We start from the raw sequence: 72,089 nt of genomic DNA, 5'->3' as shown, positions 1-72,089 counted from the left end.
AATAAGATATTACCTGGGATTGCTAAAGAAAAATACCTTCAAATTAGGGTGGAAACACACCCATTGCTAATTATGGTTTATAGATTGGTTTTGTAACAGGAGAGGGCAGAACTGAAAAAAGACCATGAAAATATTGCTACTTGATAAAGGGTTTCACTTTTTGGCTGTATTTGAGGTATTAGATCTCAAGCTCCCTTAAGACTAGAGAATATCATAAAACTTGTTAAGTTTCCTAAGATTCTTTCTTAAGATTCTTTGAGCTAAACTTTTCTCTGCTTTTACTATGTTACTCTCAGGCCTATCACAACTGCCCATTAGAAGACGCAGGGGTGCAGAAACAGAAGAAACAATAGCAGTATTCTAGGAATGTGTGATACATTAAATATGTGCATAATTTATTTAATGACAGGAAATAAAAAAGGCATTAATTATTTTTCATAACTCAATTTGAGCATTTTTTCATGTTTATGATGCAAAGAAAGTTCAGCTTTGAAAATTAATGTTATCTATTTCAGAAACACACACACAGGCAGAGAGAGAGAGATCAAAGCACTATTCTACTATTCATGAAGTTTTAATGTGGAGTGTCTGACTCAACAGATGTTTGTCGATTTTATTGATCTTTTCATCAGTATTTGTATCATTTTTATTATAGTTCTTTCATTTTTATTCATTTTACTCTTTAGTATTTTCTTCTACTTTATATTCAATTTGCTGTTACTGTTCTAGTTATTTGAGATGAATGTCTAGCTTATGAATTTTTAAACTTTTCTTTTTCTAAAATATACAAATAGTAATATAAATTCCACTATATACACGCTTTAGCTACATTCCAGAAGTTTTGACATGTTGAATATTTTATATATTCAATTCAAAATAGTTTGATATTGCTAAATGTATCACTTCCTCCCTGAGGTATGTGTTATTTATGTTTGTTTACTTGTTTCTAAACATATGGGTGTTTAAAAAAATCCTTCTGCTATTAATTTTTAGCTTAAATGCTCTACGGTTAGCAAATATAATTTAAATCATTTGCATTATATTGAGTCTGCTTTCTGACCCAAGATATAATTAATTTCACAAAACTTCTATGTGTATTTAATGAGTGGTCTAACAATGGAGGATGCAAAGTTGAATGTAAGTCAATTACGTTAAGATTGTTTCAATGTAATGGTCAAGTTTTCAATATTTTGATAGGTTTTATGTCTACATGTTCAGTAAGTTCCTGAGAAAGGTGGTTAAATTCACCCACAACGATTATGTTTTTCTATCGTCTTTTTAACTCTATCAATTTTTATTTCATCAATTTCTAGGCTATGCAATTAGATAAAGCTTTAGAAAATTATACTTTCATGGTGAACTTAATTAGTGATCATTAGTAAATGTTCCTCTTTATCTCTAGTAGTGTTTTTGCCATAAAGTCTATTTTTTTCTAATATGAATATAGCAACACTACTTTCTTTTGGTTAGTGTTTCATGGTATAACTTTTTCATCCTTTTATTTACAAGCTGTTTATATAGTAGATATGTCTCATAAATACAACAAAAATGCTTTTTTTTTTTTTTTTTTGAGATGGAGTTTCGCTCTTGTTGCCCAGAATGGAGTGCAATGGCGGATCTCGGTTCACCACAATCTCCGCCTCCCGGGTTCAAGTGATTCTCCTGCCTCAGCCTCCCGAGTAGCTGGGATTACAGGTATGCGCCACCATGCCCAGCTTACTTTGTATTTTTAGTAGAGACAGGGTTTCTCCATGTGGGTCAGGCTGGTCTCGAACTGCTGACCTCAGGTGATCCACCTGCCTTGGTCTCCCAAAGTGCTGGGATTACAGGCGTGAGCCACAGTGCCTGGCCAAATGCATTTTTTAAATTATATTTTCAGGGAATTGATAGAAACTACCTGGAGTGAAATAAACTTTTCAAATTCATTCATCGTATTTATTAATAAACATTAGGGACTATTTATGTAGCACATACTACCTTCCTAAAATGTAATGAACTGTTTATCACATTTGTTTTTACAGCTTTGAATTTTATTTAGTCTTCAATCAGTTTTTACTTTTAGGAAAACATATTTGCCTCATTAGCTCATTTTACAACTTTGATAGTTCTTAATTATTTCGCCTTTACTGATCTATGCAGAACATTAAATTCATCACTGTGTCTATATGCTATAGTGGTGGCAGTGACTTATAAAGCCAGTGTAACACAGATTTAGGAGTCAAATTCTGTTTCTCCACTTATTAGTTGTGTACCCCTGGGCAGATTATTTGACCTCCTTATGTTTTAGTTTTCTCACCTATAAAATGGGGTAGACAATAATAATACCAACTTCATAGGGTTGTTTCAAAGATTAAACAAGCTAATATATAAAAAGTGCTTAGGATACTACTGGACACATAATAAGCACTCTATAAATATTACATAAAGCAAAGAAATTGTAATAATATTATAACACTCTCTTAGCTATTAAACCTACTTTCATTAGGTCTTTAAGGATAATTGTTAGATTTCAACATCAACCTTGTTTTCTGGGTCAATTTTCTGCCATGCCTACACATATGGAACTTCTGTCAACACACTTGGATATCTCTGTGCCTTTGTATATCCTGTTACCCTGGCGTGCGTATCATATTTTGTCTCTTACATCTAAGAATTCCTCTTCAACCTCCAAGATCCAACTCATTATTAAATTCCCTCTTTAAATTCCTGGATCTGTGTTAGCTGAATAATTGCTATGCATATGTAATTATTGAGCACTTGAAGTGTGGCTAATCCAAACTAAGGTGGACTGGAAGTACAAAATGCATCCCAGATTTCAAAGCCTTAGCTCAAAAAAATAAAATAAAATAAATGAATATAAACTAGCTCATTAATATTTATATCAATTACATGTTGAAAGGATATTTTGGATATATTGGATTAAATAAAAGTATTATGAAATGTATTCACCAACTTCTTTCCTTTTGATATCACTACTAGAAAATTTTAAATTATATATATAACTCACATTGTAATTTTATTGAACAGTGCTGGCCTAGACAAATCAGCTTCTTCTCATCTATGCGCTCTCACAGAACTTAATGGGCCTATTTCTATACATCAGATATTATATTTTAATATTTTTCTTTTACTTTGATGCTCTTCTACCAGATTACTATTCTTTCAGGGGCAGGGTCTGTATTTTATTCATTATTAGATTTCTGACATATCACTGATGTCGTGACCCATAGTGAGTGCTCAATAAGTATTTGTTGAATAATACTGATAACATATTGTATATGTTTCAGTAAAAACTAGTAAACAAGTTAAGCTCATAATGTGGCTGGAAAAGCAGAACAACCATGTGTTATAAATGATTCTATACGCAAAATAATAGCTCTTCAATTATATGTACAGATTGAAGTTAGGATAGAATTCCTTGAAGCCTATGGAACCAATAAAGTATGATTGTCCCAAAAAAACTGGCTCACATAAACAGAAAGCACAGAAAAGAGGTACGTTCTTGGGCATTCAGCAATAAACCAGAAAAAAATCTCTGGAAACAGTTGGTAACCACCCCATTCTACTACCACCTCTCATTTCTCTCTCAAGAGATATAAAAAACATTATTGATTTGTAGACTCTTAGAATAGCATTAGATCCTTTGTTTAAGATAAACAATCTGTGTTCTTTTAATCTTTTCTAAAGCATCGTATTTCCCAACCCCTTGTGATCACTATCAATGTAATTCAATTTAACAAGCTTTCTCATATCTACGAGACACTGTGCTAAGTGCTATGGAAGACATATAATAAAGACAGGTGTCTAGCTTCAATAAGTTACTAATACCTAATGTGAAATGGACATAAAAACTAACCCTAAACCAAAGCAGTTAAAAGAGTGATAGCTTTGTAGTATAAATTAACAACTATAAGCATGCAAGAGAGAAAAGAAGGTGGAGGAAAGAATGGAACAAAGACCTGATACCCTATAATTTGAAGCTCCTAAGACAAAAATAAACTTTGAAGAGAATCTCTTTAGTAAGGGCTTACCTCATTTTATTATGCCTCATTTTATTGTGCTTTGCATACGTTGTGTTTTTTACAAATTGATACTTTGTGTCAACTCTGCACTAAGCAAATCTATTGGCGCCATTTTTTTCCAACACCATGTGCTCATTTCCTGTCTCTGTGTCACACTTGTTGGCAATTCTTGCACTGTTTCGGACTTTTTCATTATGATCATATCTGTCATGGTGATCTGTAATTAGTGATCTTTGATGTTCCTAGTACAATTGTTTGGGGGCACCACAAACTGTGCCCATGTAAGATGGCAAACTTAATTGATATGAAGAAATTTTAGTGGTCTGGATAAAAGATCAAACCAGCCAAAATATCCCCTTAAGCCAAAACCTAATCATGGGCAAACATCCTACTTTCTTCAATAATATAAAGACTGAGAGAGGTACAGAAGCTGCAGAAGAAAAGTTTGAAGCTAGCAGAGGTTGGTTCCTTAGGCTTCAGGAAATAAGCCATCTCCATAAAATAAAAGGTGAAGTAGTAAGTGCTGATACAGAATCTGCTACAGGTTATCTGCAGATTTTTTTCATGTTTCTTCATGTCTGCTAACACAATATCCATTTTGCAGCCCATAAATCAGGAGTAATTTTGACTTCAAGTTTTATGATTTAATAAGTATATTGTGTAATGTTACAGCTGCCATAGATAGTTATTCCTCTGATGAATCTGGACAAGGTGAGTTGAAAACGTCTGGAAAGAGTTTACCATTCTAGATGCCATTAATAATGTTTGTAATTTATGAAAGGAAATCCAAATGTCAACATTAACATGAGTTTGAAAGTTTATTTCAACCCTCATGGATGACTCTGAGAGGTTCGAGACTTTAATGGAGAAAGTATCTGCAGATGTGGTGGAAATAGCAAGAGAACTAGAATTAGAAGTACATCCTCAAGATATTACTGAATTGCTGCAATGTCATGATCAAACTTGAATTGATGAGGAGTTGTTTCTTATGGATGAGCAAAGAAAGGAGTTTACTGAGATAGAATCTACTCATGGCAAAGATACTGTCATCATTATCAAAATGACAGCAAAAGATTTAGAATATTACATAAATTTAGTTGATAAAGCAGTAGCAGGTTTTGAGGGGATCAGCTTCAATTTTGAAAGAATAATTACTGTGAATAAAATGCTATCAAACTGCATCATATGCTACAGAGAAATATTTCGTAAAAGAATCAAAGCATGCAGCAAACTTCATTGCTATCTTATTTTAAGAAATTTCCACAGTTATTCCAAACTTCAGCAACCACCACCCTAATCAGCTGGCAGCTATTAACGTGGAAGCAAGATCCTCCACCAGCAGAGATGATGACTCATTGAAGGCTGAGGTGACCATTAGCATTTTTTAGCAACAAAGTGTTGTAATTAAGTTCTGCACATTGTTTAGACATAATCCAGTTGTATGTGTTACAGACTACAATATAGGGTAAACATAACTTTTATATGTTCTGGGAACCAAAAAATATGTGTGACTGCCTTTACTGCAATACTCACTTTATTGCAGTGGTCTGAAACCAAACCAGCAATATCTCTAAACTACGCCTATATTTAAAAAATTATTTTAAAATAGAGAAATTTATATCTGAAACACTTCCTTCCGCAAATCACTTTTTGGGATCCTCAGAGTATACATTGGTATCTGCTTTGGTGACCTCTCTGCCTTTGTCCATTGCCAGGTATTCTGACTTCCTATGAAAAGCCAGTTCTTTTATTAGAAGTCTTAGAAAACAGAACCATTTACAAGAACCAATTACATGTTTAATTTTCAATAGAAAATTCTTAACTATAGGACACTATATTTCAAAATAGATTCACACTCATACCCTTCTGCAAACGAGTTTTGCCTTTGATAAAATAACAAAATAGTCTTTTTAGTTTCTCTGATTGGATTGTCAGTTGTCAAAATGACAACTCTTTTAACCTCCCTGATCTCAAATTGAAGGTTTCCACCAACTGCAGTTGCAAAGAAACATATTCAAAACACAGATTGCATACTAAAGAGGAGCAAGTGATAGAGAACCTATTGTGTAGCAGTATTCTCTATGTTATATTGTGCTATTTCAAATGTAAATGTCTTTGTGACCTCTCCCTTTATTTTAGCAATATATAAAGACACTATATTTCTAATTCTGCAAACAAGAGGGGTGATTTCTATAAGAACGCAAGTTTGTGATGGTTTGCTGGTTTTTAAAGGATTACTATGAACTGAATGTTGTGTCTTCTCTAAGTTCATATGCTGAAGCCCTAACCCTTAATGTGATAGTATTTGAAGGTAGGGCCTTTTGGAAGTAATTAGGTTTAGAGAAGTTCATTAGGATGGGGCTCCCATAATGGGATTTATGTTTTTAAAAGAAGAAAAAGACAAGATTCTCTCTGTCATGTGAGGACATGAAGAGAAGGCATCAAATCAAATTTGCCAATACCTTAATTATGGACTTCCCAACCCCCAGAACTGTGAGAAATCAATGTCTGTTTGTTTAAGACACCCAGTCTGTGATATTTTGTTATAGCAACCCAAGCAGACTAATGCAGGGATGTACGAAACCCCGCAAAACAGATTACCCAGCAGAAGGACTCTAACCTTTACTCAACTACATCCCTTTCTCTTTCTTGCAGCAGTAAAGATTCCTGAAGTCAGTTGCCTTAGTGGGCATATATACTAGACTCCTTTCAGTGCAGATTGGAATATTATATACCTAAGAATTTAGTTTATTATTTGCCCTGGAAAAGCCCATGTAAAAGTTATACAATGGTTAACACAGCTTCTGTTAAGGATTAGTGTTATAAAGGAGATATAGGGAGGGAGATTGGAGGGTGTCATGGCTCTATTTAACATTGCAACAACTTATGCCAAGTGCTTTGCACAATGCCAAGCGGTAAGTAAGGAGCAAATCAGGGTCCTTTATCTGTTACCTCCAGTCTAGTTTGATTGCACAACAGCTGCCATAACAATGTTGAGGCTACCCTTTCACCTTGCTTATATGCACTCATGGTGTGTGCATGCACAGTAACTTACAACATATATACTGGTATTAAGCCAGCCACTGCTGTTTTGAAGATGATGGAACAACTAGAGTACTGCCCCAGAACAGCTTAGAAAGTCTCAGGTTAATGGCCGGGCGCGGTGGCTCACGCTTGTAATCCCAGCACGTTGGGAGGCCGAGGCGGGCGGATCACGAGGTCGGGAGATCGAGACCACAGTGAAACCCTGTCTCTACCAAAAATACAAAAAATTAGCCAGGCGTGGTGGCGGGCGCCTGTAGTCCCAGCTACTCGGAGAGGCTGAGGCAGGAGAATGGCGTGAACCTGGGAGGCGGAGCTTGCAGTGAGCCGAGACTGCGCCACTGCACTCCAGCCTGGGCGACAGAGCAAGACTCCGTCTCAAAAAAAAAAAAAAGAAAGTCTCAGGTTAATAAGAAAAAAGGAGCTGTAAAGAGAAACATTATGATCTAATATAAATGCTATAAAATTATTTCAAGAAATGCTATAGGTACCAGGAAAGGGCATGAGGCGTGTTACACACACTGCTTTGTATTCTAGTGATTGTGAGGATATGATTCCTCTACTGTACCATGACAGCCTCAAAAATAAGCATCATGCTTTATTCATGTTTTAATTCAGTGAAATTATATGTAACATTGATCTGTCTGGGTGCTTGGTATGAGTTAAACTATGTCTCTATCATTTAGGAGCACACAGCCTAATAGAGGTGAGAGACATAAAAGTTTCTCATTTCAGTACACTGATTGAACATAGAACATTCGCAATATAGGAGACAGAATAATGCAGCATTAACACTTACGGAGCATATGAGACAGACACTATTCTATATTTGGTCTTAGCCAAAAGGCAAAGAAGCAATTGAGACAGACACTATTCTAATAGCTTTACCCTGATTCACGTAATGCTCACAACACTTGAGTAGCTATAATTATTAGACCCATTTTACCAATGAGAACATTGAGGCAGAGACAGTTTGCATAGTTTATCTATTGTCACAGATCTAATAAAGAGAAGATCTGGGACTTCACTATTTTTTAAAATGGGCTCAAAAACCACATTTTCAACTATCAAAATGTATTGCCTTTTGTGGCATATTAGTTAACGCTAGCCCTTAATGTCTTATGGCACAGTTTTCCCCATCTATAAAATAACGATCAAAAATAATATCTTTCTAATAGAGATGTTACAAGGATTAGTTAAAATTATGCATATAATGTCTTTGGAACAGTATCTGGCATGTAGATTATGTGGCCAATAAGTGTTCATTATTAATAATAAACATTTGTTTAACAGATGAAGAATTTATCTCAGGAAATCTTTTAAAGAAATAAACATTATCATCTCACCAGGACTACTTGCCTAAGGCTGTGGATCTGAAACAGATACACTCGTAAGTTTTCATCTAGCGCAAAGAAGCTTGTTGAATTGGGAACTTTGGGTGTCATGCAATAACCCAAGCATGAGCACTCAATATGAATGCCCCTGGGCTTTACCCTGTGCAGATTACATCAAGATTAAGTGCCATGTCTCTGCATCTGGAAAATATTATAGGTGCCCCAGCCATTATTTATGGCTTCAGAAAGTTTCCAATGTGATTGTCTATGACAAATACACCAATTCCAATGCGTGATTATGCAGGCACCTAGCAGAGAGGGTTATGCAGTGTGTAATATTAGCACCTCTAAAGTCCCTTGGGGACACATTTAGAATAGTGAATTCTGTCATCTTGCAATACTTTTTCCACATCAGCTATGCTTCCTGTGCATGAATTCCAGGTAGCAGCAGACACTTTATTCAGAAACAATGCATGTGGACAATAATCCCATTAGTCTTCAAGATAGAGAATGAAAACCAAAAATACACTGGAGTCAAAAATTTATGTTTTGAAGAGGCTAAGTGCTCAGGACAGTTGGAACTCATTTTATTTAATCTTAGAAAAATTAATTACTATGTTCAAATTACCTATTTCTAACACAAATAAAAAATCTTTCTCTTTCCCGTAAACTATAGCTTCTTTTTTTCTAGTCTTCACTCACCTTTTTTTTTCAATTGACATGTTGAAGTTGTCAGAGACAAAACAGGAGGAAGATTTCCTATAAATGGAACCAACATTAGCATTGGAAATAGCTCCAGCAGGTGCAGAAAGAGATTGATAGCCCTGTAACTCCTATCTGGGTGTCAAGATTAAGGCTATGAGATGAAGGGTCTCATACAAACATTTGTTATCTGTAACATTTCATATGATCTTTTCTGAAACCAACTGTGCAGCTACAGTCAGTATGTTCCAACATTCTATTTACAATAGTCTTTACTGCTGATCTCAATGTGAAGAATATTTACTTGATCATCTAAACTGGAAGAAAAATTAAATCCACCTGATCCAACTCTTTTTAAATTTCTTATTGTAGTAAAGAAAATGTATCTATCAACCATCTGATTCTGAATCTTATTGTAGAGCCAGTGATAAAGCTCAGATGTCTCGACTCCTAGCCACTGCTATTTCCAAAATTATATTGCCTCCTTAATTTATTAAACTTTAAACTTTCATCTTGGTAATAAAAAGAATAATTCAAATTATAACAAAAGATAATTATGACACATATCAATGTTGCCTTTCAACATGCTAGTTAAATTAATGGAATTGGTATAAACAAATAATGTCATGGAAATACTTCAAGAAGTTCATAGTCACATATTTGAAACAACAATGTGAATTTTAAAAGACTGACAAGAATGTTACTAAAAAACATGAAATTGTGTAGACTTAAAACCCTTCTGTCAAGAATCAATGCGATATCCAAAACATCACTCATGCTTGCTGTTGAGAGTGACTTCAGACTTCAATCAGCTTTGTAGATAATTAGAAGTACTTGACTCTCTCTGCTTACCTTTGGAAGGGAGAGTGAGGAGGAGATAATAAGAAACACTTTGACGACATGACAGGATAGATAGGTGAAAAATAGGGAACCAGAAACCCGTGTCTTTCATAGCTATTCTCAGCCAAAAAATTTTAAAACCAATTGAAAACTAGACCCCCAAAATCAACCAATGGCTCCACTAACAATATAGCTTTTTACCCTAAAAAATGGAAAAGGAGTGACAGAATCTGACCAAAACAACTCAAAAGACTGTGGACTTGGAAAAACTCGTTTCATTAATAATCCCAAATGTTAAAAAAGAAACCATAAAAACATGCATTCCTTTTGATGTGAATTAAGAAATTACCCAGAAAGGAGAGAAAAAAAAACTTTGTGGATGAAAGTACATATTGCAGGATTATATCAATTTAATTTGTAAATGAGATATAACAGGTACACTGCAAAAGATATGTAAGCATATAGTTCAGTGAATTCTTAAGTATATACACATGTGATCACCACTCAGCTCAAGACACAGATTCCCAGCACCAGAACAGGGCTCTCTTATCTTTAATGTCAACAGCACCAACACACCCAGCCCCATCATCTCACCCCCAAGTAACCACTCTTCTCACTTCTATCACCATAGATTAGTTTTGTCTGTTTCTCAATTTTGTACAAGTTGAGTAAAATATAATTGTTGCATGATTCTTTTTATTCTACATTATATATGATCTGTAAGATCAGCTACGTGTAGTAGAAGTTTTTGTTTTTTTATGTGGCATTCCATTGTATTAATATACTACAATTTATTCATCTACTCTCTGATGTACATTTGGGTCTCCTCCAGTTTTTCAATATTACGTATTAAACTGCTGTGAAACTATCTTGTACATGTCTTTTGATTTCAGAATGCAACCGTTTCTCTGTAGTGTATATGTAAGAGTGAAATTGCTGGTTACATACTTAATTTTTATTATTTTTAATTTACATATAATAATTGTACATGTTTATGAAGTACGGTGTGATATTTTGATACTGTATAAAATGTGTAATGATCCAATAAAGTACTTAGCATGCCTATCACCTCAAATATTTATCATTTCTGTGTATTAGAAACATTCAAAATCCTCTTTTCTAGCTATTTGAAAATATAAAGTATTGTTAACTATAGGCATGCTACATGCTATAGAACACCAGAACTTATTCCTCCTACCTAGCTGTAATTTTGTATCCATTAGCCAACATCTCTCTATCCTCATTACCCCCTATCCTTCCTAGCCTGTAGTTACCACAATTCTACTCTCTACTTCTATGAAGTCAATGCATTTAGCTTCCACATATGAGTAAGAACATGCAGTATTTGTCTTTCTGTGCCTGGCTTATTTCACTTAGCATAATATTCTCCAAGCACATTCATGTTGTCACAAATGACAGAATTTCATTCATTGTAACAGCTAAATTATATCTCATTGTGTAAATATGCCACAAATTCTTATGCATTCATCAGTTGATGGACATAGGTTAATTTCATACTTTGGTTATTGTGAATAATGCTGTAATAAACATAATAGCGCAAATATCTCTTCAACATACTTATTTCCTTTCCTTTGCATATATACCCAGTAGTGGGATTGCTGAATAATGTGCTCCAGTTTCTTCAATAAATTATGCTGGGAAAACTAGATATCCATATGCAAAAAAAAAAATGAAACTGGACCCCTACCTCTCACCATATACCTCCCAAAATGTTAACCAAGATAGACTAAAAATTTAAATGTAAGACCTCAAATTATAGAAATCCTAGAGAAAACCTAGGAAATGCCCTTTGAACATCAGCTTCAGCAAAGGTTTTATGGCTAAATCCCCAAAAGCAATTGCAACAAAAACAAAAATTGACAAGTGGGACTTCTGCACAGCAAATGAAATTATCAACAGAGTAAACAGATAACCCATGGAACAGGAGAAAACATTCACAAACTATGCATCTGACAAAAGTCTAATACCCAGAATCTACAAAGAAGTTAAACAAATCAACAAGCAAAAAACAACCCTATTTTAAAAATTCGGCAAAGGACATGAACAGACACTTCTCAAAAGAAGACATACAACTAGCCGATAAACATATGAAGAAATGCTCTATGTCACTAGCCATTAGAGAAATGCAAATCAAAACTACAATGAGATACTGTCTCCACTAGACAGAATGGCTAATTATTAAAAAGTCAAAAAATAACAGATGCTGGCAAGGCTGCAGGGAAAAGGGAACACTTACACAGTTGGTGGGAATGCAAATTAGTTCAGCCACTGTGGAAAGTAGTTCAGAGATTTCTCAAAGAACTTAAAACACAATTACCATTTGACCCAGCAATCTCATTACTGGATATATACCCAAAGAAAAATAAACTGTTCTACCAAAAAGACACACGCACTCATATGTTTATCTTAGCATTATTCACAACAGCAAAGACATGGAGTTAACCCAGGTGTTCATAAATTACGGACTGGAAAAAGAAAATGTGGTATATATACACCACAGGATACCACATGGCCATATAAAGAAATAAATCGTGTCCTTTGCAGCAACATGGATGTAGCTGGAGACCATTATCCCAAGCAAATTAATGCAGGACAGAAAACCAAACACCACACATTCTCACTTATAAGTAGGAGCTAAATCTGGGGTTCTCACGGACATAATGATGGGAACAATAAACACTGAGGACTACTAGAAGGCTAGGAAGGAAGGATCATCCATATTCCACACCTCAGCATCATGCAATATACTCATGTTACAAACCTGCATATGTATACCCTAAATCCAAGATAAAAGTTGGAATTAAAATAAAGGTCATAAGTCTATTATAATGTTTACAAAATAAAACGTAAAAATCAGTAAAAAAAAAAAAATTAAAACTAAATGAAGCCTCTCCACCAACACACATTAACATTTTCAAATAACTGACGATGGAGCAAAAAGAGTAACTGAGCTGATTAAAGAATATAAGATCCCTGAAGAGATATGTACATCATTAATATGCTTTACAGAGGTGCTTTCTATCCCTACAGTATGCTTCAAATTCTGGTGGCCACTGGACTGCTAGTGTACTTACATTTTTCATTAAGTAACACAAAAAATTTTTGTAGGATAAAAAAATGTTAAAACCTGAAAAATATGTGATGAATATTTATTAACTGATGTCAGAATGTGGACATAGGAGAAAAGGGTTACTGGAACTGCCTCAGATCTGCTAGTGTGTACCAAAAATGGAAACACAATCCCAGAGGGAAGAAGGAAAGGGTTCCAGATGAATTTCTTTATAAACTTGCTAATAACGGACCTTTTGGTAACAGACTAATAATGTTTTCTAGCAGAAGAATGCTTATCTGTCTAATGCTCTTAAAAGGATGCCCTTGGTTTGGGATTCCTTATGGGAAATAAAACTAGAATTTATGAAATTATGAAGCACATACCCCCAGAAAATGTCATGAAAACTGTTTAATATTCTGGACGTAAACTAGAGACTTTTCATCATCTAAATGCCTTCACACTGTAAGATGACACACATACCTAGGTTACAAACCTTTTCTGTTACCGTAGGCCATAAAATGTGTCTCATGAGGAAAGAAGGACCTAGGAAGCCATATGAGATATCCAAGACCTCTCTCTGCTGTGCCTACACCATTTGGTTGCTTGTATCCTTAACATCAGGTAAGAGCTGAGATTCGTATGAGCATTATTTGAAAATTGGACCCTTTGTCATAGCTCATAGTGAATGAACCACAAATTCAACCATTAACCTTCATAAAATACCAGATTTAAGAAAACCTCATTCTAGAATGTTAAGACAAAGTAATTCTTGATACAAAATTATAAACAAATTAATAACATACTTTCTTTAATGATATCTACCTATCTATCTGTTTATCTGTCTGTATCTATCTATCTACATATATATCTATAATAAAGTTATGAAGACAGTTTTGGCCTAAGTCCATAAACAGAAACCTAAAATATTAATTACAAAGTCAGAGAATACATGTAAATATTGATTGTAAGTGATAGGAGATTTTTATTCTAGTTATGTTTTCAACTCAAGATAATTAACTAGGAGGGATTGATTGATGAAAATTGAAACACTAAAGCTAGGGGATGGCATAAGAGTAAAGCAGCCAGTACCATTGTATTTTCCTTCTTAGGGAAGAATTTTTGCTGAGTTGCAAAACATTCATCGAATCAATAAACCTGTGTACAGCAGCATCTTCTATGCACTAGCTACCGTGCTTAGTTCTTGGTCAAAAACATAAATAACACAAGTTACTTCTATGAGGGGGATACTATTAATATTATAACCGTAACAGAAGGTAGGTAAATCATGATAACATGATGCAGCAAATGCTATGAGTAAAAATACCTAGAGGTAATAGGTGTATGCATAAGCAGGATTAAATTTAGACTTGGGGTGGGTAAATGCTAAGGTGTGACCAGTGGAGAAGTGCTTTACTTTTTGCATGGCACAAAAATCAGATTTAGTAGTTGCTTTATCATTTCTGACTCAAAAAATCAATTATTTTTCTTGCAAAGATAATTTATGTCAAAAGGCTGTATACAGCAGTAACAAAATGTAATAAAAGTACTTGACAGAGCCCACTGGCTAGGAGTTCTTCAGCATTGCTTCCCCAAAGAAAAAACAAATAGAATTTAACAAACGTCAGCTCGTTATCAAATGCAAAAATTATGTTAGTACTTAGTTTAAATATTTCACAGAATGAAAATGCAGAAATCATAACGGAATGCAGCACTTTGCTATTTTTATTTGCTCTAATGAATGTACTGCATGGAGCTTTTTCCATTAGAATTCTTGGGAAGAGAAGAAACTTTAACCTTGGCACAAATGGAGCCTAATGTTTTTAGAAACTACATAGATATTTTTAAGAACAAGGAAAATAAAATGCAACCTGGTAAAATATGCACAACCATAGTTGATGAACATTGAAAATCCAGACAGTTTCTTCTCCAAACCCTTTATTTAATGCTGTAACTCTTCTCTTCTAAGAATTCCTAATTTGGTTGGCATCTATGTATAAAGGGAAGCCAGATGCTTCTGATCTTCAAACCTGTATCTTTCACATGTTTAAAAAAATAATGTTCTGGATTCTCTTTGATCTACTGCAATCTGTTTCCTGGATCTCTGTATTCAATTTAAATGGCTTCAAATGGAAGTCATATGTGTTTCCACTACAAAAAATACCAGTTGCTTTATTCAATGATGAAAAATTAGTGGATTCAGTGAAAAACAAAAATCTTGATCTCTAATGAAAGTTGATTATTTGAGGAACTCTCTGGTTGACTAGCTTATTTAATAAATGCAGAGGTACTAGGAATTCAAGAGCATATTTGAACTACTAGATTAGCCATTATTTAGCTTTTTTCTCTTCAGTGATAGTTAACTCCTCAAAATAGAAAGGATTCATTAAAGAGAAAAAAATATATTGAATTTCTATTTGTGGCAGACAGTGTACTACACACATTACACATATTATCTCATTTAATCCTTAAAAAACTTATAAAGGATTATTTCACAGACAGAGAAGCCTAAAATCTGAGAAGTTAGCTGCATTCTATAGCTATTGAGAGTGTTAGAACTGAGATCTAAACTTAGGCCCAAATCAACCCTCAGATGAGCAATAGCTGTCTCCTCAAAGCTTGCTATTAGTCACACAGGGAAACAACTGAGGAATATGAAAAATTCACACAAACACATTTATTATGCTAGGAAAAGAGAAACAGAGATAATGTTAAGGTTATTGGTAGAGTAGCACTCTTTCTACATAATCATATATATACACATATATGTATGTGTGTGTGTAAGTGATGGCAGTGGTGGCCCACCTGGAGTGGCTGCTGCCATGATGCTGGCTACTGTGGGGGAGGTGAAGCCAGGGTGGTGCACTCCATGGAGCCAGTGGGAGCCAGGAATAGGCGGAAGCCCTGCACCCTTCTGAGCTGGCAGGGTGGGAGCCTCATATTCCCCATGTGCAGCTGCAGCTTCCCAGCCACTGCTCTGGAACTGGGCACCCCTGTGCTCTTGGAGACTGGGAGTAAGCAGGACCTTCACCCTCCCACCTACAGCTGCAGCTGCCCAAGCTGCAGCTGCAGACCCAGCCATCTCTGCACTCTCAGGGGCCAGGGAATTCCCTCCTTCCCCCACAGGTATGGATATGCCTGCTCCTGCTGCCTGGCCTCTCCCCGCTCCTGGTGCTTGCTCCAATCTCAGAGCAAAATTGAGGCCAAGCCTGGGTGCTGTCACAACCCAGCCAGGTGTGTGCACGCTCAACACAGTGCTGACTCTGGACTTTGAGTGCTGACGTTGATGAGAGGGAGGCAGGGAGGCCCGGGGTATGCTCAGGGAAGCTCACAGATGACCTGCAGGCACCCCTTGGCAAGAACAGCCTCAGTGCCATGGATGAAGGCAGGAGGCAGACAGGCTCCAGCATAGAAAGGGGTGGGTCCCTGGTGAAGCCCCACCTTCAAGCCAGGGGTGGCCTGAAGCCTGGGTGCTGGGCTGTCAGTTCCATGGACCAGAATGAGAACTTATGATGCCTTTTCCAGGCCCACCCATGGCCTCCCAGGAACCAATCTGCATGTACTTCCTCCCCTCTGAAACCCATAAAACTCCAGACTCAGTGAGATGACAGGATGACCTGCCTGTGAACAGGAGCTACTCACCCCAAGGTTTCCTCTCTGCTGAGAGCTGAGCAGATATCAGGACTACCAGCTGTGGAGAAGAGCTACCCAAAGAGAGGAGCTACCCACTGCGGGTCTACTCTCTGCTGAGAGCTGAACACTCATTGGGACAACCTGCCTGCAGAGAGTAGTGATCCACTGTGGGTCTCCTCTGAGCTGTTATGTCAGTCACTAAAGCTCATCTTCACCTTGCTCACTCTCCACTTGTCCACGTACCTCATTTTTCCTGGACACTGGTAAAGAACTCGCGACCTGCTGAATGGTGGGGCTGAAAGAGCTGTAACACAAAGAGGGCTGAAACATGACCCTTGCTCACCATGTTGCGAGTGACAAGAAAAGAGAGAAGGAAAGAAGAGTTGTGGCCTTTTGGGGAACCCAGACCTAGAAGCTCCCCAAGCCAGAGCTGTGACACACTCTTTGGGGCTCTGTGGTTCCTGGTGTCTCCAAGCTTGCAGGTGGCACTGCATTTCCCAGTGCCAGCCATGGAAGCTGCTCGTGGTAACACCTTGTCCAGCTATAGCCTCATAGGGAGCCGGCACCTGTGCCAGTGCCTGGAGCTGCCTGCCCCACTGCAGCCAGTGTGCCTGGCTGTGCACAGTGGCCAGACCCCATGCTTGCTCACTCACACACCCCTTACCACTCTACTTGCCCTTGGCAAGCACAGATCTAGGCCAATAGCATGAGCTGAGTGCAGCCTGCCTGGCCAAGTGGGCAGAAAGAGCCCAGTGGTCCCCAGCAAAAGTCAGGCAAAGGCACCGCTGACCACAGAGGTTTCTGGCCGGAAAGCAACGCCCTCAAAGCTCACATGACATAAGCATATATATATATAAATGTATATGCATATATATACATTTATATATACACCCACATAAACACATAACATACAAGCTTACCAAATATATCTGTTGAATACCTTCTAAATTCCACCCAACAAAAAAATACTTTTGGAAAAGGGCTACAATACTTTTGGATAATTATGATAATGATAAGACATTCTCAAAGGAAAATAAAAGTACTGTCTGTCAAGTAATTGTAAATAATCTCAGATATTTAAATTAAGCTACCTTTTAAAGTTTTTAAATTAAGCTACTATTTAAAGTTAAGGTATGGGTTTTCTGCATAACTTTTTCCATAACATATAGTGTCCATAAATCTTGAGAGAGTGTAGTATTCAATACTTAAATATCACAGTTCTCACAAATTAGTAAACCAGATAGCATGAGTGAAATAAAAATTAATTATCTCAGAAACATTAGTCAGAGTGTGATATTTTGAAACTAAGTATAGAAAGACACGAATAATCAATCTCTTTTTCTAGTTACCCAAATCACCTCAAGATAAATGATGCTATGTAATTAAATAGAGGAAAGTTTACTCTGCTCAGATCCATGGGGAGCAGTAAATCTTTAACGCTTACTCATTTGTGTTAATTAGGTATCCACAAAAGGCACTGGTGTTATTAAAAATGATTGTAGGACTTTTCAAAAAAATAATATTATTCAGGTGAATTTAAAGTGTTTTTTAGTCAAGTATCAAAAAAAAAAAAAAGAAAACAGGCAATAAAGATACGACCAGCATCCAGTAGAACTGACAAGAGGACGCAGCCAAATGAGCATATGCTAGTGTTATGAGGCATGAAGAGGTTTAAAATATAGCAAGAAGCACAATTTAACTACCAAGATACCTGGAACGAAATCAGGGGCAATTGTATATTTGTTAGCATTTGGGTCATGCAGAGACTTGCTCTAAGTCATTTCTCCTTTCTGAACCTCCCTTTCCTCTTTGGTAAAAAAAAAAAAAAAAAAAATCAGAATATAATATAATATTACAAAGTTAATGCAATCAATGATCACATGAAATAATGAACATGAAATGCCTTGCAAACTGTACAATGATATTAAAATATAGAATATTTTGTTTCTTTGTAGAGTAAAAATTATTCAGAGCGAATAAAAATTATATAGCAGTGTGAACAGAAGACAGGCTAGAGGGTTGGATAATCCATTTAAGACAATCTACATTTTTAAGGGAATTTCAGCCTATCTCACTGATCAGATTGATTCATGTTCACTCCTGGCAGCATGACACAGACGATTTGAGAGTCCCTGTCCTATTTTCTCTCACTCATCATTAAATGGGCTGGGCCACTCTGGAAAATGAAAAGAGAGGCAGATGGAAAAGCTGTTTCCATGCTGTCATGTCTGGTTTTAAGACTATCCAGGCTCTGCTTCTTTCTAAGAAATGGAAGCCAGGGTTTCTTAATTTTCCACACCCCAAAATAAACATAGTCTGCTGTGGACAGAATTACACTCAGTGGCCTTTGTTTAGCATTACTTCGTGTCTCCTTGTTCCAAGGCACTAACTTAACAGGCAAGTCTCTCTCCTAGCTGAACCATTACAAGAACAATGACATTGATTATGAAGCGCAAGAGTGGCATTTTGCCCTTGGCTGTGGATGGCACATTTCAAGGAGCTTAGGATGTCTTCCACCATCTCCAATCAATTCTACCTGAAGTCTCAAACTGATTAGCATCACTGCGTTTGCTTCTCTCTCCACACCCAGATAAATGATTACAAGTGACCTCAACATAACAAAGGACAAGCAACAAGTTACTTAAAGAAATGTAGTAAAGTAGGAGTGGAATTTAGAAAGGGCCAATATGCTTTTTATATCCCTACCATATGCTAAGCACTATAATTGTTGTTTGACTAAGGCCTTTCTTTTAATTATTACAACAGTCCTTTATATATAATTATTTTAAAGCTTTCGGATAAAGGGAATTAAAATCAGAAAGCCTAATTTGCTTAAGCAATGATTGCTGGAGTCAGGGACTGAATCCAAATCCATAGCCTATATTCCTATCATTAGAACAATACTTCTCAGACTTTGTAAGGGTTTTGTGTTCATTTTTGTTTTTGTTTGGTTGTGATTGCATTACCAACAGGGAAACACTTTTATCAAACAAAATCTCACAGAGAAACTCAAATGTAAAATAGACATGAATGTAGTTAATGTGGTTGAGAAGGAGGTCATAAAGAGGGGACCTTCACTGATAGCCCCACAATATCCCTTTGTGGCCCCTCTGATATTTTTTTCTAAAGCTTTTTCTCTCTCCATAACTCAGAAAAAGTTTTACCCCACCAAGCTAATGTGTGCCATTTTTCTGAAAATTACTCTTGGGAGGTACAAAGGAAATTGTAGCAGATAGCATTGAATGAGACTTCTGAAAGGCAGAGGACAGCCACAGAGAGAGGAGACCAAAATGGGGCCACAAATGTAATTTGCCTATTTCACAATTCAACCTGTGCCCAGTCCTGGCTGTAATACATTCAGTATCATTTAGGCTAAGGATTGTGAATGCAAATTTATTTTTATCAGCATTCTCTCAGATTATGAATCGTATATTTTCCTAGTCACACCTTACATTAAAGGAATGTCTGATTTATAATTGCTTTATTTGTCAATAAATAAATAAATGAATAAAGATGAAAAATGCATTTTAAAGGCACCATTATTGAGTTAAACAGCATCTTAATTAATGTGCCTTTAATTAAACAAAATAAATTTTCTTCACAAGATCCTGATTTTTTTCCACCCCCTCTAGGAGAAAGAGCAGCATCAATTGTTTTAGCTCATTAGGTTTTAAAGTTTTAACTGACTGAAAAGTTGGGTTCCTGAATTTATATTATAACTCATTCACAATGGGAAATTAACAGCTCATAAATAAAACTTAAGAGCAAATAATATTAAACATTTTCCTAAGATATGCATTTTTTTTAAATTGAACTTATTTTAATTTGTCTTCTGCCCCAGGTGGGCACAGCCTAACAATGGAACACAGCAGCTGCAATGGACCAGAGTAACTTGGGAACCAAAGTGCACATAATTGTAGCTTCACCTTCTCGTTTGTCATTTTTTGTTTCTTGCTAGCCAAGGGCAGAAGGCCTTTTAAATTATTGGTGGTTTAAATTCATATGCAAAAATACAGGCTGAGCAAATATGACATAGGAGTTGACAAAATTGAGTGAGAAAAAGTTTCTTTAAAAAAAAAAGACTGAAAAAAATGTTGAGAGCAATCTTTTGCTGACAGTTGAAGAACTGTTAAGAATGAAATACTATTCATTAAAAGGATCTGTGAAATCACTTACCCTTGTTATAAAATAGTTATATGCAAATACACTCGTCAATTTATTTGGCAAAGTCGATCAGTTTGATAATCAACAAACATTTATTAGGTGCCTTTGCTTTAACCAATATTACTTTCATTTAATACTCAGAAATGTTAACGTGATATTTTTGAATACTAACTCAATGGTGTGTTTAATTTTTCAACTATTCTTTGTGTCATGAGCTGAACTAGCATGAAGACTGGTAGGGTTTACTCCTTTGTTCTTTATTTTCCTAAGTACAAACCATTTTATGAAAAAATTGTTCATTGCACTTAATCTTCAAATGGAAATGGCTTATTCAGTAGACTAAAAAAAAAAGAGAGACAAATAATTAGTGGATAATAGCTGCAAAAAGAAATCTTCTATGAAATGTGGACTAAGTCAAGTTTCTTTTTCTGTAGCTGGGTTCAGAACATACACTGTATAGAAAAGAATATTTAATGTTGGGGTCCCAGGAACAATTTGAAAGATGACATTGGTCTTCCTTGGCCGTAGGGTTGAGACTCTGCAAAGTAGTGTTTATTCTTCAAACATCAATAAAACAACAGTGGAAATGCTCACCACTAGTCTGCCAAACCAATGCATTATAATGAGAATTCTCTGCTTTTCATCTCAAACTTTAAAGTATATAAGTACCACCAAAGGGTGCTAATTGACAGTGCAGGATCCCAAGCCCAACATCTAAAGTTTCTAACTCAATGGGCCTGGTATAGAGTTTCAACAAGTCTATTTTTCTTAACTGATTCAGAAACAAGTAGTCTGATGACCATGAAGAAACATACCTTAAGTGTTTTCTATGTGTGTTTTTTTTTCCGAATATACTTTGTAGAGGATTGGAAAATATCAGACGAAAAAAATACTGAGAAGAAAACATAATCACCCATAGTCCTACCACTCCAATATAGCTACTGCTTAATCAGCACAATAACTTCTAGGTATATATAATAATAATCCACAGGTTTTTTTCATTCTATATATATCACAGGTTTTTTCTTTATATATATATATGTATATATACACACACACATAATATATATATTCTGTTACATATATATTCTGTAATGTTGCAGGTATAATTTATTGTAATAGAGCAAAAACTTTAGTCATTAAAAACTGTCTAGGTATAAAATTATATGTTAATACAATTTTTTCTCAAGATTTTGAGTACATGGTTCTGTAGTAGTCTAATGCACAGTGTGGCTAATAAAAAGTCTAATGATTGATTTCTGGTTGCTTTATACATGACTTTTTAACAATCTCTGAAAACTTAACAGATGTTATTTATATGCTTGATACTCTGAAATTGCATCTGCCTGTGTAGTATAAATAAAAATAAACCTACAAAATCGGAGGGGTTAAACAAATGGAATTCTGTTAAACATATTTTCTATATTTTCCTTTATTCATTTAATAATGGACCTTAGATTTTTTTTTCAAATTAGCGTTTTAAGATCTCACTTTTAAATGGCTAAGTAGCATTCAGTTTTATGAATATATCATAATTTAAGTCCTCCCCAAATGATGGACATTTAAATATTCCAAATTTTACCCAGTTAAAATCAGTGCTACAATAAACATGTTTGGCCATAAGCATTGGACCAGTTAATAATAAGTTTAAGTTGAAAAGCAGAGAATTCTCGTCATAATGCATTGGTTTGGCAAATTAGAGATGAGCATTTACACTGTGTTTTATTGATGTTTGAAGAACAGACACTACTTTGGAGAGTCTCAACCCTATGACTAAGGATGACCAACGTCTTGGACCAACCAAGTATTGGAAACATGTTCAAGTATTTCTATAACATGGATTCCTGAGCATAAAATTTGCTGTTAAAGAATTTTTGAAATATTATTAAGCTGCTATTGAAGATACTGAGGTAAGATTTGTGTGTAAGAAACTTGTTGGGGGATACTCTAGTTATTAATATCTGTGAGTGAGTGAAAGGAAAAGATGAATATGCAGTAAAGGCTCCAGCCAAACCCAACAGTGGGATCAGGAACTGAGACATCCTTTAAAGGCATTCTCCAGTAGGGCAAGTGGGCTTAGCTTTTTGTAGTTTTACATCAACTAGTCATTGGCTGCCCCAAGAAAAGAGCATAGTCTTGGTCATTTTAACTCCCCCCAATCCCCAGAGGCATTCAGCTGAAAGATGTCAGCTGACAACTCTGAGCAGCTGAGATAATGAGTGCTTCCTACTTGAGGGAGTAGGGGTTTGGCCCGTGAACCAAAACATGTACTACCATCTACCACTTTGTATTCATTATATCTACCTGTCTTATATAAATTCTGATAGCAACTCCTAATCTGGTGCTCCTCTTTTATTCAAGAAAATTTATGAGATAGATAAAAATTAGTGGAATGAACTATCGCCCCTCAATTCCACAAATGATCTGCAGTATCTCACTCTTTTACTTTATTCTACATATTCCTCACCTCTGATGATAACCTTTGCTGGCCAAGGTGACTTGCCTGGTAGAATGATGCAGACCTTCCTCCAGTGAGGCCCTAGTCCTCTAAATAAAAATAATAACAATAATAATATAATAAAACAAAAGCATTTCTCTTCTACACTTCTAATAAAACCTCTAAACCTCTAGATCCAAGAACTGTGGGGATGCCAAGCACATATTTCATGAGTGGGTCACAGGAAATAATGGTGAGTGGAGTATTCTTTTATCTACCCCTTTGTTTCTGGACTCATTTTTAAATTCTACCTTTTGGAGGCACAGTACTATATACTGGTCATTGATTTGGAGTATACACTGCATCCTGAAAAATGGCACCCATGTTTTTAGGGTATTATATCCAAACTAATATTTGGCTATACTTTCACCAGAACTCAAATAAGACTAGTGGTTTCTGAGTGGTATAGCATGTGATTAAACCAGTGGACTCAATTTTCATGTATTTATCCCCTCATCTCCTTTTCTCTGAAGATCACAGGTTATAAATACTTATCATTCCACAAGATTTCAAATAGTAGTTCTGGCTACAGTCCTACAGGCAGGTAAGGTAAACTCACACTCAAAGTCTAAGTCAATTTTAGAAAAGATGAATATCTGCCCCTTCAAGGATGGAAAGCATTCAATAACAACATGAAACCAAGTGGCTGTTTGGTATTTTAGATGAATGATGCCATATTGGGTCTTCAGGGTTGGGCTTTGTTAAAATTTAAATCAAGGATTGGACAACCATGGTGAGTGGGAGCCTATATCTTTGGGCATATACAAAGGCTTCATCCCTGACCCAGTGTCTATTGAATTCATTTACCCATTGTGCCAACACTAGAATGGCCAATGGCATGTTGGCTGACATCAGTTGACTGAATTATGTATTTTTAGAGCTCCTTTCATGGTGAACTTTATCTGAAGAATATTAACATACAATACAAATACCTTCACACTTTGTGCCCTCTTCAGTAGGTCAGTCTTCATGCTTCTTTGCCAGACCTCCTTGACCCAAGTCTTCTAACCTTTTTATAATACTTCTATGCCACTGACCAGCCAAGTAAGTTATTTATTATTTTCTATATGCTATTTCATATTCTTAACTGAGGCTGTTTCTCTTTCCACATCAATCGATTGACCAGGTGCAACTGAGAAGTCCAGCCCCAGGTCTAAATTTCATGTGTGATATTTCAGGCTCTACCAAAGACTTTACTTGGCAGGCCTCATGGAGGGAAAGCTGCCCTTCCCACAAAAGATGTGGTGCACAACCAATGCATTGGAGTCTCGGGAAGGAGTTGCAGGCAGGGATTCAGGCCTATTCCAGCCAGCCATGCTCATATATGCATGTCTTCATTCTTAGCTTAGGCACCTCTATTCAGAGGCCTCACCCGAAATATTTTTCAGGCACCTCTTCTTTATGAGGGGCACTTGAAGACACTTTTCTCCACTTCAACTCAATTCTTTGAGACTTGTGCCTTCAGGGAAAAAGAGCATAGAACACTTAGGGATCACTTCACCCAGCAAACAAAAAAGGTCTGAGAGAATGTGTTAGTTTGCCTCAATAATGAAACAAGCATCTTGTTAAACTTAGTGAAGGAGATTGGTTCCTTACAGGAACATCACTACAAACCCCCTTCTTCAGACTACCCTGATAAACTGTGACTTTGCCTACAGAGGAGGTGCAAAGTATTGAATTAATGAGACAGTACAAATACCTAAGACCCTCTTCTTTCTCATTTGGGCACCAGGTATGCTCTGGCACACCTGACTCACCGGTGATAAATTCCTTGCCACTCACAAACATATTTGAACCACCCTCACAGAGCCAGGCCTAAAAACACCCTTGGATCTACAGTGAAGTAGTGGGAACAGTACATGATGAGATCATTAATAGACTCGGATTTCTAGGTTTATTCATGCCTCTCCTGATGGCTATTGAGGCCACTGCTTGAAGTCAGGCCCATTGTTTCACAATACAATCTGACTCTTTACTGACAAATTTCCTGGCATGCAAAAAGTGGCTACTGCCAAGATATCAAAGTCTGACTAGGCAAAAGAGCAGCTGGAGAGTGGTAAACAGGCATCCTTTGCTGGAACATCCTGGCAAAGGCCTTCCAGAAAAGATCACTGAATCTTGTCTCTCAATAATGGGGTCTCAAGGAGGAGACTGATGGGGTCCCTGCCAAGGAACTTGTGGCCAGGTCCAGGCCATGAGAGGCCCAATGGACAACCCCATGAGGATTCAAGTGGTGGCAGTCCCTATGAGTGACATTGGTGCTGATCCCTCTGATCCTCCTGGTGGGCCTGAAGATGAGCTGAATAGTCCATCCAGCCTCTGCCAGGTTTTTCAGTATTCAAAAACAAACAAGACTAAGAGTTAGACTGAGGTCCTTCTCTCTCCAAAGAGAACAAGAAACCCTACTTCACAGTCATAGCTCAATGGAGAGATGGGGGGATTTAGTACTTCTTGGGCCTTTTGGAGATCAGTACACAAATGACTTATGATTCCCACAACCTTTGGCACCAAGATAAGGGGAAACAGATAATATTGTCTGGAATTGGGTTCTAGGCTACCACCACTAGCAGTCTTAACCAGACATGACTATGGATGGGTCACTTCAGGTTTCTAGAAGTCTCCATTGTATGGCCCCCATCACTGAATGTATAGTTGGTATACATATATTATGCATGTGCACCCTACTCACCTTCACCCACAGCCCTGGCAAGAATTGATGCAGTTAGGGCCATCTTAGTGGGGCATATGGAAGACTATTAATTTGCCCCACTACTGACAATTGGTGCTGTTATTCCCCCCCAAAACTAACCACCCTTTGGCCAAACTTAAGGAAAATGAAGTTCTCTATAAGACTATTTCTCTATTCTATAGCCCTATCTGGCATGTGCACAAGGCTTTGGATGCCTAGAAACTCACCTTTGAGTATTGGAGGCTCAATATTGTCATACTACTCTCGGAATTGGTGGAACCAGATGTTGTGGCAGTCACAGAAGCTATTGCTCAAGCTAAGTGAACTTGGTGTGTAGCAATTAATATTACAAATGCTTTTTTCAGCATCTCCTTCAAATCAGATTATCAGGATCAATTTGCCTTTATGTGGAATGGATTCCAATATACTGCAATGTTTCCTTAATGCGACCTAAATTATCTGGCTATCTGTCATCAACAGATAGGGCATAACCCAGAAAAATGTCACTCCTAGACAAAATACTAGCCTTCCACTATATTGATGACATCTCCTGGTGGGCATAGACAAGGCCATCCCCCAACAAAAACTGGATGCCCTCTTGACCCACAAGTGACAACATGGCCAGTCCGTTACTAAAAAGTATAAGGATCTAGCAACTAAGTAAAATTCCTGGGCATAATCCACAAAGGTGCACAATTCTAAAGCAATTATGAAGCATTTGACTCTCTCTACATGAAAAAACAGAAAGAAAGAGGACCCCTAACCCACAAGATTCCCTTAGAAGGATCTTCCAATGGGCCACACAAGTTACTCCCCTAACCCATCCAGGCCCCACCAATTCATATTTGCTGTTTGAGTTACAAGTTTTATCAACCTTCCAGTTTGACATTTGAAACCTACGGCAGAAGAATACTACCACAGGTTAGAAGTATCTATTGGGCCTTTGGACCCATAGGCTCTCCAAGTCAGCTTAACGGCATGCACGCTTTAAGAGATTATTGTTGGCTTGCCATTGTGCCTTGGTGGTTACTGAGTGTATGGCCCATGGTCATGAAATAGTCTTGTAACTAGAAATTCCAGTCACACCTTGGGTCTGAACATAGCCCTCAAATTGTCAGGTGGAGAAAGCTAAGAAATTATCTCTAGTGAAATAGAATTGGTACATAGAGATGTGGGTAAAATCTGGCCAGGATGGGCTTCAACACCATAAAAAAAGCTTGTAACACCATAAAAAAAAAACCTTCAGGAGTGCTCCTCTACCCCTAGGCATATGCTCAAAGAGCCACTGCCTCCACTGTCCCAGAGGAAACACAGATATAGAAACCTCCTGGACCACTGATAGGCCTGGTTCTCTGAGAGCTCTTCCCAGTTAACTTATACCAGGATGGAAAAGGGTACAGCTGCCATCTCATCTGAGAGAGGCCTGTCCCTCACTGAGTACAGTAAAGGATGCTCAGCACAATGAATAGCACTTCATGTAGTGTGGATGGCTATCCAGGCCACCCCAGCTGATGAGATGTGTTATATTTTCACTGACTCACAGGCTGTGACCAATGTCTTGGCCATTTGGTTAGGCCACTGGCAGGTCTAAGTGCCATATAAACAAGCTTTCCCGTAGGAGTGAGACATTTAGAAAAAAAAAAAATGCTCCATTCCTAATAAGGTTTTCTTATCAAGGCTGATGATCACCAGAAAGGCTCTCAGACTGACAAAGGGGAATATAATCAATGAGCAGACAATGTTTGTCAGCTAAACTCAGAGACTGAATTGCGCTCTAATCCAGAACAAGCAGATGCTCAACCTATTGCCTTCTGGATCCATGAGAAATTTTGATACCATCCTAGACTGGCCTACATGCATAGACTGCCTCTGTGGTCTGAACTTGCCAACATAGCATAGAAAAGGTTTTCCTCCAGCCAGACCATGGCCAAAGCTAAAAATGCTGGCTGGGAAAAAATCTCTCCAGCCAATGACCAAGGAGTTTCTGATGAATAGATCACATTGGGGCCCTCATCCAATCAAGAAGATTCCACTAGATCCTGACTGTAGCTGATGCTTTCTCTGAATTTGCTCAGGCATCCTTGTGCATCCCACTGACTCAGGCCACACTATCCAGATCACTCAAGACCATACGTGTTTTGTTTAGGTTTTCCGAGTAGATTTTATTTGATAATGGCTTTAAATTGTGGCCCAAGTTCCATATCAATGGGCCCAGTCACAGGATATAGAATGAATTCTTTATATTCCATATCACTTCCAAGCGGCAATGATGATTGAGCATTTTCATGGATAATTAAAATACAGACTTAAGTGGCTGATAGCACAAGTAAAGATATCCCCAGCCTGGACATCAGAGGAAAGCAGTCTGGGGTCTCAATGCAGTAGTTCTCTGAAAGGTACTTTTAATTCATGCTCTATGTGTTACTAAGCTGTCTGACCTCTTCCTTCAATTGTACACCCCTTTTCAATAATTATTGACAGCTGGGTCTCTGGAGGGGACCCCGAAAGGGCTTTCCTTCCCCTTCACTCTCTTTCTTAAAACTCATAAACTTGAAAGATTAGAATGGCTATTAAACAATGAGGAATGGGAGACAGTAACCTCCTCTATTTACCACCTGGGTGCACAAGTTGAATTTTTTGCCTACAAGGACTTCAAAAATAATGACAATCAATTTGAGTTCTCTAGTTCAATATTTTCCTTAAGGTGGCCCAGGTGCTTTTTCCCATGTAGCCCCATGGGATCAGTATCAGAATACAAAATGTTACCGAACTACAAAAAGATAGGCCAGAAGACTTTCATACGTCATCCTAGGAGATGGATTAAGAGTTCTATCCTTGCTCATGCTACAGGACCAGGTGAACACCTTCAAACCTAATAGCCTGTGCAGGACAGGAAGGGTAGAGGGATCTGACCTCTCTTCTCTCTCTCCTGCAGAAGAACCTGTGATTCCTGCTTTGCCAAATTTGTTGCTTTCTCTTTCGCCATCTCCCAGAGGGTTAGATTGCCAGGAAGAGCAGGATGTCAGCATTTCTGGTTTTACCACAAGCTCCCTGTTGTGGAGGTTAAGTTCTGGATGAGTATGAATAAAAGGAGCAAATTGTGATAAAAGGCAATTGGGAGGAAATTGTTAGGTTCATCTGAGATATAGGTTAAACTGCAAATCAGCTGGTTTACTGGAGAGAATCGGGAAAAGACACAGCTGAGAATATCCACCTTGGGGTCAAAACAAATCTCAAAAACTGACTGCAAAGGTAATTATCCCTTCAAAAGAGACCAAATTTGATTGGATTTATCTGTAATGTAATTTATAGAACTAGACATTGTTAAAAACAGTAGAGCATCAGCCAACAATAAGTGGAGTTTAACAGCTGGGCATTGTCTGGAAAACAGTCAAAAAGACCCTTGCCAAAAAAAACACTGTCACCTTTGAGTGACTGTGGACATACCCAAGGCTGTACACCCTGAGAAGCACATCAGAGGCTTCATACTGCAGGACAGAAATAGACTTTACAAAAATAATCAAGCCAGTTACTAAACAGGTAAACAAGAAAACAGCAAGTATAAGATGAGGGGTAAGGAGAAGTATAGTACCAGTACCCAGAGCTGCTTAAAAAAAATCTAGTTTCCATGAGAATGGTCAATGGGCACAAAAATATAGTTACATAAAATGAATAAGATGTAGTATTTAATAGCACAGCATGGTGATTACCGTGAACAATAATTTAATATACCTTTTAAATAACTAAAAACTTAAAATTTGAATGTTTACAACACAAAGAAATGATACATGTTTGAGGCAATGGATACTCCATTTATCCAGATGTGATTATTATTCATTGTATGTCTGTATCTAAATGTGTCATGTGCCCTATAAATATATAAATCTACTATATACCCATAAAAAATAAAATAACCAGTTTCCAGCAAAAATTACAAGACCTGCAGCAAAACAGGAAAGTATGACCCAAACGCAAAGGGGAAAAAAAAGCACGCAACATATATTGCCTATTAGAGTGAAGAGATGTTAGATTTAAGAGACATAAAAATTAAAAGAAGCCATTATAAATATGTTAAAAGAACAAACCATAATTAAATAAATTAAGAAAATTATAATAATAATATCGCACCAAATAGTAAATATCCATAAAGAGATGTAAATTATAAAAAAGAATCGAATGGAAATTCTGGAATTAAAAAGTAGAATAAGTTAAATGAAAATTCTACTAGAGATTAGAACTGGCAGAAAGAATTAGCAAACTTGAGAATAAATCAAGAGATTATGCAATCTGAAGAACAGACGGCAAAAAATGAAGAAAAATGAATGTAACCTCAGAAAAATACAGGACACCAGGAAGCATATCAACATACATGTAATAGGAATACCAAAAAGAGAAGAAACAGAGAAAAGAAAATATAAAAAAAAATTTTAAACCAATGAAAACATTCCCAATCTATTGAAAAACATTAATCTATATATTTAGGAAGCCCAACAAATTAGTATATAAAACATTATATACTATACATTATATACTGAGCTTCCTCTAGGAAGCTCAACAAACCCATGTTTACATCATAGGAAAAATACTGGAAGTGAGGGCAAGATGGCTAACTATATGCAGCCAGGTGGAACAGCTCCCATCAAGGGACCAAGACGACTGGCATGTTCCTAACAGATTTTCAGAAAGAAGGCATTGAAAGTGGATGGAGAGATGACGCAGAAGCTGGGTTAAAGGTGGAGAACACTGGGAACCCTACATAAGGCTACAGTGCACCTGGACTCATTCCTGGCCCCAAATGCCTCCAGGAGAACAAATGAGTTGAACTGGCAATGAGCAACCTGCTCTTGCCACAGGCCTCTGGAACCCTGAAAGGAGACCCCTCAACCACCACAGACACTCAAGTTGGCAGGGAGAGCTGCATAGAGAAGTGGTAGTGGCAGCAAGACAGCTGATATGGAGCCCAGAGGGTTTGGTGCAGAAGCACCTGTAGGAGAGCACAGCCAGGAATGGCCATCTGCCTAGACCTGATTGGCTCCCATAAGAGACTAGCCGAAGGGGAACTGTCAGTCCTAAACACTACAGGTACCCTGGCACCTGCTACCACCTGCCACAGCTGCCACTACTGCTGCTGCTGGCACATGTGAACAAAGACAGATCCCACTGTCACAGCATTACAAAACGTGTTTGCTGACACCACCTATCAGACAGTAGTAACCCACAATCTAGGAGCATGTCAGCCCCCACAGTGCAATGGATTTCTAACCTCAAAGAGCCAGAGAACAATGTCAAGGCCCAATACAGGTCCCCTAGAGTTAGGGCATACAGTCCAGGAGGAGTTGGCAGCTGAGTGTGGGCACCCCAAAATCTTCCAGAAATGAAGTCAGTTGTCTGAATCCACCTTATACTACAATCAAACCCTCAAAGTCATCAAATAGGATGAAGAAAGAAACATACAAAGGTCAGCAACCTCAAAAATTGAAGAAAGATAAGCCCATAAGCCCACGAAGATGAGAAAGAATGAGCACAAGAACCCTAACAACTCAAAAAGACAGAATGCCTTTTTTTCTCCAAATGACTACATCAGCCCTCCAGCAAGACTTCTGAACTGGGCTGAGATGGCTAAAATTACACAAATATAATTCAGAATATGAACAGAAACAAAGATCACTGAGCTACAGAACTACACTGAAACCCAATCCAAACAAGTTAAAAATCATGATAAAATAGAGGAGGTGACAAAAAAAATGGCCAGTATAGAAAGAATGTAACCAAACTGATAGAGCTGCAAGACACACTACAAGAATTTCATAATGAAATTACAAGTATTAATCGCAGAACAGACCAAGTGAAGAAAAGAATCTCAGAGCATCAAGACTGGGTTTCTGAAATAAGAAATTCAAACATGAATAGAGAAAAAAGAATAAAAAGGAATGAAGAAAAACCTCAAGAAATATGGGATTATATATAAATAAAATCTATGGCTCATCAATGTTCCTGAAAGAGATGGGAGAATGGAACCAACATGGAAAACATTTCAGGATATCATCCGTGAGAACTTCCCCAACCTAGCAAGACAGGCTAACATTCAAATTCAGGAACAGCAGAGAACCCCAGTAAGATATTCCTCAAGAAGCACATTCCTAAGATACATAATCACTAGATTCTTGAAGGTCAAAATGAAATTTAAAAATGTTAAACTCAGCTAGAGAAAGGACAGGTCACCTACAAAGGGAAGACCATCAAACTAACAGCAGACCTCTCAGCATAAACCCTACAAGCCAGAAGAGATTGGAGTTTTACAGTCAATGTTCTTAAAGAAAAGATATTCTGCCACATAATTTCATATCTGGCCAAACTAAGCTTCATGAGCAAAGGAGAAATAAGATCCTTTCAGACAAGCAAATGCTGAGGGAATTCATTACCACTAGGCTTGCCGTACAAAAAATCCTGAGTGAAGCACTAAATATAACAAGGGAAGACCATTCTCAGCCACTACAAAAACACACTGAAGTACACAGATCAGTGACACAATAAAGCAACCACATAAATAAGTCTGCAAAATAACCAGCCAATATCATGATGACAGGATCAAATTTACATGTATTTTATTAGTCCGTTTTCATGCTGCTGATAAAGATATACCCAGGACAGGGCAATTTACAAAAGAAAGAGGTTTTATTGGACTTACAGTTTCATGTGGCTGGGGAAGACTCACAATCCTGGTGGAAGGCAAGGAGGAGCAAGTTACATCTTACATGGATGGCAGCAGGCAAAGAAAGAGCTTGTGCAAGGAAACTTTCCCTTATAGAATCATTAGATCTTGTGAGACTTATTCACTATTACAAGAACAGCATGGGAAAGACCTTCCCCCATGATTCAATTACCTCCCACCAGGTCTGTCCCACAACATGTGGGAATTCAAGAACGAGATTTGAGTGGAGACACAGCCAAACCATATCACATACCAATACTAACCTTGAATATAAATGGGCTAAATGTCCCAATTCAAAGACACAGAGTGGCAAGCTGGATAACGAACTAAGACCCATTGAAATGCTGTCGTCAAGAGACCCATCTAACATGCAGTGACACACACATAGGTTCAAATAAAAGGATGGCAAAAAGCCCACCAAGCAAATGGGGAACAGAAAAAAAAGTAAGGGTTGTAATCCTAGTTTCAGAAAAAACAGACTTTAAAACAACAAAGATCATAAAAGACAAAGAAGGGCAATACAGAAGGGTAAAGAGCTCAATTCAACAAGAAGGTCTAACTATCCTAAATATATATGCACCCAACACAGGAATACCCAGATTCATAAAGCAAGTTCTTAGAGATCTTCAAAAAGACTTTAACCCTCATACGATAATAGTGGAAGACTTTAACACCCCACTGATAGTATTAGACAGATCATTGAAACAGAAAATTAACAAAGATATTCAGGACCTGAACTCAGCACTGGATCAAATGGACATGATAGACATCTACAGAACTCTCCATCCAAAAACAACAATATATATATATTTTTTCATCTCCACGTGGCACACACTCTAAAATTTATCACATGATTGGAAGTAAAACACTTCTTAGCAAATGCAAAAGAACTGAAATAACAATGTCTCAGACCATAGTACCATCAAATTAGTAATTAAGACTTAAAAATTTACTTAAAATCATATAATTAATTGAAAATTCAATAACCTGCTCCTGAATGACTTTTTAGTAAATAAAGAAATTAAGGCAAAAACCAAGAAGTTCCTTGAAACTAATGAGAACAAAGATACAACATACCAGAATCTCTGGGACACAGCTAAGGCAGTGTTAAGAGGCAGATTTGTAGTACTAAAATGCCCACATCAAAAAGCTAGAAATATCTCAAGTTAACAAGCTAACAGCACAACTAAAAGAACTAGAGAACCAAGAGCAAACCAACCCCAAAGCTAGCAGAAGACAAAAAATAACCAAAATCAAAGCTGAACGGAAACAGATTGAGATATGAAAAAACCATTCAAAAAATCAGTAAATCCAAAAGTTGTTTTTCTAAGAAACAATTAATAAAATAGCTAGCTAGACTAATAAAGAAGAAAAGAGAGAAGATTCAAATAAAAGCAATCAGAAATGACAAGAGGGATATTACCACTGACCCCATAGAAATACAAATAACTATCAGGGAATATTATAATCACTTCTAGGCACATAAAATAGAAAATCTAGAAAAAAATGGATAAATTCCTGGACACATACACCCTCCCAAGACTAAACCAGGAAGAAACGAAATCCCTGAACACATACACCCTCCCAAGACTAAACCAGGAAGAAACTAAATCCCTGAACAGACCAATAATGAGTTCTGAAATTGAGGTGGTAATAAATAGCCTACCAACCAAAAAAAGGCTAGGATCAGACAGATTAACAGCTGAATTCTACCAGATATACAAAGAAGAGCTGGTCCCCTTGCTGCTGAAACAATTCCAAAAAAAAATGAGGAAGAGGGAGTCATCCCTAACTCATTCTATGAGGCCAGCATCATCCTGATATCAAAACCTGGCAGGGCCACAACAACAAAAAAAGAATACTTCAGGCCAATATTCTTGATGAACATCAATGTAAAAATCCTCAGCAAGGTACTGGCAAATCAAATCTGACAGCACATCAAAAAGCTTATCTACAATGAACAAATGGGCTTATCATCCATGGGATGCAGGGTTAGTTCAACATACTCAAATCAATAAATTGAGTCATTACTTAAAGAGAACTAAAGACAAAACCATCTGATTATTTCGATAGATGCACTAAAGTCTTTCAATGAAAACACTGCTTCATGTTAAGAACTCTCAATAAACTGGGTATTGAAAGAACTCACCTCAAAATAATAACAGCCATCTATGATAAACACTCAGCCAATATCATACTGAATGGGCTAAAGCTAAAGCATTGACCTTGAAAGCTGGCACAAGACAAAGATGCCCCTCTCACTACTCCTATTCAATATAGCATGGAAAGTCCTGGCCAGGGCAAGCAGGCAAGAGAAAGAAAGAAAGAGTGTATACAATTATGAAGAAAGAAATCAAACTATCCCTGTTTGCATATGACATAGTCCTATATCTAGAAAACTCCATAGCCTCAGCCCAAAAGTTCCTTAAGCTGATAAACAACTTTGGCAAAGTTTCAAGATACAAAATCAACATTTAAAAAAATCACTAGCATTCTTATATGCCAATGATCATCAAGTCAAGAACCAAAGCAGAAATGCAATTCCATTTACAATGACTACATAAAGATTAAAACAACTAAGAATACAGTTAACCAGGGATCTGAAAGATCTCTACAAGGAGAACTACAAAATACTGTTCAAAGAAATCAGAGATGACACAAACAAATGGAAAATCATTTCATGCTCATGGATAGGAAGAACTAATATTGTTAAAATATGCCATACTGCGCAAAGTTATTTATAGTGCTATTTCTATTCAACTATCGTTGATATTCTTCACAGAACTAGAAAAAAAAAAACTTTACAATTCATAAAGAACCAAAAAAGAGCCTGAATAGCCAAGGCAATCCTATGCAAAAAGAACAAAGCTGGGGGCATCACACTACACCACCTGACTTCAAACTATACAGTTGGGATAACTGGATACCCATATGCAGAAGATTGAAACTGGACCCCTTCCTTACACCATATACAAAAATCAACTCAAGATGGATCAAAAACTTAAATATGAAACCCAAAAGTATAAAATCCCTGGAAGACAACCTAGCCAATACAATTCAGGACATAGGAATGAGCAAAGATTTCATGATGAAGATACCAAAAGCAATTGTAACAAATGCAAAAATTGACAAATGGGATCCAATTAATCTAAAGAGCTTCTGAACAGCAAAGGAAACTATCAAGAGAGTCAACAGACAACTTACAGAATGTGAGAAAATTTTTGCAATCTATGCATCTGACAAAAGTTTAATATCCAGCATTGATCAGGAACTTAAAGAAATTTACAAGATAAAAACAACTCCATTAAAATGTGGGCAAAGGACATGAACAAACACTTTTCAAAAGAAGACATTCATACGGCCAATAATCATATTAAAAAACATCTCAACATTACTGATCATTAGAAAAATGCAAATCAAAATCCCAATGGGATACCATCTCACACCAATCAGAATGGCTTTTATTAAAAAGTCAAAAAATAACAGATGCCATTGTGGTTGTCAAGAAAATGGAACACTTATGCACTGGTATTGAGAATATGGAAATCAACCTAAATGCCCATCAATGATAGACTGGATTAAAAAAATTGGTACATATACACCATGAAATACCATGCAGCCATAACAAAGAATGAGATCATGTCCTTTGCAAGAACGTGGATGGAGCTGAAGGCCATCATCCTTAGCAAACTACTGCAGGAACAGAAAGCCAAATATCACAGTTCTCACTTGTAAGTGGCAGCTAAATGGTGCAATCACATGGACAAATAGAGGGGAACAACACACACTACAGCCTATCAGAGTGTGGAGGATGGGAGGAAAAAAAAATAACTAACACGTACTAGGCTTAATACCTGAGTGTTGAAATAATCTGTACAACAAACGCCCATGACACAAGTTTACCTATGTAACAAACCTGTACCCCGAACGTAAAATAAAATTTAAAAAGAAAACAAACTAAAAGCCAAAGGCAAGAAGAAATCTTGAATTAAGCAAGCAAAGTATTATATATCTCATACAAAGGAATCCCAGAAAGATTAACAGTGGAATTCTGATTAAAAAAAAATGGCATCAAAGGGTAGTAGGATCAGATATTTAAAGTGCTTAAGGAGAAAACTGTCAATCTCCTATATCCAGTATACATGTATTTTTAAAATGAAAGAAAAATAATTACATTCTTAAGGAGACAAAAACAATGAAAATCTTTTGCTAGCATACCCCCTTACAGTAAATGCTAAAGCATGTTCTTCAGGCTGAAAGCTAGTGACCTCAGACTGATTTCTACTCACAAATACACTCAAAATAATACCAAAAAAGGTAATTGTGCAGTTATAAAAGACAGCATAAACCTTTCTTCTCCTTTCTTAACTCATTTAAAAAGCAGATGTATAAAGCAATATGCATATAATATTTTGTCCGGCCTATAACAATTAAAAAGTAAATATATTTGCCAGTAACAGGAGGTCACAAAGGGAGCAAAGTTGTATTGGTCTAAGCAAACGACTCCAGTTGGTAACGTGGATCTATGGGAAAAATTGACAAGAACCAGAGATGATAAACAAGAAGTTTAATATAAGAAGGGCTTGTTATACTTATTCTCCTTTCTTTATCCAAACCTCCATCATCTGCCCAATCTAAGATAGTGTCTTCTGTCTACATCACTGTTTCTTAAAGGCACTAATTTTCTCTCTATTTGTAGTCTATGCACTCATCATATTCTCTTTAATGATTCAGGCTTTAGTCAAATAAAGAAAAATACAAAAAAGGGAAATACCTTTCTGGCAACTTATACTTTTAGTTTTTTGGCACAAACTTTTTCTGAGGAAAGGGTCGACAAAAGAACTTGGGCAATTGCAAGGAACAGGGGAGAGGACAATGCAAAATAAACACATATATTTTATTAAATTATCTATCTGCTCAAGCTTATAAACTGTCATCTTCACAATATTTATTTCCTACCTTTTATTGTCTAACCAACTTATGAATTCCTGAAAAATGTTTGTTAAAATATAACATTATGATTGCTGTTTTGACAGTTCTTTTTTGTATCTTATTGACATTATATGTTCCTACGATGATATTTCCATTGCATAAACATTTATGACCCTTACTTCTTGGGAGATTGAAACTTTTATTACTATATAATATCACTTTTCCCCATTTAATATTTTAGTCTTAAAATTACTTTCTTGACTTACTTTTACTTCCTGTGTCTTATTATTTGTTAGCATTAATCTATTAAATATTTTCTAGTACAATTTTTGTACTCTCAGGCATTGTTCTATTAAATAGCATATGTCTTCAAGATACAATTTTCAAGAGTTTACCCTGACTCCTGCCTATATCTGTTTTCTGTGCTCTGATTGCTTAATCAATCAAATAACTCTGTATAATACCTCCTAAAATTTCTTAAAATGTTATTGTCTTGTAATGGTACCCTGCCTTGTTTCCGGTCCCCTTATAGGTTTATTCTAGAAGAATAGAAAGACAAGTAGATACGAATATACGTCCATACTATATGGATATGAAGAGACACAGATATAGTTTCCATCCTTGCAAAATGATTTGGATGAAAAAGAAACAATATGCATATGTTTAGCATGCCCTCTTTAAACATGATGAACTTAGGTTCACAGAGAGTAAGTGATTTGCCCAAACTCAAAGAATGAATTAATAAGCAGAAAGAAAACTAAAGCACTGAGCTCTTAATTTCTATTCAAGAGCCCTTTTCACTAAAGCGTATCTTCAATATACACATTTTTAAAATTTATAGCACATAAGAAATTAACTAAAACATAATGGTTTCGAGAAAGCACTTCTAAAAGACTTTTATAAGTATTGCTTAGAATTGAAATGTAGCAATTGTTACAGAAGCTGTCCACTTATTAAACTGGAAATAGCTCCCTTTTTAATAAAACCAATGCATTAGAAAGTCAATGTATACCCTATTGATGTGCTCATTAGAAGTGGAGACTGAGTTACAAAGATCAATCAACAGTTATCCAATGCAGGATTTCAAGGGGACATCATTGGCCCTGCCCCCACGTACCAATCTATAGGTGTTCTATCTCTAAATCACCCACAGTGCTCAGATCTTTATTTCTTACTGATTTAGCTTACCTTTCCCCAGCATTTCATATCATTTTTAATCAAAAATTTCTCTCCTGTTTATCTCTAACCTGTTTATTGACCCTGTGTTTATAGGCAGGACTCAGATATGACAGAAATTGAAAGCTGTAGGAGGCTGCAAAGTTGGATCGTTTTTATTGAAGCTCTCCGAAGATTAACCACATGACCCTGTGATTTATAATAGCAGTTATAAACCAAGGAATTTCATACAATTGAATAGATTTCACAAATATTCTCCACATCAAAACTCACAAAGGCTGCCTTTTTCTACTAATCATTTTTACTAGCATTGTTATTGTCAATGGACAAATAAAAGAAAAATTACACTGAGATTAACATGCCAGATTTTAACTCTAAATTTTTATGTCCCAAAGAATAAGTTCACATTATAAAAATAGGTCCAGCTTCAAATTAGAAACAGGGTACAGAGTGAATAAATAAATAAGCAGAGTAATTCCCCAAAGGAGGATCTAAAACGGGAGTAAAATTAAAATGACCTTGTAAGATTGGAAAATGTCCTGCAAAAGAGTGCATTTTAGAAGGAAAAAATTGCCAAGAGATCCTTTTAGAAGATAAATAATTTAGAATTCCAAATATAGGATATAATATTGTGAGTCAGTCCCCTTCCCATATACCATTGATTATATATATATATATATAGAGAGAGAGAGAGAGAGAGAGAGAGAGAGAATAACACACTTTTCCATAAAGTACTATTGTAAGTGATCCTATGTCCCCGTGTTAGTTCACAAAGACATATAACTCATAATAAAGCCAGTTACTTGACATGTATATTTAAAGTAAAAAACACATACTGAAAAGTTATTTTTCTTTTAAACATTAAAATACTATTTAAGTTTATAATCTATATAAGAAAAAATAAACAAATACAAAGTTTGTCAGAGCACTGATGCTTGTTATTGTTTTTACTTGTTATCAATTAATACTCAGACTACTTGCAAACAAATTGAGCCCATTTATAAGTTATGCAACAAAAAAGTGTAAAACACTGATGGAATCATTTTTTGCTCCATATTCTCTCTCCTTCACCCTTCCCAGAGATATACACCCTGTAGTGCAGAAATGTTGTTGTTTATGTACCGCGTGGTACAGAGACAGCAAACTGTTTAGAACAAAGTGATTACATTCCAACAAAGTGACAATGTTTAAGGAGGCTCACTTACTTATTGGAGATATTCAGTAGGTCTCTGTGTTCTCTAGAGACTAAATAGATTTCTTTTGCTTATACTGTGAGATAAAAAACAGAAGAGACTAAGAGAAGGTTTAGAGAAGAAAGCACATAGGGTGCCAGAAATATCGGTCCTGGTCCTCCCTTGCCTTCTACCTGTTTGGAGAATGAGAGAATTGTATCAGAAAGATGTTTCCCAATGGATGGATGGACTTTAATATAAAAACTGGGGCTTGCTTCCCCTCTGGTAATTTCTGAAGGCTGACAATCTATTATTCCATTGGAATTAGCATAGAACCATGCTACTACCTGAGTGGCTACTCAGCCAGGCAGAGGAAAACAACCCAGAGAAGAGACTGAGAGTATACATTGCTGGCAGAGCCCAAATAGAGACACAGCTAACCTTCTGTTTTTCTGTCATGGAAAAGGCCTAGTTGAAGGTGCCAAAAAGAAACATGCAAAAAAATGACTATGCTAAAATCACACCTATCAGACCAAACCAGACTGAGTAGAAGGATCTTTTCCCATACATACTACCCATCACATTATCAGACACTCCTTCCTCCCTGGCCCTCTACCTATAAGGAAGGAGGGAAGTGAGACCCATGAGTATACACACTCAAGACAGAAGAGTGCAGAGGAAGGAAGTTCAAAAAGGAGGGATCTTGAACTCTAAAAAGTGATTGAAATAATGATTATATCAAATTTCTTATTGACTATTCACCCAAGAGAAACAAATTTTGATAACTAGATTAATTATGAATGATATCGGAATGGATGAAGATTTAATCAATAATGGGGGGAAAGTTAAGATTCCTGCTCTCAGCAAATTTATGGATCCAGAGCCAAGAATTACATGTGTAGTTTTCAAACTAAAGCAAGCTTTATATTTGAAGACATCTATATTTGAAGACATTTGAGAGTTATCAGATAAACCAGGTGCACACAATAGGTAAGTACAGAGTTGAGTGATGTAAAGGTATGCAGCTCACCTAAGCTGGGACCATCAAAGTCCCTATCCAGAAATGAAGACTTGGAATGCCAAGAGTATTCTATTTCAATCTGCTTTGTCTTTTGCTTTGCTTTTTTTTTTTTTTTTTTTTTTCGTTGAGATGGAGTCTCGCTCTGTCGCCCAGGCTGGAGTGCAGTGGTGCAATCTCGGCTCACTGCAAGCTCCGCCTCCCAGGTTCACACCATTCTCCTGTCTCAGCCTCCCAAGTAGCTTGGACTACAGGCACCCGCCACCACGCCTGGCTAATTTTTTGTATTTTTAGTATAGACAGGGTTTCACCATGTTATCCAGGATGGTCTCAATCTCCTGACCTCGTGATCCGCCTGCCTCGGCCTCCCAAAGTGCTGGGATTACAGGCATTGTCTTTTGCTTTTGAAACTTCTATTGTTACTGCTTTTGCTGTTGTTTTGTATTTTGGCATTTAATTGGGTTCATTGGTTGAGTTTAGCTATCTGCTCTATCAAGCTTTGTCCTAAGGGGTAGAGAAATAATTAGCTCAGCCTGAGTCACATGCCCACCTCCTGGAAAAAAGTAAACAGGATACTATAGTTGAATGGTTAGTGCAGAACCAGTTGTGATAGGAAAGAGGACACTCCCACAAAGAAAAGGTACTGAAAGAAAAAAAAAAAAAACTGTAAGCTTACTACCTGAGTAAAAGAACAAGAAGAACAGAGGAAGACATGAAAGAGAATAGTTACGTGAAAAATTCTAGACTAAGAATTCTTACTGAACTTCACAGCTAAATCAAAAAGAGAAAGAATAATGAAATTGTTCCTGAAAACTAATAAGATAATGCAGAGCAGTTAATTGGGAGAAATAAAACTTAGCTGCATAGTACATAGTGCTTTCCTTAGAAGGTTTATATAACAATCCTCAATTAAAAAGGAAAAAAATAAGTATTAGGACAGGAAGAAAGAGTGGGCATCATATATTAAATTATAATTATATGATGCCTTATTTTGGAGAATTAAAGGAAAACTACCAACCATTTAACTTTCTGATAATCTGATGTATTAGTCCGTTTTCACACTGCTGTAAAGATACTACCTGAGACTGGATAATTTATAAACAAAAGAAGTTTAATTGACTCACAGTTCCACATGGCTGGGGAGGCCTCAGGAAAGCTACAATCATGGCAGAAGGCAAAGGAGAAGCAAACACCTTCTTCACAAGACAGCAGGAGAGACAGAGAGAAGGAGAAAACACCAGACACTGATTTATCAAACAACCAGATCTCATGAGAACTCACTCACTATCAAGAGACCAGCATGGGGGAAACCACCCCTATGATCCAGTTACCTCCCACCAGGTATCACCCTCAACGTATGGATTACAATTTGGATTACAATTTGAAATGAGATTAGGGTGGGAACAAAGCCAAACCATATCATTCTACTCTGGCCCCTCCAGAATCTCATGTCCTTTTCACATTTCAAAACCAATCATACCATCATGTCTTTCCCACAGTCCTCCAAAGTCTTAACTCATTCCAGCATGAACTCAAAAGTCCAAGTCCAAAGTCCCATCTGAAGCAAGGCAAGCTGTTCTGCCTATAGCCTGTAAAATCAAAAGCAAGTTAGTTACTTCCCAGATACAGTGGGGTAAACACACCCACTCCAAATGGGAGAAATCAGCCAAATCAAAGGAGCCGCAGGCCTCAAGTAAGTCGAAACCAGGCCAGGTAGTCATTACATCTTAAAGCTCCAAAATATTTTTTGTCTCCTTGTCTCACATCTAGGACATGCTGACACAAGGAGTGGGCTCCAACAGCCTTGGGCAGTTTTGCCCCTGTGGCTCTTCAGGGTACAGCCCCTGTGGCTGCTTTCATGGGCTGGTGTTGAGTGCCTGAAACTTTTCCACGTGCATGGTGTAAGCTGTCAGACAATCTACCTTTCCGGGGTCTGGAAGATGGTGGCCTTCTTCTCACAGCTTCACTAGGCAGTGCCCCAGTGGGGGCTCTGTGTAGGGGATTCCACCCCATGTTTCCCTTCCACACTGCCCTAGCAGAGGTTCTCCATGAGGGCTCTGCCCCCGCCTGGACATCCAGGCATTTTTATACATCCTCTAAAATCTAGGCAGAGGTTCCCAAACCTTAACTCTTATCTTCTGTGCATCTGCAGGCCCAACATCACATGGATGCTGCCAAAGCTTGGGGCTTGTACCCGCTAAAGCAATGGCCCAAGGTGTATCTTGGCCTCTTTTAGGCATGGCTGTAGCTGGAGCAGCTGGGATGCAGGGTACCAAGTCCCAAGGCTGCACAGAACAGCAAGGCCCTTGGCCTGACCCACAAAACCATTTTTCCCTTCTAGTCCTCCAGGCCTGTGATGGGAGAGGCTGCTCCGTAGATCTTTGGAATGCACTGGTGACATTTTCCCCACTATCTTGGTGATTAACATTCAGCTCATTACTTACGCAAATTTCCGTAGCAGCCTTCTATTTATCCCCAGAAAATGGGTTTTTCTTTTTTACCACATGGTCAGGCTGCACATTTTCCAAACCTTTAGGCCCTGCTTCCATTTTAAACATAAGTTCCAATTTCAAACCATCTCTCTGTGAGCATATATAACTACATGCTTTCAGGAAATGCCAGATCACATCTTGAATGCTTTGTTGTTTAGAAATTTCTTCTGCCATATACCCTAATTGATCTCTCTCAAGTTGGAAGCTCCACAGATCTCTAGGGCAGGGGCAAAATGCCACCAGTCTTTTTGGTAAAGCACAGCAGCAGTGACTTTTGCTCCAGTTTGCAATAAATTCCTCATGTCCATCTGAGACCATCTCAGCATGGACTTCATTGTCCATACCACTATCAGCATTTTGGTCAAAACAATTCAACAAGTCTCTAGAAGTTCCAAACTTTCCCACATACCTCTATCTTCTTCTGAGCCCTCCAAATTTTTATGACCTATGCCGGTTACCCAGTTACAAAGTTACTTCCACATTTTCAGGTTATCTTTATATTAACAGCTGTGCTCCAAACACGTGGTACCAATTCTCTGTATTAGTCCATTTTCACATTACTATAAAGATACTACCTGAGACAGGATAATTTATAAACAAAAGAAGTTTATTTGACTCACATTTCCACATTGCTGGGGAGGCCTCAGGAAACTTACAATCATGGCAGAAGGAAAAGGAGAAGCAAACACCTTCTTCACAGGCAGCAGAAGGTAAAGAGAGAAGGGGAAAGCACCAGACACTTATCAAACAACCAGATTTCATAAGAACTCTCTCCCTATCAGGAGAACAGCATGGAGGAAACTGCCCCCATGACCTAGTCACCTCCCACCGGGTCCCTCCCTCAACACTTGGGGATTACAATTCAGATTACAATTTGAGATGGGATTTAGATGGGGACACAGCCAAACCATATCACCTAATCTGTACTCAGACAAATTGATGGGTATAATGTGATCTTTGTTTTAGTGATTCTCCAAACTCAGCTGCATCCTAGAATCACCAGGAGTACTTAAACAAAATGAGGACTTCATTGATTTAAATTGAAGCCTGAGAAGTTGTATTTAATAATGCCTCTAGCAATTCTGATTCAGGTAACCATGCTTGGGAACTATTTGACTTTATCTATACTATTCTCTCAAATATTGACTGTCTGAACCATTTGTAAAATAGGACATTGGATGTTTTTCCCATAGATCCATCTGCCTTTGCCCTGCTCTCCTCTGTCTCTCATTGGTGTGTGTAGGAGGCTGGGGGAAGAGTTGACTCTGTAGGCTCTTTTTCCTAGGCTGCTGTTATCTGGCTTCCAGATGGGTTTAGTGAAGGGGAAGTACTAGTAGGATTTTTGATAGGAGGGAAAAAAGAAAGGCCAGGGTATTCCTACCATCACCACCACCACTATCCCTACACTTCTACCATGCTCCTGTACTCCCACCCATCACCCCTGCCTGGGGTTGCATTTGAAATGTTGGTCTTGTCTCTTTCATGGCTCCATCTCTATGATGGGCAGCCCTTAGTAGAGTGCCCTGACTTCTATGGTTTGGTAACCATATCTCATTTCTTTTCCTGGACTTTGGAGAGCCCTGGGAATAGAAGTCATTTCCAGCTGCTGTTGAGCTCTTGGTTGTCTCACGGTCCCCTATTTGGCTTCCCAATCTTCCATAATCCATGTGACTGATTCTCTGTATTAAATTATTTCAATTTAAAAACCTACAGTGAAGTTCAACCATATCATGCCTAATGCTGTGTGATTAATTGAAAGGAGACCAGTATATTTCAGATAACAGCCACATATGTAATAAAATTGACATTTCAGATGACAGTTGAATAGGTAGCAAAGGCACCTATAAATATATATAAAGATGACTTGTAATTTTCACCATTTAGAAGCCTACCATAGTGCTGTATTAGAGTGGAGATGAGTTTCGTTATTGCCTAGAGATGTATTAGACTATACTCAGAAAACAGCTTTGTATTGGCTCAAATGTTTTAACTTGTTTGGTAAAAGCCCATTTTCCACATGATAATATATAGAAAAGTTAGTTTTGCCTAAAACTTCTGTTAGCAGAAGTTATCAATTATTTTATCATAAAAGAAGTTTTGTTTGGTTCCTCTGGGATAGAAAAGTTAGGATCTTCAAAACACACTCACAGATCACTGAAAGAGTTTTCCAGGATTATTTGATTTGGGCATAGTCGATATAGTTGCTACTACTGAGGAGTAATTATCCAATAAATTTGGTTAGGTCCTAAGTTACTCCCAGAACATGAAAAGCAGCACACTATTATTAAAACTGTACTGATAAAATATTTTTATTTATATTGAATGCAGATATTTGAAAAAAACCTTTCATGAGAGAAGAAACAGAATATAGATAAGGACTTATTTGTGTGGCAATTCTAGGAGGTTATCTTTTCTCCAAATATTCTCGTGGTTGCCATCACTGGTTATTAGAGAAGATTGGGTGATATGGTTAGCTAATTACACTAAAAGATTTACTACATATATACTCATTAACAGCTAGAAACTTAACATAAAACTTTTCACCCAATTAGCAACAATAACTAGGTACGATAAGACTCTACTAGAGCATCTTCTCAAAAGAATGTTTATTACATGGCACTACACTCATAAGTAACTGCTACTTTCCCTGTTAGAATGAAAACTCCATGAAGGCATAAATTATTGCTATTTTATCTCTAGTCACAGTATTTAGGACAGTCCCTGGAACAGAGCAATTGATGAGAAAATATTGGTAGTGTAGAAATTAATTAAACTGAACTGAATTGAATTGAGACAATTGAGTTTTTAATTTATATTTTGTACTAAAATCTTTCTAGGTCATAATGAAAGCTCTGAATATAAGCAATATTCTCTCCTTCCTTGCCCTAGAAATAAAGAGAGCTTATGAGACTCTCGAGACTCTCCAGCTTTCCTGTTGAGGTCAGGAGACCAGGAATGAAATGGTAGCCAGGCCGGCATGTGTGGCTCGCTCAGTGGTTACTGAATTGATTCTCTGCTATCCTTACCTTTGACTGCTGTGACCAAAAAGAAACACTATTTCTTAAAAATATCACTTTTTAAAATACCAAATTATTTGTCACAAGTAAATGATGAATGAGAGAGAATACATTATTAGAAGTAGCCATACACATGACAGTTTCATTGAGCAGTGGTTTGTAGTTCTCCTTGAAGAGGTCCTTCACATCCCTTGTAAGTTGGATTCCTAGGTATTTTATTCTCTTTGAAGCAATTGTGAATGGGAGTTCACTCATGATTTGGCTCTCTGTTTGTCTGTGATTGGTGTACAAGAATGCTTGTGATTTTTGTACATTGATTTTGTATCCTGAGACTTTGCTGAAGTTGCTAATCAGCTTAAGGAGATTTTGGGCTGAGACAATGGGATTTTCTAGATATACAATCATGTCATCTGCAAACAGGGACAGTTTGACTTCCTCTTTTCCTAATGGAATACCCTTTATTTCCTTCTCCTGCCTGATTGCTCTGGCCAGAACTTCCAGCACTATGTTGAATAGGAGCGGTGAGAGAGGGCATCCCTGTCTTGTGCCAGTTTTCAGAGGGAATGCTTCCAGTTTTTGCCCATTCAGTATGATATTGGCTGTGGGTTTGTCGTAGATAGCTCTTATTATTTTGAGATACGTCCCATCAATACCTAATTTATTGAGAGTTTTTAGCATGAAGGGTTGTTGAATTTTGTCAAAAGCCTTTTCTGCATCTATTGAGATAATCATGTGGTTTTTGTCTTTGGTTCTGTTTATATGCTGGATTACATTTATTGATTTGCGTATGTTGAACCAGCCTTGCATCCCAGGGATGAAGCCCACTTGATCATGGTGGATAAGCTTTTTGATGTGCTGCTGGATTCGGTTTGCCAGTATTTTATTGAGGATTTTTGCATCAATGTTCATCAAGGATATTGGTCTAAAATTCTCTTTTTTGGTTGTGTCTCTGCCTGGCTTTGGTATCAGGATGATGCTGGCTTCATAAAATGTGTTAGGGAGGATTCCCTCTTTTTCTATCGATTGGAATAGTTTCAGAAGGAATGGTACCAGTTCCTCCTTGTACCTCTGGTAGAATTCAGCTGTGAATCCATCAGGTCCTGGACTCTTTTTGGTTGGTAAGCTATTGATTATTGCCACAATTTCAGAACCTGTTATTGGTCTATTCAGAGATTCGACTTCTTCCTGATTTAGTCTTGGGAGGGTGTATTTGTCGAGGAATTTATCCATTTCTTCTAGATTTTCTAGTTTATTTGCATAGAGGTGTTTGTAGTATTCTCTGATGGTAGATTGTATTTCTGTGGGATCGGTGGTGATATCCCCTTTTTCGTTTTTTATTGCATCTATTTGATTCTTCTCTCTTTTCTTCTTTATTAGTCTTGCTAGCGGTCTATCAATTTTGTTGATCTTCTCAAAAAACCAGCTCCTGGATTCATTAATTTTTTGAAGGGTTTTTTGTGTCTCTATTTCCTTCAGTTCTGCTCTGATTTTAGTTATTTCTAGCCTTCTGCTAGCTTTTGAATGTGTTTGCTCTTGCTTTTCTAGTTCTTTTAATTGTGATGTTAGGGTGTCAATTTTGGATCTTTCCTGTTTTCTCTTGTGGGCATTTAGTGCTATAAATTTCCCTCTACACACTGCTTTGAATGTGTCCCAGAGATTCTGGTAGGGACAGTTATGCACACACAGATATCCTTTAAATTTAAAAGTACAACACATTATTTAAATAATTTGTAGCTATAAATATGGTTCACAAAATAAAACCATATGTAGGAGTGGGTGTGCTGGATCATTCCATTGTCAATTTCATAGAGCTGGAAACTATGTGATTCAGAATTCCCTTCCCTATATGGTTCCAGGTTAGAGTTGGACACAAGAGGAAGCTGTATCAGATATGAGATGCAAAAAAATGAAGTAATGATGTCTAAGTCTGCTATAACAAAATATCATGGACTGGATGCCTCATAAACAATAGAAATTTGTTTCTCACATTCTGGAAGCTTGGAAGTCCATGATCAAGGTACCAGCAGATCTGATATCTGGTGAAGACCTGCCTTTTCATAGATGGTCATCTTCTCCTTGTTTATTCACATGACAGAAGGGGTGAGGGGTCTCTCTGGGGCTTCTTTTATGGCACTGCTCCCATGCATGAGGGCTCTACCCTCATGGCCTAATCACATCCCAAAGACCCCACCTCCTAGTACCATCACCTTGAGTTTTGGAATTTCACCATATGAATTTGAGGGGGATGCATGTATTATCTATTGCAAATAGCCATTATGCTCTGAAAGACCTCAAGGTCTTCATACTATAACGGACAGACACAGAGGCACACACCTGGATCCAGTGTGCCATCTCTTTCCTCCACTTTGTATCCAGCTTTTTCTTCCCAACTGGTGGCCAGGCTGAAGAACAGCAGCCTCAGCCCTCCCCGAGATGCTTATCTGTTCACCTCAGAGGTATTAACCGCACAGACACCAGAGCTATCAATATCCCAGTGTCCCCATGGCTGCACCCATTCCGCAACTTGTTTGTCAGATATCTTGAAAGGTCCTACTTGTCCACCTGTGCCAGTGATCTTCTAGCTCCCTCACCTAGAACTTTGCTTTTTTAGCTCCCCCAACAATTGAATAATGAATCTTTTACCACACATCACCTGTAGTGCTTCTGCTTCCCTAACTGGACTCGACTGATACAATAGATTTTTGACGTCAAACATTTATTATCTCTCTTCTCCAGTTGCATGAAATTAGATATCGATACCTATTGATAACAGTAATGTTATCTTAATTTTAAAAGATTTGTGGAATAAAATGTGCTATTCTTTTACAAAGAGAACAACTGCATTTATATTCAGATATTATGTAACTTCTAGAGAACCTTCATAATGTTTTATATTAGTAATATCATAAGCAAATCAACACCAAGGTAATTCTAATTATTTATATAACAATATCAGGATATTATTTGAAACTTTTTATTTTCATTTTTTAAATATTTGTTATTGTTTAATATATATTAATATAACTGATATCAGGAGAAAAGAGCATGTTTTATCTCTTTCTCCTTTTAATGTCTCACTACATAAAATTATGTCCAAAAACATAAAGAAGTGTTTAAGGAATCAGAGATGATTTGACCTAAAAGAAGCTCAAAAGCTAATTCCCCATACCTTTGTTCCTATTCTTGTGATTTCACTTAATCATTTTACATAGATACATATTATTGACTAGGCTGTGAGTTTGAGAGCAAATTTTCTTGAGAACAAGAATTGCATCCTATCGACATTGGAATACCCAGTGACTAGCATAGTATCTGACACAAGTTGGCATAACATTTTTGAATAAATGAATGAATGAAATATTTGGCCACCCCTGCCTTCTGCCAGGTACCCTTTTCTACTTACTATAGTTGCATAACAAATTATTCTAAAACTAATTGGTTAAAAGCAAAAAGTCATTTAGTATATCTCATTGCTTCTGTGGTTCAGAAATTAATGAGCAGCTGAGCCAGCTGGTTGGCTCTGGCTTAGTGTTTCTCATGGTGTTATAAACAGATGGTAGCAGAGGCTGGGGTCATCTCAAAAGTTTCTTCATTCCTTTGTCTGGTGCAGTGTTAGGAATACTCAAACAGCTGGGACTAGAACACTCGGGGCTCCTTGCACATCTGCTCTCTGTGTCTTCATAGTGTCTCCATATGATCTCCATAACATGGTGGCTTCAGTTGTAGCCAGACTTCTTGAGGATGTCTCAAGACTCCCAATGTCTCTAACAGAGAAGCAAGGGGATGCTGTATTGCCTTTAATGATCCAGCTTAGAAGTCATGTGGTATGGTGCCATTTTCACCCCTTTCTATTCACTAGTGAGTGACTAAGGCCAATCTACATTCAAGGCAAGGAGAATTAAGCTCTTCCTTGTATGGGAGGAGTATCAAAGAACTTGCAGGCAGGCTTTAAAGCTTCCACATTCCTTATACAAATTCACACAAATGTTTGATGCTTTCTTAAGTTACACCACTCAGCAGTTTTGACACTCTACTAAAAATACAAAAAAAAAAAAAAAAAAATTAGCCAGGAGTGGTGGCGTGCACCTGTAGTCCCTGCTACTTGGGAGGTTGAGGCAGAAGAATTGCTTGAACTTGGGTGACAGGGGGAGGCTCCATCTCAACAAAAGAAGAAAGAAAGGGTCTATGTTTTCTTAACAATAGCTTCCTAATATATTTATAAGCTCAGAAAATGGTTATCATGAATGTAACAGTGGATTTCACTTGCATCAGGTTCTAACTTTCCCTTTAGACCACCAATATCCCTCTAAATGTCAAAGCTCTAACTTCTGTTTTGAGGGTGTTATAACACCCAGGGCCATCTATAAGTGGAGTTTCCACAAGGGGCAGTTTACATGGGGCTCATCAAAGTTGTAAAGCACAGACACTTCTGCTGGACGGTTCATGAGAGTAATGCAGATTTCTATTAAAAAAAAAAAAAAAAGCCTTCACCAGAGAGTAAAGAGGATATTCCAGCAAGCTTGGGAGCTTATTCCAATGGTTAAGGGTAACTATCAGTCATTGGCTCCCGTCTGCATGATTCCTCAAATTTGGCAACATATACTATGTTGGATTGTCTCTCAAAACTTACTTCCTATTTTTTATGTGGTCCTTCCCTGTGTCGTCTCTGCTTAGGCCCAATGGACTTTCCATCTCATGCACATGAGCTCCTGAATATGCCTAGAAATTAAATTCCCACAGAGTGAAATAATACGACTCCAACATTGGAATAATCCAACATTCTCTTTTCTGTCTGTTTTTGTAGCATAAACTCTATGCCCTTCTTATTTCAGTAGACTTTACTTTTGATAGCCAAGGGGCTTTTCATTCAATAAACAAATATATATTAATCGCCTTTTATATGCCACACACCATTTTACATACTTAGGATATATCAAATGAGCAAAACAAATAAATGTCTCTGCCCTTGTAACCCTACAATGAACATAACAAATGCATTATATAATGAGAAGTGCTGTGGATAAAATATAAAACAGAGCAGAGAAAGGCTCATCAGAGCAGAAAAGGGGAAGGCAGGTTGCATACCAAAAGCTTTGCTTTCGCCATCACTTTTTTTTTTTTTTTTGATATATGCTTTAAGACAAGGATATTTCAGAAGTACAAAACTAAACTTCTTTTTCACTCCCGCAACTCCCCTAATGTTCCTCAAGGCAATGTATTATCTCTGCCTGCTAAAGGCAAAGCTGTTTTGCAGAAGTGTGGAAAAGAAAGGCACACAAATTAATATTTTAGAATGCTCTCTCACTATATCAATATTAGAGACTACATATTCCAGAGACAAGAATCTTCTTACAAGTATTAAATTCCTCACTCATTCTTACTAAGATATAACTATTATTTTTAAATAGCTCTCTTCAAGGAAGAGAGAAAAACCATAAAATATGCATGACCAAAAATATGCATGATTACCAATCCTCTGGAAATGAAAAAAATGCCTTTTAATAAGCTGACTACCTGTTCCTATCAACCCAAACACTTAACATTGCAAGAATGCATCACATAATGCCATCAACATAAATAACACCCTGTAGGAAAGATCTGAAATCTGCCTTGAACTTCTATAATAAAATCATTCTGAAAAATAAGCAAAATAAAAATAAAAACACAGAAAAACTTGAGCAATATAAGAAATCAAAGATTAATTTTTAAGTTTAGCACTTTCTTTAGAGATTATTGTAAGCTACAATGTTGGGACTAAAAAAAAGTATTGAAATAATTAAACATTTTTCCCTTATTTTCATACCCCACCCTATTTATATGTTGTAAGTCTTTGTCTTAGACACATGGAGTGATAGAAAAGTATAAAGAATCTGAAGTCAAAGGTACTTGCTGTGTTTTTTAAAAAATCCATAGTCTTTTGACAAGATAAAATTAAGAGAGAGAGAGAGAGAGAGAGAGACAAAGTGTGTGTGTGTGTGTGTGTGTGTGTGTGTATTGTGCCTATGTGTGTCTGTGTGTCTGTGGTTGGGCAAAGAAAGGCTTTTGGAGACAAAGAAAAATGATAGATTACTCCTGATGGGAAAAAGAAGAGAGATCAGTGGGTGGTGTTGTGAGAGTAAAATTTTTGACGATATATGATAACAGCCCAGAAAGCAGAAAGAATGGCTGTAGGATGCACGCTGGAACCAGATTTAAAGGAAAAGGTCTCAATATCATCAAAAATGTTATGCCATCAATGTAGAGTGTGTCAAAACATATGACAAAGCAGGTTTAAAGAATGACAAAGAAACTCATACACATATAGGCAATGAAAAACAGATAAAAAAATTCTAGAATAAAATTGCTAAATTACAAAACCATTGCCCACAATGAAGGTCAAGTAGTCTTTCTCCTTTTCCTTACTTACAAATTTTTATTACTTTTTTCCACAGGTTGAAGTTGTAGACCCATTCATACTAAGGGACCAGCTACAGGATGATATACAATGGGCAGGTCCGCAGAAAGTATCTAATTAAAAATATCTAGATGGATACCTGGAATCATTGACACAATCCTAGGAGCAGGAGGAAAGGAAAATCCAAATGACTACAGTTAATTTTTCCACCAGCCAAGCAGGATGGGAATTTGGACATAGACTTGGCAAAGAATAATAATAAATAAATGTCATGTTTTTGCACAACATAACATGATATCTAGAATTTATTCTCAATAACAAATAGCACATTTGCCAAAAGTTCATAAGAAAAACACAAGAACCCAAAAGAAAATCAACATAAATGATCTATCCTTTGTCTCTCTTAAAAATAGCTATACTTACTATAGGTTGTGGTGGTTACAGTAATAGCATGGATAGAATGGGAATGAATTGAAGAAAGCATCATAATATGATAAAAAGCTGTCAGCTTATTGAGATTGTGAAATGTTTGCATCTTTAATTTTGGCTTAAGAAATCATAGAGCCTGGCCCTATGATAGTAGAGAGCAATAGGCTGTTATGCACTGTTCATGTTTCCACTGACAAAATCAGCTTGATGCCCCTCTATCTGAATCTGAAGTCAACGAGGGAACAGAGCCACAAATGATGTCCTGGTATGATAACAGCAAACTGTTACTCTGGTCTCTTGCCCCATTTCATCCTGTAGTGTTAATGGGCAGGTTCAGAACTTCTTTCGCTCCTTTCCTACTTGCTCAACTATGAAACCTTAGCAAATCACTTTTCTCTCCAAGCAGAGCGTATCCACCTATGAAGTGACAGATCAGATTCCAGCCTCTTTCCAGCTCTCACAGTCTATGCTTCAACATACCTACCCACCAAGCTCTTTATTAAAATATGGCTAGCCAGCATTCGAAAACTGGACTGCTGATGATTGCAACCAAAACCTAAGGCAATACTGATAAATGTCCATTTTTTAAAAGAATTACTTAATTACCAACATAATTTAATCATTTTAAATTATTCAAAATGCGATTATATCCAAGTGCCCAAAATCATACCTTTGTAGAAACCAAAGGTTGGTTGCAAAAAGAAAATTGTGCCAACAGTCTCAGAAAAAATTTGCTAGATTCAAAGGGAAGAGTGTTTCAAACAAACACACCACACGACAAACCTGAAAACTCATTTAAAGCCAAATACATCAACTAAATAAGCGGTTTAAAAAAAAAAAGGAAAAAAAGAAACATTTGGATGCCAGGAAATTCCAAATCAACAGGTAAACAGGTAAACAGGGCGAACGACATTGTCTCCATCTAGCCTGACTTGAATCCCTCTTTTACAAGTCCCCTGTGTTGTACACACATCCTTGTATTCTGGATACCTTGTTTACAACAGGCACAGACTTCTGTAGGGAGCACTTATATTTTTTCCCAATATTTCATTTGCAGTAAATAAAAGTTCTCTTCCATTGGGGTTGAAAGGCAACAGATGAAACAGCCTGCTCACCTTTCAATATTCCTGACTGCAAAGGATCTTCTGTAAGCATTAAAAGAAAAGCCTTCCTGGAATTCAGTAGAAAATAAACAATGAAGCTCATATTTATTTTGCAACTCCTGGAGAGTTTCCAAGAACTTGGTAATCTCAGTCATTAAAGAAACTGCTGGCCTATGGGGCCAGGCCTCAGGAGTGCAGATCTTCCTCGAAGAAACGTGAGATTAAATGATAGCTCTCCATAGACAGAGGAGCTTAAAAAACAAAACACAAAACCCTATCAGTACTCACATTGACTCTCGGGGTATATTTTCAATGTAGTGTGCAGTTTAGCTACCTGACTGCCACTGATGTCAATGGTGGCTGCAGAGTTAAATCCTGATCTGCCACTTTGGATAGGGACCCTACCACTTTCTTCTCTTGCTACCACAGAGTTCATTTGGTTGCTGATAAGAGGAAAAAGAATAAAAGAAATCATTTGGCTTGTAGCATCAGGCATCAGTACATTCAGCTAGTGTTCATTTGAAAACTTTGAGAAGTCAGTTGTCTGCAAATTTTGCCAAGACCAAACTACACATAAGGTGATAGTCATAATAAATATCATGATTTAATCATTACGTAATTCATATATGGATCTAAACATCAAACTGTACCCAAAAAATATGTTTATATTAATCTAAATTATTTATTTCAGTGCTTTTCATTAATCCTTCTAGGGTTCTTTGCTTCTTATATGTCTACTAAGAGCAGTAAAGTCTTTTCCCAGAAAGAGGTACATATATTCAAATTTGTTAACAAAATTACACAGGGTTTGCAGAGTCCCTGATGCCCACTCATGGATATGACCCCCAGTTCAAGAATCCCTAATCTAGCAGATGCACCTAAATACCATAAACCACTCTCTGTGTTTGCTGTATAGGAGCATTAAAAGGAAAGTTTAGGTATTTGAAGAAATGGTTCCAAATAAAGCTACGGTGCTTTTCATTGCTATTGCTTTATTCATTTAATGAAGAGAACCTCTCAGTATTACCATGTTGCCTATGTTGTGGTATATGATACATACGTGAAACATGGCCATTCTAATGAGTACTCTGACAGTGAATTCAGTAATAACAACCAGCAACCAGTTAGCAACTATTTGTTATATTCAGTTAACTCAGAAAGGCTGTCTGTTCTGCATACCTTATATTTGGTGAAGCTAATTCATATTTGTGAGGAGCTCACTGCCAAAATCACTCTCAAGATTTTAATCTCTTAGGAAATAGTAAGGAAGCTGTACTTCCCTCAACCTTTCTAGTAACAAACAAGTCCCTGAAATGACAATAGCAGTTACTCACACACTTCTCAGCTTGTATACTATGGTATGTCAAAGGCAAGCTTTTAATACCTCATTAACATTTGCCTTTGACTGAATTCCTACCATGTTCAGGGTACTCCATGGAGATAGAAATGGAAGTAGAAAACTTGATTTCTTCCTCAAGGGTCTTTACAATCAGGTAAGCAGATAAAAGAGAGACGGACAGGGCCAGTAGAAATATAAATACACATCAACAAATGTATAAATGCAGTCATTTCACAATCTACTACCACCATACAGAGTATTGTTACACAAAGGTTAAGAAATGGAATTGAGAATCATGACAGGAAAAACGATACCATAATGAACAAGTATCAAGAGCTTTGAAGAGAGTAAGAGACATGATTCGGAGAGAAGCAACTTTGAAACAATTTCATTTAAACTTTTATCTGAAATTCCTCAAAGATAGAGAAGTTTTTAAGTGATTGGGCAATGTATATTTGAATAAAAATGAAAACATCGTCGAGGATGCCACTAGAAATTAGGACATTTAGAATCTATCAACTATAAAGGGTCGTATATCTGAACAGGAATTGTCCTGTCCAGGTATGATTTTTTGGATGCTGTTCTGTCCACACTGAGCACTCACATATTGAGAGAAAGTACTGGCTAGGTCTATTAGGTCAAACACCTCTACTGAAGTCAGAAAGTATTTTTACTTGAGACTTTGTATAATCAACTAAATAATTAGTAAATCAGAACTTAGTCCACATTGTTGATTATATTCATCAGTTTATTTTAATATATGTAAGTACTAGGAAGGGAAGGCCGTGATCTCTGGCTAGGGCTCCACGCCTGGGCCTGTGCCCACAGACCTAGGTGAGGACAGGCATTTCTGCTTTCCCGCCCAAATGTTGCATTTCCCAAAACCACCCTGACCTGCCACAGCCCTGTCCTGTGCCTATAAAACCCCCCTTTGAGCCCCTAGCAGGCAGGCACACAAGCAGCTGGACATCAAGGGGAGCACATCAGCAGAAGAAGACACAAGCAGCTGGACGTCGAGAGGAACGCACTAGCCTAAGAACTCAGTGGAAGACACCAGCAAGCTTGCAGGCCATCGACTGGTGGAATGACACAGAGTTTGGCCATGGCAGTCAGAGGAGAGCTCAGGCCGCTCAACTGACCGACTCCATGGAAAAACCACCTTCCCACTCCATCTCCCTTCTGGCTCCCCATTCTGCTGAAGAGCTACTTTCACTGAATTAAACCTTGCACTCATTCTCCAAGCCCACGTGTGATCCAATTCTTCCGGTACAACAAGGCAAGAAACCCCGGGATACAGAAAGCCCTCTGTTTTAGCCATAAGGCAGGGAGTCTAATTGAGCTAACACAAGCTGCCTACCAATGGCTAAACTGAAAGAGCATACTTCCGCCCCTGTGCTACCTCCTGCTCTGAATGTGGGTCACTTTATTTGCCCCTAAAGTCCACCAAAAGACCAAGGGAAGCCTGTCCAAAATCATGATCTGTGGTCCCAGGGAAGACATTCTGCGTGATAGAAGTGAGCTTCCTGCCAAGCAGCTGGGATTCTTTCTTCATTCTTATGACAGTCAGGGCTGCATCCTCAGTGAGTAATAACCACTATGTAAATAAAGGTACTTCGAAGCAAAGAGTTTAAAATCTAGATAGCTAGATGTTCTCAATAGAAGTACTTACAGTAAGGAAGTCATTTTTCATTACTAAACCCTATGTGTAATAGGTTCTTTGCTATGCAGGAAACTTAATTCTTGGCTCTAAAAAGAATCTTAATAACAGCCCAAATGATATCAACACCAAAGGTATGTATTAATAATGTCATTACATGAAGCAGATGAGTAAATTACAGTTAGGCAATCTCCCAAATATTATTATGAAACACCCATAATGATTTTCCAAAGGTAATTGATTTTTCTTTTTACTAATAGTCATAAAATGTTTCATGGTACTTCAGATTTATATTATAAAAATGAAGTAATATCTCTATTACTGATTAAGAAGCAATGTACAGTTAATTCTCTTTTTAGGAATTTGCCCTGTCTGGTCTTTATCCAACAGAAGTAAAACATACAGAAATTTGACATATCAAATTCATTCATCAGAATATAAATTGCCTCATAAATGGTCTCACTGATCTTTTGATTGGCAGATAGTACCATGCAAGGAGGGCAGAATTGGTGATCATCAAATGTCAGGAAATTGAATGATATTTGAAAAAGACTAGATTCTTTAATTTTATTAAATTCCCAGAAGGTAGAGACCATATCTTATTCATCTCCTAAAAAACCCATTCCTGTGCTTTGTCCCTTAAATATTTGAGTTTTCTTCTCAAGGGAGACGAATGAGACTAATCAGTTTTTAGACCACATTTCCAATGAAAGTAGTGTCACTGCAGCCCAAGGAAGAAATGAAGCCTGCTATCCATTGTAAAATAAATATAATCAGAGAGTTATTAAAGTGATCATTTATAATAATAATGATGAAACATCTGCCACATGAGTCAAGATTTATTTGGATGTAGATAAATTAGAGTCATAGAACAGTCTGAAACAAGAAAGAGAGGGTATAATGGATAATCTACTGATCATTAACAGAAACAAAATGTTAGGTTTTCACCTTGATCCAAATTTACTATCATTTTTCCCATTGGAATTAGAGGATTAAGAATTATTAAAACCTAATGATAATTTTTATCCTTCTTTGACTTGTGTTTTCATACTCATTTCCTGGGGGAGTATTGACTAAAGCTAATTGGCAAGTACTTTGATGAAAGACAAATCCTTTACAAACCCTAGTATCTATAAAAATCAACAAGTTTGCTGTTAAGAATATAGTTTGCTGAGCTCCACCTTCACAGTTTCTAATTTGGTTGTCTAAAGGTGCAGGTCTAGAAAATTTTTAAAGCAATTCCCTCTAAATAGGTGTTTGTATCAAACACACTGAGAAACATGTCACAGAAAACAGCTCTTATATATTGGCTATGTGTAAATACAGAACTTTTTATTATATATTTTTAATTGACAAATACAACTGTATAGGACTTAATGCAAGTAAATGCAATAGTCACTTTTAAAGATCTCCTAGGCTTAGACTGTCTCCCAACCTTCATAAACTCCTCAATAAGGAGAGAATAAACAAATTCCAATCTATGGAAACATCAACATACAATTCTATTTCTTTACCTTCATGAAAAAGTTCCATTTTGAATTTTCCCTAATAGATATAGTACTCAAAGGTGACAATATGATTGATGTCATCATGAAAACAAACACCTAAAAAGAAGTTGTAGCCATACACATATAGACATCATGTTGCTTTAAGAAACCTTTTCATCATTCTGCACCTATTCCCAATAAGAGAGAAGATATGATTTGAAGGGAAAAAATAAGTGGAGCCATAGGTTTTTCTTTTTAAATCTAGGATTAGAATTTCCCCATGACATATATCACCCACATTCTTTTTAATAGAGTATAACAAGCATTAAAAGAAAAAGAATTGTTTCATTTAAGTTAGCATAAAATAGTAGGCAATAATAGCCTTGAAAGACTCAAAATAAAGGCAATAACAATCTAGATGGACCGCCAAAGAATAAGAGAGCTATAAATAAAATTTGTACAGTGTATCTTATTATGCATGGACCTTATTCGATTCTCACAATAATTCTGTGAGGATAGAAATATTTGTATTTTATCCTTTTACAAAAACTGTAGTTCACAGAGATTGGGGGCTTTGCTCATTTGCACATAATTAGTAAATAGAAGAACAGAAAACTGAATCTACATTTTCTAGCTTCAAATTTTACAGCAAAATCCCAATTCCAGGTCTTGAAATTTCCAAAATTTCTAAAGCAATTTTTCTTAAGTACAGTATGGATGTATTTCACGAGTGATTTGTAATTTATTTATTTATTTATTTATTTATTTATTTAAGACAGGCCCCTCAGCTTCCCAAGTAGCCAAGGGCTACAAGGCACATGCCACTGTGCTCAGATAATTTTTTTAAGTTTTTTGTACAGATGGAGTCTTGCTATGCTGACCAGGCTGGTCTCCAACTTCTGGCCTCACCTTGGCTTCCCAAAGTGCTGGGATTACAGGCATGAGCCTCAGTATTACACACCTGGCCTCAATAATTTACTTTTTAAGTTAATTATGTAAGATTAAATGTTTTCTCATTTATAAGGGTAGATTTCATTGCATACATGGTATGTTTTCATTATTGGTAGAAGAAATGCGGACATGCAGGTAGAGTGCAGGGAATTGCAGACATCCCAGAGCAAACATCCTAATATGTCACTATAAGGTAGAGAACAGATGCCCAAATATAACCTGCCTCAGATGTCCAATTAATGTTTAGACTTCAGCACTTATAAAATTACCATAAAAATAGCTCAAAGTTCTAACTTTTGATACAAGGAATAACTGATTAAAATAATAATAATAGTAATAAGCCTAGTAAAATAGAAATAGGAGGTCTTGCCTCATTTTAGGTTAGCTTCTGTCTTTAAAATCTTGGGCATGACCCTGGCAGCATTTCAAAATTTCTTCTCCTACATTTCCCATAAAACACTAGAGCATCTAGAAGAATGTTTGCCACATAGTAAGTGGTCATTAAATATGGGTTAAATTCTTGAGAGAAAGATTTCATGGACATCTTAAGGGATAGAAATAGGAGAAAGAAGATATGGGTGTTGTTATCTTCAATTTATGTATAAAGATGCTGAGGCTTGAGGAATTAAGGTCACATAGCTTTAAGGCATGGAGTAGGAATCTGAATCCACACCAGTGCCACACACTGGAGTCCACACTCTTAACCACGGCATCATATCATCTTTTTGTTTCTTCTTCTTTTGCTCTCTGAATTCTTTAAACTGACATAATGCCCCCTAAGGGAAAATATGAGGGATAGCTCTAAAAGATTTCAAGTGGCTTTCAAAGGACAGAGTCTAGTGAGAAAATTACAGAATGTTACAAAGAACCTCAGATATCATCCAGTCTTATCCCAAGAACATTCATTTTGGAGCCATTATATAAAAGAGCAAATATTCTTCAATAAGTTAATCTTCATGTTCAATATCCTAGACAAGTCCATGGCTGCACTGGAATCCAGAACTCAGGTCTCCTGATGATTTAGTTCAAATCACTATCCTCTGCTCTTCATGGACCTTGATTTACATACTAGCAGCCATGGATCCAGTGTGGTGCTTAGGTGTGTATCAAGGACCTTCACGTTTCTAACCCCATCTTTAGTTGCTCCTACTGGCAGTGGTGTTGGCGGATGTGCTTACAATACAAAATCATAATCCCTGTCTCCAGATTGTGAGGGATTCCTAAAAATATTAATATCTGTCTCTCTATTTCTAATAATCAAGACAAGTGTTGATCATTTTCTCCCAGAATATGCCTAGGAAACTGTTCTCAGCTTTCGTCCTGTTAAGGAGAAAGCAGAGACATCAACCCCTGACTCCTTCACCATACCTAACTGTCCTTCTTCCCACAATATCCTAGGACCAAGCTACATGGGCATTCCACGAAGCCAAAATTATTAAGACATGTTCTCAGTTTTCTCCATCCCTGGCTCATTGTAGAATTTTATGATGATGTCTCTCAGGGGTAGTTCTTATATACTCATGAAAGCCAAATGAATATAGAAAATTATCTTCTCTCTCAACACAACTGATTTTCATGACTATGAACTTGAGGACTCAAAATACTACTCTGTATATCAAGAACTGAATATGAACTTTACTTGTCATCCCACTAATACAATCCCAATCAGCCCCCAAGTTGAACAGATGCCTCTGGGAGATCAGGAACAAATAAATTTTTAAAAGCAAATGCAAATTTATGTATTTCAGAAATAGTAACTTTTTATGACAAGAAATTAGCTTAAATTTCAGGCTATAGTCAGTCACTATGAGGAGCAATCACGCCTCACTCCAAACTTCATGCAGCTTGCTCTAAAAAGCCATGAACTGACTCCATAGCTGTTTCCTGTGACTAAGAATTTATGTGTAAATTTAGAGATGAGCTAGACAATTCCTTGCTTCCTGACCTCATTGGCCCCTCAGCTAAGGAGGATGGAATCCTTACTTTGTACCTTTGCCAAATCTCTTAGACCTGAAGAAGGCTTTTACATCTGGGTCCCAGAAATGAATAATCTGCAGAAAACCTAATTTTACTCTTCAGCTCTTCAGATGAAATATAAAATTTCTACTCTTACTCTGCAAAACATAAAGATATGTAAGTCTCTTTATAAAAAATCTCCATTACCCTGACTTTTTTTTTGTTTTTGTTTTTGTATTATTTTGTATTGTTTTGTTTTGTTTTGTGTTAAATGGAGTTTCACTCTTGTTACCCAGGCTGGAGTGCAATGGCACAATCTCGGCTCACTGCAACTTCCGCCTCCTGGATTCAAGCAATTCTCCTGCCTCAGCCTCCCAAGTAGCTTAGATTACAGGCACAAGCCACCATGCCCAGCTAAATTTTTTGTATTTAGTAGAGATGGGGTTTCACTGTGTTGGTCAGGCTGGTCTCGAATGCCTGACCTCAGGTGATCCACCCTCCTCGGCCTCCCAAAGTGCTGGGATTACAGGCGTGAGCCACAGTGCCCGGCCTACCCAGATTTTTTTTGCTATCCATTAGCATGTTTCAAACAGAGAAATCAGAGTTTAAATGAGTCAGAGCCCTCAAAATTTCCATCATTTGATTTTTTAAAAAAACTGCCACATTTTGTTTTGTTACAAAAAGAGGAGTAAGTAGGATTTCCCATGTGTTTTATATGAAAGAGAGCAGGTTAAAGATTCCATTTTGCCTACTCTTTCCTTTGAGAGTTATCATGGTAGTTCCCTTTCCTTTAATAAAAATAATTTAATTTAATTTTATTTATTTATTTATTTTTGAGATGGAGTCTTGCACGGTCGCTCAGGCTAGAGTTCAGTGACGCAATCTCGGCACATTGCAAGCTCCGCCTCCCAGGTTCACGCCATTCTCCTGCCTCAGCCTCCCAAGTAGCTAGGACTACAGGCGCCCACCACCATGCCCGGCTAATTTTTCTATATTTTTAGTAGAGACGGGGTTTCACCATGTTAGCCAGGATGGTCTCCATCTCCTGACCTTGTGATCCGCCCGCCTCGGCCTCCCAAAGTGCTGGGATTACAGGCGTGAGCCACCACACCCGGCAAAAATAATTTAATTTTATAAAATAAACTTTTGAGGTAACAAATGAGCTATATGAATGTTTCCTGTATGAACATTTTTAGTGGGAAATATTTACTTAAAACTTGTATACTGAAATTCTTCCATGTTTGAGCTCAAGTTTAGAATTTCCAGTACTGACAGCTATCATTGGTCTGCTGATCTAATATTTGAGGCCTGGTGTATGTCCTTGCATTTAATGAAGATAACACTAGGCCAATTTCAACATAAATGATCCTTCATAAATTTGTAATAAACCATTTTGAAACAACCCTATTGTATTATAATATCAATATCTGCTTTGTGACTATAACATCAATATATGTTTATTATATGAAAGTCAGGACATATTGGAAAGCATATAAAAGTAAACAAATTGAAAAACTGCTGCTCTACAACATAACTTTAATATTTTGATGTATTACCTTCCAGATTACATATATAGTCTGTGTTTATATATACATAGTGTATTAGTCTGTTTTCATGTTGCTAATAAAGACATACCCAAGACTGGCTAATTTATAACATAAAAATGGTTTAATGAACTCACAGTTTCACATGTCTGGGGAGGTCTCACAATCATGGTGGAAGGTAAAAGGAACGTCTTACATGGCAGCAGGCAAGACAGAATGAGAACCAAGTGAAAGGGGTTTCCTCTTATAAAACCATCAGCTCTCGTGAAACTTATTCACTACCACAAGAACAGCATGGGGGAGACTGCCCCCATGATTCAAATATCTCCCACCAGCTTGCTCCTACAACAGATGGGAATTATGGGAGACACAATTCAATATGAGATTTGGGTGGGGACACAACCAAACCATATCACATAGTTTTTAAATAACAATAGATTATATAAATGTATTAGTTTTCGAGTGATTATAGATCACTTCCAAATGCACATGCCACCGAATCTGACAAATAAGTCTGTATTTGTTATCACCAATGCTAAACTTCCCCAGTCTTCTCTGGACTTTTATGACACTGCACAGTTGGAAGAAAAAAGGTGATTTGCTTTAGAGAAGGCACAAGCATAAATCCGAGGCTAAAATGAGCTGGGAAACAGCCTCTACCTAGAATGGGTGACCAAGCACCAGACAGTTGGAAGACATTGACAATTGGGATATGTACAAATTAGATTTTGAAGATTTTTTTCTTTACATTCAGAATGTGCATTCCACATCATTCTCGTCTTTGGAATTGAATTATAATTATTCTATTGGATCTCTGTACTTTCAAACAAGAAGGCTCAAAGTGGAATGAATGGGGTTCATCTATTCAGACTACGTATCATTTTGTAATCTTATTTTTTCTAGTTAATATTTTGTGACAGCCTTTGTCAATAAGCATAATACTATTTTATAAAGTTGCATAGCATATATGTAAATATATCAATAATTATTTTGACATATTTTAAGTTGTTTCTAATTTTCATAAAATACAATTTTATATACAAAACTGTATAATATTTTAATAATTCTGTTAGAGTGACTTCTTAGAAGTATAATTTATGTGCCAATGGTAATACACTTATTTAGTGTTTTGGTATCTATCTCCAGAAAAATTGTATGTTCCTATAAAGTTTCCCACACCGACACCAGTACTAATTATCCTCAATTTTGTTTTTAATTTGTTTGTAGGATTGGAAAACAACAAAAGTGATAGATATTTTTAAATCTCATTGATTGATAGTGACAGAGGACATCTTATCATAAGTTCACTGATCAAAAATGTATCATTGACATTAGGATGCTCTGAAGAGGCCAGTTATTCTCATTGCAAATCCAGGAATAATCTTATTGATTGCTTAAATTATTTAAGTGAACACCTGATTAAAATAACTTAGAAAATATACCAAAGAGCACAATAAAATCGAATAGAATGCTAACCCTTCCAGATGAATAGTTCTATATTAAGTGAATGCTTCTTTTATATATACTAAATCAATTTTACCAGAATGATAAAGACCCTTTAAATGAATGTCTATGAAGAATAAATAGTATAATAATCAGTTTCAAAGTAGATTCCCTTGAAGGTCAGATAACTTTACTTTGAAAAGAACCTACTTTTTTACAGGGGCACAAAATAAATGCTTTCAATATATCGCTTTAGCAAATGGTTCTACTTTATAGTTTTACAAAGTCCACTATTTTTTTAACATGGCCATTACACAGAAGTAAATACTTTTCTAATAGTTTTATCTATAAAAATAATCCATCTGATTTTCTCTTTTCTAGAAATTTTAAGCCCTCATCTGGGTATGGCACAGTTGAGGACCACATATTTTGACAATACTGTCTATATATGATGTCATCTCCCCAAATATATCATTATTTCAAGAAGCGAAAACATTATGCTTCTCTTTCAAAGGCTTATTATTTGTTCTATTTTTCATTTTCAGAAGAAATGATAGTACTACATGGAACATATACATTTTCTAGGAATTATAACACACAATTTTTAACAATTGCAGCTGTCTCATAATATTGATATTATTTAGGATTCTATTCTTGACCCTCTGTTTCTTTCACTCCATAGTGACCTTACTTAAATTCTACTCAGTGCAAGCTCAACATGTTCAAAATGAACGCATTATCTCGTTACAACTACCACCCCACAACACACACACATACAAATCTGCTCTTCTTCCAATATTTGTTGAACAGTTGCCCTGTTACAAACAAGAAAGTCATTCTAGACTTTCTTTTTAACTTCCAACATCAAATCAGTCACCAAGTCCTATTGATTCCACTCCCCAAATAGCTCCCTCATTCCTATTGACACACCCTTAATTTAGGTCTTAATTATTATTATGACATTCTAAGTTTTTTTTCTCTGCTTCTAACCTTATCTGAACTTTAGCCATCCCCTAATCAATTGTCCTTAAGGCTATCAGAAGAATCATCCTAAAATGCTGATGTGATATATCGTCAACATTCTAAAAAGTCTAACTATAGATTTTCAAAACCTCTTAGCTTCACACACAAATCTCCATATATTCTGATGCCTGCCTGCTCTGCAGTTTCACCACTGACTGCTCATTGGCACATATTCTATGCAGTATGTCAGCAATTCAGAAGAGTTTGATGTGCCCTGAATTTACCTCTCTCTTCCTTTTGTCCATTTCTCTACACACCTCTCTTCCTATTCTTTATGCCTCCTGATCAGAAAATGTGTATCTTTTAAGAAAATTAAAATTCACCTTTCCCAAACAAGTCTTTCCTAAAACATGATGCTGAATTGGATAGTCTTCCATATAATTTCACAAAAAGTACCATTTTACTATGTTTTCTTAAGGGAGAGCTTCTTGATAAAAAGTCCTTTTCCTTCCACACATGTGACACCAGCACCTATCACACTGCCCAGTCAAAATAATGAATATGTAAGATAAGCAGCTCCTGTCTTACAGACATATAAACATGGACTGGATTTCCACCTGCCAAGGATGCTTTAGAAAAGGTTGAATATGGTCATATCTGTTTAGAACACATACAGTCTATTGTATATAAATTAACAAAATTAATGAAACAGCGTGAATGTATTTACTTATTGTCAGTATATCCTTGTTTGTTCGTGTTACTATAAAGGAAATCTGAAGCTGGGTAATTTATAAAGAAAAGAAGCATTTGGTCCATGGTTCTTCCATCTGTATAAGAAGCATGGCACCAGCATCTGCATCTGGTGAGGGCCTCAGGTGGCTTCCACTCATGGAGGAAGGAGAAAGAGAGCTGGTGTGCACAGTGATCACATGGCAAGAGAGGAACCAAGAGGCAGAGAAGAAAGAGAGGTGCCAGGCTCTTTTAAACAATCAGCTCTCACAGGAACTAATAGAATGAGAACTCATTCATGAGCTCCCCACCCAGGGAGAGTACTAATCTATTCATGAGAGTTCCACTCCAATGACCCAGACACCTTTCATTAGGCCCCACCTCCAACACTGGAGAACAAATATTAACGTGAAATTGGAGGAGACAATACCAAATTATAGCACAATATCAAGCAGTTTCTTGGGGGTGGACCACTCGAATCTCCCATCCATAACCTCCATTACCCTTCAAAAGCATCTTAAACTAAATATAGACCAGGTAAAAATATTATGCTTTACAGATGATATAGCTATTGGAAGTCAGTTCTCCATGGGTTTTCCATGTTTTTACACTTCTTGTGAGTAAGGGCACTGCCAATCTTTGCTCCAAACGGCCTTTCCAAGGCTGTTTGTGTAGTGAGCAGTTATAAAGATAGACACAGTGTCTTCCTGTAAAACAAAGAGATTTTTTACTGCCCAGTATAACAAATATAATGTACCCCTTTGAGACAAAGAGCTAGTTTTCTTGAAATCTATTATAAAATATCTGAGTTCCCTAAACGTGAGTTTCTTTAACTGTGATGAAACCAACCACATGTGCAGCATCTTCCCTGTCCCTTTCCCATCACCTTCATGGGGTTGAGAGACAAGGAGAAATGATACAAACATGTATTTCATGTGGCTTGCTGCACTGTGAGCAATAAAGCCCCGTCTTACACCAAGTGTTTTGTTGCTTCTTTCAGTGTCCATGAAAGAGCAGGCTAACTTGTTAGCCTGCAAGTACAATTCATTTCAGGCCCATCAGAGTTGTTAAGAATAGCTTTAAGATAAATCCTATCCTTCAAACCAGCTTGCCATTGCAAAACCCACCTTTTGAAAAAATTCTGGAAAAATTTCCATTCACAGATTACCATAGAGAACATTTAGTTAACCAGCAGTGTATTCAGCCCTAACACCCTAAACATCCAAACACAGATAATAATCATGCTAAAACTAGTTATTTTTATCAAGAATGGTAGTCTTGCTCTACTGCCCCTTTGTAAATCAAAAACCGTTCTTCTTACGCTTGACCCCATCCAAGTTATTCACATTCAGCCTAACTTGGTTCATTTCAGAAGGACTTCCTTTCTTTTGCTTTCCCAAGATTATTTATAAGAATAGGTAGCAGCCTGTGCTCTTGGAGGAGAATATAGCTGATTAGATATAAAAATGGTTAATCATATTCAGCATTTGTACCTCACACCTCCAACTCTGGCTTGATTAAAATTTTTGGAACATGCCTGCAGCATCATTTATGCCAAAAGCAAGAATTAGTACCTCTTTAGTTTCTGTAGTGCATAATAATGCCTTACCATTAGAAGGGACAGGTTGAGTGTCCCTATTCCAAAAATCTGAAATCCAAAATGTTCCAAAATCCAAAACTTTTGAAGCATGAACACAACGTTTGAAAAAAAATGCTCACTGGAGAATTTCAGATTTGTGATTGTTTTGATTAGGGATACTCACCAGTAAGTACAATGCAAATATTCCAAAATCTGAAAAAAACCCAAAACACAAAACCTTTACAGCATTTTGGATAAGAGATATTTAAACTGTATTGAATAAGTATTTGTCCAAAATAACAAGGAAAATTAAACCAAAAGACATTTTATTTCACTAAGGAGTATATAAGCTTCTTCAGGGAAATAAGTTAAGTCTTCTTTGCAAACCATTTGGCTTCCAACAGATACTGAATACTTACTGATGTGTTGATAAGCAAGCAGTCTACCACAGTGGATACCAAAACTAAGGACACATCAGAATCACTCAGGATGCTATACTTATTAAATCATAATCTCTGGAGGCAAGGCAGGGTAATCTCTAGTTTGGAAAAGCTCTCCTAGCAGAGTCTGAGATGTGATAAGAATTTGAAACAGGTTGATAGATGATTGTGACCATGAAACCTTTTGGAAATAATCATAATTATAGCCTATTTTCAGTTAGTGGCTTGATAAACAAACAAACAACAACAACAAAAAAAAAACAGATATTTCACATGGTCATGATTAGTTTCCAAAGTAAAAATTAAATTTTAGAAATATGATTCTCATATATAAATGGCCCTTCTTAATATCAGCAAAATTTGACTGATCCTAATAGTTGTGGTTTTCTCTGACACTAATTGAATGATACATAATTACTTTTATTAATGTAGTAACTCCTTTTTAAAGTTTTATTTATTAATAGCTCAATGGTATCTACATATATTTGAAAAAGTATATGTGTATATGGGTGTATATGAAAGAAAAGCGTGTCTATTCAATCTACAGATTATGCTTGTTCTACCTAGAAATTCTCTGACTATATTGAATATTTCTTCCTGCTCCTTCTCAGGTTTCTGGATACCATACTCAGAGCCAGGGCAACTTATATGGAGGATACAGCCCAACTTTAAAAATTGAGACTTTGGGCAGTTAAAAATTACCAGGACATTAACTGAAAAGTCATTATATAATAGTATAGTTTTCTTACCAAAATATCTAAGTATTCAAACTTTTTATACATTATCTTTTGATTTGTCATTATCATGCCCTCAAGATAGACACTAATCACCCTCATCTTTTAATGTGGATACTGCGATATGGAGAAGTTAAGTGATTTGCTTCAGGCTTCCGGAAGAGTTAGAATTCCAAATCTCCTGGCTGGCAGTTTCTTGTCTGATACATGAGACAGCACTGCCCCTCTAAGGCAGCTGAAGGTATATAGGAATCAAGCTTAGAGGCGGGATTTACCGTTATTTTCAGCTGAGGTTTATAAGAAGTTGAACAGTCTTTAAGCAGCTAAGAATTCAACTGCTGAGTCATTTTTTTTTTTTTTTCCATTCAAACAGTTTAACATGCCTTCCTCTCCATAAATCAGAACACAGACTTCTAATTCCAGGATGATGAAAGCCTGTTGCTTGACAGTGGGGGGTGTGTTTGATGAATATCACAAGATAATAGTACACATTTCTTACTGATGAGATCAAATGAAAGTGTAGATTTAAGAGGTAAGTGTGGTATAGAAAAAAGAAGATTAAATCACATTCAGAAGAAAACAACATTTGGGAGAAGAGGTCTAGAGACCAAAATTGCCAAAAGTTTATTGTAAGGCTATGAAAAATGAGCATAGGAAAAGCAAAAGAGGTTATTACAATATATTGAAGGTTATTGTAATGTAATTGTAACTGTAAACAGGTTATTACAATATACCATGAAGCTTACCCATTTGTAATGGGTTGAATTATGTCCCCCCAAAATCCATATGTTGAATCCCTAAGCCCAGTATTTCAGAATGTGACTATGTGTTTAGAGATAGGACCTTTAAAATGGCAATTAACTTAAAAATGAGGCTCTCGGTTGGGCCCTAATCCAGTCTGACTGGAGTTCTTATAAGAAGAGGAGCTCTGTACATACAGACAGTCTACAGGAGAATGCATGCACAGAGAGATGATTATGTGAAGAAGGAGCAGAGAGCAGTGATCTGCAAGATAAGGAGAGAGACCAGAGGAAACTCACCCTGACAACACCTTGATCTTGGACTTCGAGTCTCTAAAATTGTGAGAAAATAAGTTTCTGTTATGTAAGCCACCTAATGCATGGTATTTTCTTACGGCAGCTTTAGTAAAATGAGACACCACCGATTTTGTGGATTAATCCAGAAAGGTCAAGGAATGTGCCTAAGACCACACAATGGTACACTTGTCCTTGGTCCACTGCTGCCCTTCTGGGGCCTTTTCCTGACCCACTCACCTGAAGCACAGGGTGTCAGTGCCTTATCCATTGGCTCCTGTGATTTGCCTCTACACAGGATCACTGTCACCTATGACTGTCTGAGGCTCTGTTTCTGATTGAAGGTTCCCACTCAGCCTTTACACAGGCTAAGCACACACAGAGTGCTGGACAGTTAATGCCCAAAAAAAGGCTCTGCATACATAATGGACAGGAATTTGGTGAATACACATCCAAGCTTCCTTACTCCTTGGTCAGGATAACTCTGGGGCCTCTTTCTATGCTGTCTCCCAGAGTTCTCCAGTGAGGCTAACCTCTGATTGCTCACAGTAGTAACTGGTTTGACAACGTACCTCTTTAGGGGGCTCATTTCCTCTGCATTATATTTTCCCACTCCTCTCCCAATAATTCCTTGGATCACCTCCCAAATAAACTACTTCCACTGAAATTCTTGCTTGAGATCAGCTTCTAAACCCAAACTAAAATTCTGTCTCTATGTTCTTCTCATTTAAATCATCATTCCAGTTTATAGATTTGAGATTAGGCTACAGATTATTTGAGAAAGACCTAAAAAATTTCTAAAGCCTTTTTTAAGACAGACTAAAAAAATAAGAAAAGTGCATGCCTCCCAACTTTGTAATACTTCTACAATTTAGTTTTCAAACTGTCCACTCTGAAATCACTTACCTTTGAAGACCTTTTACTCTTGCTCTATAAATATGCTCATATGTGTCCCCTTAAAAAATTAACACTTCCTCGACTCTGGTTTCCTCTAGTTTCTGTTGAAGTTACCGAAACATTTCTGGCAAAAAAGACCCTGTAAGAACACTGCCATATCTAATGAACACTTTTCAATTATTACCTTACATAGAAGTTTTAATGCAGTCTAATTCTTAAATCTTTTATAGCATAAGCTTTATGACATCTTTTCTTACCCCAATATCAGAAAACGATTCTATATTTTCTGCTCAACGGATTAAGGTTTGATTTTTACATTTAGATCCTATTCTACTTGGAATTTATCATTAAAAGACCCTCATCTATATGATATATTTTATCACTCATTTCTGAAATCCTTCCACCCCAGCTTCTTTGACTCTTCTCATCAACTGACCCTTTTAGATTTCTAATCATTCATTAATGGTTGGTTTATATATTCCTCCTCTTCTGCCTACTCTGGGAATTCTCCCAGGGCCTGCCTTCTGACCAGTAATTTTTTATTACATATTCTTCATAGTATTCATATCCCCAGCTTTATATTTATACTCTTGTTTTGTATTTATGCACTTCTTACTGAACCTTAAAATCAACAAATTCGGCTGGGCGCGGTGGCTCACGCTTGTAATCCCAGCACTTTGGGAGGCCGAGGCAGGCGGATCACGAGGTCAGGAGATCAAGACCAGGATGAAACCCCGTCTCTACTAAAAATACAAAAAATTAGCCGGGCGTGGTGGCGGGCACCTGTAGTCCCAGCTACTCGGAGAGGCTGAGGCAGGAGAATGGCGTGAACCCGGGAGGCGGAGCTTGCAGTGAGCCGAGATTGCGCCACTGCACTCCAGCCTGGGCGACAGAGCGA

The sequence above is a fragment of the Hylobates moloch genome, unplaced genomic scaffold (assembly GCF_009828535.3).
Source record: "Hylobates moloch isolate HMO894 unplaced genomic scaffold, HMol_V3 SCAFFOLD_11, whole genome shotgun sequence".
Classification (NCBI taxonomy): domain Eukaryota; kingdom Metazoa; phylum Chordata; class Mammalia; order Primates; family Hylobatidae; genus Hylobates; species Hylobates moloch.
This window is presented reverse-complemented; position numbering follows the sequence as displayed.